The sequence below is a fragment of the Salvia splendens genome, chromosome 3, assembly GCF_004379255.2.
Source record: "Salvia splendens isolate huo1 chromosome 3, SspV2, whole genome shotgun sequence".
Taxonomy (NCBI): domain Eukaryota; kingdom Viridiplantae; phylum Streptophyta; class Magnoliopsida; order Lamiales; family Lamiaceae; genus Salvia; species Salvia splendens.
The window spans coordinates 7954150-8015149 of record NC_056034.1 but is presented as its reverse complement, the minus strand read 5'-3'; the positions used below and the strand labels follow the sequence as shown (position 1 = coordinate 8015149).

At 39.1% G+C, this 61000-nt stretch overlaps 4 protein-coding genes and 1 pseudogene across 5 annotated transcripts; 1 reads left to right on the top strand and 4 right to left on the bottom strand.

The window, feature by feature from the left end:
* Positions 1-2341: 2341 nt before the first annotated feature.
* On the bottom strand, positions 2342-3287 carry LOC121796509. The gene is made up of 2 exons (XM_042195343.1): positions 2834-3287; positions 2342-2751 (listed from the first exon to the last, which is right to left on the bottom strand). The coding sequence occupies exons 1-2, from the start codon at positions 3285-3287 to the stop codon at positions 2342-2344; spliced, it is 864 nt and encodes a 287-aa protein (XP_042051277.1).
* Positions 3288-4340: 1053 nt separating this feature from the next.
* On the bottom strand, positions 4341-7329 carry LOC121794698. Its single transcript, XM_042192979.1, has 4 exons — positions 6681-7329; positions 6539-6615; positions 5591-6460; positions 4341-5196 (listed from the first exon to the last, which is right to left on the bottom strand). The coding sequence occupies exons 1-4, from the start codon at positions 6850-6852 to the stop codon at positions 4501-4503; spliced, it is 1815 nt and encodes a 604-aa protein (XP_042048913.1). The 5' UTR covers positions 6853-7329; the 3' UTR covers positions 4341-4500.
* A 4988-nt stretch (positions 7330-12317) lies between these two features.
* LOC121794697 (MADS-box protein AGL42-like) lies at positions 12318-16780 on the bottom strand. Of its 2 annotated transcripts, XM_042192977.1 has the most exons (8): positions 16610-16777; positions 15774-16444; positions 13657-13732; positions 13147-13214; positions 12973-13072; positions 12853-12894; positions 12719-12760; positions 12318-12640 (listed from the first exon to the last, which is right to left on the bottom strand). In XM_042192977.1, the coding sequence occupies exons 2-8, from the start codon at positions 15953-15955 to the stop codon at positions 12521-12523; spliced, it is 630 nt and encodes a 209-aa protein (XP_042048911.1). In that variant the 5' UTR covers positions 15956-16444; positions 16610-16777; the 3' UTR covers positions 12318-12520. The 2 variants fall into 2 exon arrangements, with proteins under 2 accessions (XP_042048911.1, XP_042048912.1); XM_042192978.1 differs by having other exon boundaries at positions 13147-13208; positions 15774-16780.
* Positions 16781-20055: 3275 nt separating this feature from the next.
* On the top strand, positions 20056-27324 carry LOC121794696. The gene is made up of 7 exons (XM_042192976.1): positions 20056-20196; positions 20265-20324; positions 21581-21619; positions 24768-24899; positions 25548-25795; positions 25995-26211; positions 26934-27324. Exons 4-7 carry the CDS (start codon positions 24771-24773, stop codon positions 27054-27056), a joined length of 717 nt encoding a protein of 238 aa, XP_042048910.1. The 5' UTR covers positions 20056-20196; positions 20265-20324; positions 21581-21619; positions 24768-24770; the 3' UTR covers positions 27057-27324.
* A 7444-nt stretch (positions 27325-34768) lies between these two features.
* Positions 34769-49489, bottom strand: LOC121796508 (annotated as a pseudogene).
* Between the last annotated feature and the right edge of the window lie 11511 nt (positions 49490-61000).

Below are 61000 nucleotides of genomic sequence, written 5' to 3'. Positions count from 1 at the left end.
CCTAACTATGGGAATCTTGTTGAGCTCGCCATCGAGCTCGGCCAATGGTTCTAACCGAGGATGAGGAATCACGGACTTCGGCCCTCTCCAGGGGAAGCCCGGAGCCGCTGTCCTATTATAAAAAAGAAGCGGTTTTGCCATTTCGGCCACTTGGTTTTGCAGAATGCCCTAAAAGGCTGTAAGGGGATCAAGTAAAACCAAGATCCCTTCCTTTTAAATTGGAAAAAATTAAGGATTGCCCGCAGAGACAGATCCTTATCTAACCTACGGAGTTCGGCAGCAAAAGCCGACAAGTGCCTCCAAGAATTCGGAGTCACCTGACCTAAAGGGAGTTGAAAAAAATCAAGAAGCTCTACAAAAGGTGGGGGAAGAGGGAAACGAAGCCCGCATTCTAAGCAGGCTTCGTAAACGGTGGCATAACCCTCCGGCGGGTCGTTAGCCCTATGATCATCGTCGGGAACCACCGCCTTCCCCCCAGGAAAAGAGTATTTTTCGTAAAGGGATATCACAGTATCCTTACTCAAGATACTGTGAAAATACTCTACGGTCTTCTCCCCGGATTCTTTCCGGCTAGAAGACCCCTTACCCCCTTTTCTACCGCTACCAGACTCAGACGAAGAGGAAGCAGACATGGTTCTTACTCTTTGAAAGTTTGAAGAAATCCTGAGGAAATTTTTGAAAGCGGAAGGAAATTTTTCACGCAAAAGATAGAGAGTGCAGAAGAAGCCAATAGCAAAGGTGTTCAAATGATGAAGAAAGGCGGTATTTATCAGATTTGGAAAAGATTTCAAATCATCGCACCGTTTCATATTCCACCTTTTCAGGATTCGACGGCCGGATTTTACTGTCGCATTTAATGCCGCATTTAATGCAGTCACGCGCAGGGCACGTCCCCTGACTTCAGCCTCCCCCGTACCCTTTTCCAGAATGCCGAAGTGACTCGCTTCGCCGAAGTGATTCACTTCGCTTTTCGGGGGGGGTAGTGATGGGGTGCGTACTAAACAAGCCCAACAGCAATGACGGCCCATCAGCCCAAAGCCCAAGGAAGAGTATGAGCTCGGCATTACCAAAGAGTTCGGCCTCAACCTACAGCTCGGTAAAAGCCAACCTATCAAGCTCTGCTCTCAGGTCGGCATCAAGCTCTACTCTCAGATCGGCAACCAAAGCAGGAGTATGAGTTCGGCATCACCAAAGAGTTCGGCCTCAGCCTACAGCTCGGTAAAAGCCATCCAATCAAGCTCTGCTCTCAGGTCGGCATCAAGCTCTACTCTCAGATCGGCAACCAAAGCAGTTCGGTCTCAGTATTCGACCGAACAAGGAGTTAGTGGACCCATACAGGATGTCCAACACACCCACTACCACGTGGTGTCAACTCAGGCCACGATCGTAGGCCATGACCTACGCTACATCCACGATCTTAGGCCATGACCTACACGACATCCACGACTTAGGGTGGTGATGCAAGCCACGATCTTAGTTCAAGATATAAATAGAACTTAGATCAGATAGAAGGGGGTTAAGCTCTCTAGAGATAAAATCATATAGCAAGTCTGTGTTGTAAGCTGTAATCCCAGATCAAGCAATACAATCTTGCCCTCCCTTCTTCCCGTGGACGTAGATTTACTTCAGTAAATCGAACCACGTAAATTCTGTGTGTTGTAGTTTTCATTCTCTATCAGCTTTTACTAACATCAGAAATTCGCGGATCCATCAGATAGCAAGTAGCAACCTGGATGACTTGTGAATTTAAAAATAAGTCAATGCATATGCCCCATACCTATTTATACGCTTTTTTTTTTGTTAATAATTCAACTAATTACTCTGTATCAATATACTAATAATCTAATCGTTTAAGAAAGAATAAATCTTTATTTTGAGATGACAAGATGTTTCGTACTCTCTCTTTCCTTCTACACGATAAAAGGGCCTCCACATGAAAGTAGATTTCATTGGTGGACACAAAAAAGTGAAAAAGTAGGGATTTTTAAATCAGAATTTATTGGGAGAAAATCAACTTTCTATCCTTTCTACTAGAGATTTTATTGAGGTTGGACTATATCTGTATATTGGTGCTAGCTCATCTTTCCATAAATTGAGAATCATATGCTCATGATTCTTCATTTTGTGCCCACTTTTTAGGAAAAGTAATTCATAAAAGCACTTGGATAATTTTAGGTTCATAAATTTTTCTCAAAAACTCATTATTTTGGTTAGAGATGAAGCCAGAATTTACGATTAAGGTCTAAAAAAAATTCAAATAATAAAATGAAACATAAATAATATTACATAATATAAATATAATGTTGTAAACACATAGTTCCATACAATGATATTATAACATTCATCTTCTACTTTTCATCTTCTGAAACCGCTGCATAATAGCCTCATTAGTTACATTAACAAACACATCATTCTCAATATAAGGAACTAAGCAATCATTCAATAGCTGGTCTCCCATACGATTCCGTAGAGAAGTCTTAACGAGCTTCATTACTGAAAAAGCTCTTTCTACTGAAGCAGTGGCAACGGGTAAGAGCAATGACAGTTTAATTAACAAATAAACCAACGGAAAATTCTCATGTTTTCTTGTAGAAACCATATTCTGAGCAAGACCTGCAATTCCCGATACTTTTGAAAACCTTTCATCTGTGCGCACATAAAAAATAAAGTTATCAAGCTGACTTTCAAGCTCATACAAAGTAACTTCAGAAAATTCAGATGGATAATACTTGGCAAGGCGAAGCAGCTTCTCTGAATCAAATGCAGAAAAATGAGTCTCTAGGATCAAAACATGTCATACACAGAAGTAAATCTGTGTTGACTTCATTAAAACGGTGATTCAACTCTTGAGCTTGCATATCAATGACTGAACAAAACAACTCAACTCGATAATGGTGGAGATTTTTAATTTTCTCAATTTTACGCCTTCCTCTTCCTCTAACTACACACTCATCTTCCATATCAAGCACATCAATCTCATTTGTTCTACAAAACTTTGTAACTTCAGTAAGCAAAACCTCCCAACCTTTTTCCCTCATTACTTGTAAACGTGTTTTTGCTACTTTGACAAGATTCATAACATTAACAATGTCTTGATCCTTCTTTTGTAGAACTTGAGAGAGATCATGTGTAATTCCCAAGAGTTTCCTCATGAGATGCAACACAAAGATAAACTCAAAATGATTTAGAATTTCTTGCACATCCAAAGCTTCAGCCCTATGTGCATCCTCATAACCATTCTCCCCAACATACTCAAGAACATCATTAATAGATGAAAATAAATGCATCAAGTTGATGAGAGTACCATAATGCGAACTCCAACGAGTATCTCCGGGCCGTGTCACTGACTTCTCTTGATTTAATCCTCTTCCGGTATTAATTTCATCACTTACAAATATTTATAAGATTGATGCAAATTGCAATGAACATGATAATTAAACATAAAACAAACAGACTCTTAATTTTCTATGCTCCATAGCAGTTTTGATTTTACACTTGCCAGAATTTGGGGGAAAAACGACAGGAGACAAGACAAGGCAGCGGCCAGCGACAACAACGAGGACAGTTGCAGCAACAAGCCTACAACGACGCGGAGGCAACAGCAACGACAATGGATGCTGCGGCGGCGACGAGCTGAAAGCTCCATGGCAGATTCCCAGGTTTAGCAAAAAGGAGAGAACGACTACAGCGGTGAATGAAAGAAAATAGAAAATAATCGGTAATTTTTATTAATTAAAATTAATAATTATGAAATTACTAAAATACCCCTGGCCCCCAAGGCCCCATTGTCCCTTTGTCCCTTATTTTGGTATTTATTTATTTCTCCCAACGTTATTTACTTTTACAGAAACAAACAAATAATTTTGAATCTTTTTTTATTTATAAATAGTATGCTGTACTGCTATTTTGTGCTAGGGTATATATACACATTTCCAAGAGATGAGCCCCACTTAAAGATACTCACATTTGCGTGTATATACGTTGGATGGAAATTTGTGCACTTCTAAATGTTCGATACACATTTTAGCTAAAGTATGTAAAATTTTAATTAGAACGTATTTTCTTAATTAAGTACTCCTACTATATTATTCATGGAGTTTGATTAATGCAAGACTTATTTAAATGCAAAACGCATACCAAAACACGAAAAATCATTGTTAGATAACATTATTAGTTTGTTTTTAATTCATTAATATTTTATGTGCAATATGTTTAACACACGCCAGATGAATGAACCATTACACGGAATTTTTTAGAATGAACTAAAAATAAATTAATAAACTTCATATAGCCTAACAATGACCTCTGTATTATATTTTGCATTGTGTATTTAAAACTAATTTTGCAATTAACACAACCTTATGATTCATAGCTAGGAATTTAATTAAGTACATTAATCATAATTAGAGAGCTTGAGAATAAAAAAAAGGAAGATTAAAAAAAACATATATATATTTAACAAAAAAAAAGTAGTTATTGGTAATTTTGTACAACAATCCATTATGCCACGTGGATGATTCCCTGACGTGGAATCTGGTCACGTGCCGCCCACCTCCTCTGCCTCTCCGTACGGACTCCGTCCGCCACCGTTTCAATCAGTAACCGCTCCACAATCTCAGCTTCCACCTCACGCACCAACCGCTCCCCTTCCTCCTCAAAATACCCATTCATCGCCGTCTTCCTTAGATCCTTCTCCACCAACAAGTCAATATCTTCAAGCACCTGACAGTCCTTCGACGGAAAATTCCCAATCCTCTCACACAGATCATCGACCAAAGAGAATTGATCGGGCGGAGATTTATGAATCCAGGGCTTGTAATCCAAGTGCGGCCTCAAAATATCAGCCAGGATCTCGTCCACCAGCTGGAAAATCAGCTTCCGGTTGCAGCGGCGGCTGATGACGGCGGCGGAGGGGGCAGCGGCGGGGTGGAAGAGCTCGAGGTAGTAAAAAATTGAGGGATCCAAGGGGTGGGAAGGGGTGTGCCATTTGCCTAGAGTTAGCGGGGTTAATTTGTCGATTATGCCGGAGCGTTTGAGGATTTTCTGGATGTAGCATCTGTATTCCTCCGCGGAGGCGGTGGCGCGACCGTTACCGCTGTGTGGCGCTGTGGCGAATATTTTATCCGGCTGCTTGTACGACCGGCTCGTATCACTAGATAACTGTGTGTTCCTTTTCGATGAAAGAGCATCTGATACCTGCAACCCAAAAAAAGCTAAATTATTTTAAAATATTAATGCAAATAAAAATCATTACTTTGATATTGACAACGGCATGTATTTTTGGATTTTCTATCCTATATTTGTTCTAGCTCCCTCTCATGATTTCCGCGATTTTTATGATTTACTAAATACTCCTCCACTTGTGTTATCGAGTAAAAACATTATAAAGAATAAACAAGCAATGACCCTTTTGACCAGAAAAGCTACGATTTGTAACAATTTTGTGATTTAGCATGTATAGATTGGGGCCTGAAAATGAGTAGGTGTATTGTATTTTATCGGAAGGTATAATCTTTCCAAGAAAAAAGGCTGCAGATATGAACAAGAAAGCCATAAAAAATGGTGAAAAAAAACAGAGAGCCTTGAATACCTGTTTTTGAGGTAGTTTAGTTGCAGGAGGGGAAGGACCTTTCTTGACCGGCACAATTGTGGGACCACTTAAATGAATGAACTCACTCGACAATGGAGCTTTCTTGGACTTCTTTTTCTTCTCCGAAGAGTTCATTTTGTTCGGTGCCGGCGATCGGACAAATGCCTCTTCTTTCTTGTTTCTGATGGCTTGATCGCTTGTTTTTGGGCCTATTTTCACCCTCACTTTGCTGTTTTCCTTGTGAGGAGGCTGATGCTTAGGCTTGGACGGTGGCGGCGGATTAGTGTCGGAAGAAGTTGAGTTTCTTGGACTTTTGTTGGTGTCTGAAATCCTCAACTTGGGCGATGATTGCTTGGTATCGTTGGCGGCGATGGAGTTCTTCTTGGAGAGTTTGATGATGAGATTTTGATCTCTTCGGATTTCGTCTCTGTTTGTGTTGGTGATGTCGACGAGCCCCACTCTTCTGCTCACGCTCTCTTTAACTTGCTTCAAAATCTGCTTCGCGTAATGCCCCGGGCTTCTGTTCTCATCTTGTTGTCGGAATCTGGACCTTGGGCTTTTGAATTCATCGTTTGTGTTGTTGCTGTTCTCCTTGTTTATCTGCAGCGAGAGGCGGTGGTACTCCATTCTGGGCGTTTCCGGCAGGGAGCGAGCGCCGACTTTGATGTCGTCGTCGTAGAAGCATCTGGTTTGGTTGAGATGGGATTTTGCTGGACAGGAGAATGAAGGGGAGCTGCTGTTGCTTTCTGGAAGCAAATCCAGCCCCATTAGCCTGGCTACAAGATTTGGGGTCTTCGTTGAGGGTGAATCAATGCTCTCGGAATCCTCTTTTCTGGAAATCGATGCTCTTGTTTTGATCTGTATCCCACCCTAAACCTTACAATTTCAGCTCATGAAATGGAAACTAATTAACTCAGATTTCATTTCTATAGTATTAGTAGTACTTACTGGGAAATTTAAATTCTCTTGTTGTTTAATGGGGGGCGGCTCCTCCAGCTCCAAGCTGTTTCTTGGCGCCTCCACTCCTGCATGGTAGTACTGTGTGTTGAGAGACAGAGAGAGAGAAAAAGATTATTAGTAGTAGTAGTACCTTGAAGTTGAAATGTGGTGGCTTCTTGTTGAAGAAAAGGATGAAGGGAATGTTGGTGATTGAGAGGGATATCGAAGAGCTGAAAAACGGCACACATGCAACCGGCGGAGGTGCTCTCCTCCTGCTTGGCCCTCCGCCTTCTGGAGGAGGCGCAAAGCCACTCTCTGCCCATGAATGAATGAGACAAGCGCTGAAAATGAGGAAGAGAGGGAGGGGAGCGCAGTGGTGATAGAGATACTTAAAAATGTAGTAACTAAATATGCATATGGTAATGAAACAGTTAATTATTTTAGTGGAGGGGAGGGGGGCCTCAGTCTCTCTGTTTGGTGGTCTTGGGAATAGGAACGATGACGAAATGACCACGCTCTCTTTCTTGGATTTTTATTTGTAGAGATGCATCAATATTGTGTGTGTGTGTGTGTGTCATGTGCGTGTGCCATAATTTTTAAGGATTGGGATCTGCAATATTATCAATATGGAGTATATGTATATGCCACACCACCACACATTTCTTTACAATAATATTTTTTCAAATTTCGCCACTACATGACCGTGAATAAGTCAGTGTTTCTAATCTAATCTATTTGGATCTAGTGTATACAGAGACAGCAGCGACTGAACTATACCGATGATTAGAGCGGCAGCAGCGGCGGTTCACACGATCTCCCCAAGGATGTTCAGGAGTTCCCGTTCCCTCCCGCGTTTACTCGCCGCATTTACCCGGTTGGTCAAAGGAGGGCGCAACGGGCTCGCCAGGGGTCCCAGGAGGTCCAGTCGGCATCCCCATGTTGGCAAGTCGACAGCCGAGCTCGCCTTCTTTGCGCGTCAACAAACGCGGGCTCAGATGTACAAGATCTTAGTTGACTGGAAGGCGGCAACTGACCCCGTGGAGAAGAGGTTTCTTCACTCAATGCTCGAGAGTATGCGGGTCGATTTGGATGCCGCCGCGGCACAGTTGGGGGGCTCAGACGCGGGCGGCGGCGACGGCGACGGCCACGACGAGTGAGGCGGAGGCGGGGGCTCGTGCGTAGAAGAGGGGTTTTTTTAAATTAATGTAATTTTTTTTAATTAATGTACTTTTTAAAATTTAAATGTTATTATTGAATTTTCCCGTATCTGTGTCGTAAATTTAATTACGTATTTTGTGTAATTGGTAATTATTTATTTTTTATAATTTTGTTTATTGTGGCTAGCCTATTGCTTGTCCAGTTGCTTGTCTTGATGATGTGGCATAAGGAGTTTTTAAGTGCTGATGATGTGACAGGAGGAGTTGTGACTGACCTATGGCATGTCCAGAACCATTGGAGATGCTCTTAATATATTGGACACATAGAATCTAATTAATGTAATCACACCTCAAGAAAAGCGGTTAATACCTCCCTGTTCTATTATTTTTCTTTATTTTTAATGTGAGCATCGGTTTAGCTGAATTCAAGACTCAAAAATTAGCTTATATTTTCCAACACAAGACCTTTTCTGAAATGGAGTAATCAATAGCTTAGAAATAAACTTCCACTCCTTCTCCCTAAGCTTTGCTCACTGGCTCTGATTAACAAATTATTTATCTATAATATTCTAATGTATTGTTTGGCTTCAAGACTCAGATTTTATTGTTCAAATAACATAATACTCCCTCCGTCTCCAAAGAGTATGGACATTTAGTTCGTCACGAGTTTTAATGTATAATTGGAAAAGTAAGAGAGATAGAAAGAAAAAGTTTTTAGGCCATGTTTGGTTGACGAGAAAGTAAAGTTGACAAATAAAATGATTCCTGGGAAAATGAATCCTTGGAATATGATTCCTAATAACTTTACTTTCCTACTCTTGGAAAATATCAAGATTTTTTAAATTTATATTTAATTTAAACACCAATCTAAAAATATAGAGTACTACTTATTTTTTTTAATTTATAAAAAATAATAATAATATAAAATTTTTAATAAATATTAAGTAAAAATGATAATAATTATATTATTATATTACAATGGATAGTTTAAATATGGATTATTTATCGTAATATATAATAATCATAATACATATGATTATTATTATTATTATTATTATTATTATTATTATTATTATTATTATTATTATTATTATATTTATGAAAATTATAATTAAATAAAAATTTTAATTTAAAATTTCACCAGAATTTATTGATTAATTATTAATTTATAAAATAATTATTATTATTTATTATTATATGATTTATATTATATAAATATATTTTAATTATGTAATAAATTATTAATTATAATAATAATATTAACAATTATATATAATTATTATAATAATATTTTTCTAATTATCATAATTTTAATTATAGTTATTTTTTATATTGAAATTAAGTAGCATGATTTATAATTTTAAATTATTTTTAAAATATTTTAATTAATAATAATAGTAGTAGTAGTAATAATAATAATAATAATAATAATAATAATAATAATAATAATAATAATAATAATAATAATAATAATAATAATAATAATAATAATAATAATAATATATTGCATTAATTATGTAAGAATCATAAAACTGGGAAAAAGAATACCTAATAAGAGTTGAGATTCAGAATCATGGAAAGTTGTATTAACTTTCCTTGTTCTCGGGATTCTGACTACTTTCCCAGTTTGATTAAAAACCAAAACAAACACATGAATTTAAAATTTATGGAATCAGATTACTTTCCCAGATAGAATCCTGACAACCAAACATGACCTTAAAGTATTGTTAGTGGAGAATGTGTCACACCTTATTAGAGATAAAAGAGTTTCCAAAATTAGAAGTTCATACTTTTCATGGACGGAAGGGGAGTAGTGCATACTACTACAGAGTAATAAAATACTACTATCTCTGTTTTCTAAAAATAGAAACTCTTTTCTTTTTGGGCAATTTTCTTAAAATAGAAACACTCTATTTTAGAAAAGTTATGATTCCTATTTTCTACTAACACACTTTTTATTTTTATCTCGTTCATATTTTTTCAATTTCATTTTGAAACTTGTGTCACTTCGAAAGTTATATTTTTAAGAAACGGAGAAAGTAAATACAAGCTCTATAGTATTTTAAGTATAACGATTAAATAAAGAGGGAACATCATTTTTGGTCCACGAACTTTGCCAAATTATCATTTTCGGTCCGTGAACTTTGAAAATATCATTTTAGGTCCGTGAACTTTGAGTTAGTATCATTTGAGGTACTTTTTACTATTTCCAAGTTTTTTTGGACGAAAATACCCTCAATACCTTAAAGTGTATATATTTTTAATAAATTTATCATATACTCATATTTTTTTATAAATATCTTTACAATAGATTTTTGACAAATTTTCTAAATATAATTTGACCTTCAATATTATCATTTAATTTTATGACATGCAAGTAAAATTGATTCTTCAATTTTTTATATTAATTTTCTTTAAAAATTGAATAAAGAACTTTCTTTAATAATAAAAAATTGAATAAAGATCTTTTTATAAATATCTTTACAATATATTTTTGACAAATTTTCTAAATATAATTTGACCTTCAATATTATCATTTAATTTTGTGACATGCTAGAAAAGATCATTATTCAATTTTTTATTATTAAAGAAAAGTTCTTTATTCAATTTAAAAAAAAAATAATATAAAAAATTGAAGAAGCAATTTTACTTGCATGTCACAAAATTAAGTGATAATATTTAAGGTCAAATTATATTTAGAAAATTTGTCAAAAATATATTGTAAAGATATTTATAAAAAAATATGAGTATATAATAAATTTATTAAAAATATATACACTTTAAGGTATTGAGGGTATTTTCGTCTAAAAAAACTTGAAAATAATAAAAAGTACCTCAAATGATACTAACTCAAAGTTCACAGATCTAAAATGATATTTTCAAAGTTGTTAAATAAAAACATTTAGAATAAAAACAACCCAGTATGTACCTTAAAAATATCACAGACCCAGTATGTACCTTAAAAAATAAATAAAAAATATAATATGATTGATATAAGTATGTATGTCCCATCATCAGAGTTGTGTGGTGATCCACCGTCCCCATAGATAGGCCATAGCTGCTAACATTTAGAATTTCTGTAGGACCACTGTTCCTTTTTCCTACCATTTATTCCTTTTTCAAATTTATTACTATGATTAATTGATTATTCTTATTTTAGAGGACTTTTTCCAAAGTCACAACTGTTCAAAAAAAATTTAAGCTAAGATTACTTGTACATATGTGCAATCCCTGCCCTTATTTATGAGTACATAGAAGCTTTCGAGTAGGCCGTTGGGCAATCCCAAAATTTGAACGATTAATAGGGTTAGGTCGAAATTTCTAACCTGATCAAATTATAGTTTGATTATCGCACCTGATAGACTCACAATCCGAATAAAATTGCCCTAAAATCCCTTTGACTGACCTATTGGTATTCCTACATAACATAAAAAGCTTCTTTTCGAAATTTCAATGTTAAACGATTTTTTCTTTACTTTCTGTTTAACTACCAAAGGCTTCATAACTCATAAAGGTGTAAATGGAGATAAATGTACATACTCTATATCAAAAATCTTTGAGAGACAAACGAGTGCATAGTATTTACTACACATTAAATGATTGAAACATATATGTGTTCTAAATTAGGTTTGAAGTCGAGCGTTTTTTTACTCCATATTGTTTTGTGTGTTATGTAAAGAGAGAATAAAATAAAGAAAGTGATATTTATATTTTTTGAAAAGGTTGGAGACATTTTAAAAAGAAAACCGTGTCACATATGAAGTAAAATATGTTCATGCAAACAAGTGCAAAAAATTTAAAATTGTGAAATTTGAGTACATGAAATGTAAGATAGATAGGTAGGTGCGATGGAATGAAAGATTAGAGTACAACATTCAATAGCAGCAAATCCCACATATATGCATACGTGCCATTTTAGCCTTTTTCGAAGCAAACAAAGTTTGAGGTACCCAAACCACTACTTCATGTATCAATATCACCCTAATCAATTATATGAAAATGAATTATTGACAAACTGCTATGTCCAAATTTCACGGAGGATTGTGTCAGTTATATCACAAGATGTTTTCTATAATTTGGGGTGCATCATCATGTTCTTGTGTGACCATATTTTAATACTACTTTTCCTTTTCAAACTCATGCGATCGATTCAATTTCCTAGTGATGATGGCTATGTTTCAGCTGATTTGGGTGTGTTGTTGGATGCAGATTGTAGATTATCCAATTCAAAATCTGACCAAGTAATTGGCATAACATACTACTACTATTAATTAAAACTTCATATTGTGTGGCCAATTTAAAAAAGTTATGTGCAGTTTTGTGTATTATCTGACAATAACTTTTATTACTACTCCATTAAACACACAAATAAACAAGTAATTTGACTTGTTTGAAATCTCAAATACCCAACAACACTATAGATCTACCTCTCGGCTCTCACCTTCTTTCAAACGCAACAGCACAACCATCTTTCAAATCAATTTTCCAAAAAAATCTATCAAACCTAGAGTTGAAAATATTTGTATTGTTAGCTTTTCTATGGATTTTGAAGAGGAATCATAGGCACAATATGGAGTACAGTACTCAGTATATTATAGTGAAAAGGAAGATTAAAGATGCATCCAAAAGAATTTCCAGCCCACAATCGCCCAATTTATCTTAGGATGTCCAATCCCTTATACTCCTAAGTATTGAACAATGAATTCTATCCCATTACATTTGACGTCATATATATACTGAACAACAAAATACATTTATTTGTTTAACGTATATATTTACGATAAACATACTTGTCTATATATATGTATGCCACAAGAAGAAAAAAAAAGCATTTTTATTTGCTAGTAAAAGTTGAGAAATCAAGGGCTTTCCTTGTAGTTGGTGGGCCGATGAACAACTCGGTCACAACCTCGGAGCTCAGTGTGGTTTGGCTCTGACTCTCTCTCACTTCACACTGCACAATCATTCCATATTTTAAACTTTAAAATCCAACATGGAGATGGAAGTAAATATATTGATGTAAAAAAGTTACCTTTTGGCTCAACTTGGAATTTTCTTCCAACAAAAACTTCTCCTGAAATTGCAAAATATTAAAAATTTATGATGCTTATCAAATGACAATGTGTCTACAGAAGCTAACACAAGTGTGTTGCATGCAGATCGTACCTTTGCAAGTAATTTTTCTGTTTCCTCCTTGTATAGTTGAGCCTAGAAGAAAAAGTATAGTATATTAGAGCTGGTTTACACATAGATCATGATGAAATGGTATGATTAAATTTAAATTACCTTTCTGGCCCTGACGTTGTGCAGGCTTCGCTGGAGCTGGTTTTCGGTTTCGTGGAGCTCTTGCAATGAATAAGCTCCAAGATTTTGCCCTAAAAGCTTCCTGTTTCATCCATATAATATTTATTTGAAGGAAGCAACTTTTTACAACTTGTGAAAGAAGAGAGAAAAGGCAACCTTTGGGAATTCTCTAGTAGCTCTATCTTCTTCATCATCAACGCTGCTTCATGCTTTAAATACTGCAACTGTATTAATATAAAGTATGCTATTGAATAAGCCATGAGGCCAAATTAACATTTAGGTTTATTCATATTTTTTTTTGAAATATATGATTCATATGTCAAACCCTTGAAGGCACACACTTTTAGTTTCACAGAAGATCCAATTTAATTCATTTATTCAACTAACGAGAAAAGGTATCTTCCAAATTCATGTATGCACATTGTTATTGGTGTGGCATATGTAATGTTGTCATGCAAATAATTGTAAATGAGCCTTTAATAGAAAGGATCACAACTTGCTTATATTTTGGATAGTGGTATTCCTAAACTTCATTCAGATTCAAGATAATTTAATTAGTAGGACATACCAGTTACCACGTGGAAATATGTTAGGATCACTGAAATTTTACTAGATATTCAATTACATGCATGTAAATATAGAAGTGAAAAAAATAATTTAACAAACCTTCATGCGTTGTTCGACTTCATTGCCCTGCTCTTCTCTTGCACGTTCAAGATATTTCTCTATGGACTTCTGCATGCTAAAAATTATAAACAAAATTAGATTTGATGAGATATATTCAAAGTAAAGTGAAAGATTTATTCTCCATCAAATTCTATACGTGTTCATAGCAATTAGTATGTGGACAACTACACATTACAAGCATCTTTAGTGCTATGATAAAATATACTCCTACTATACACTACTGAAATGCAGGTGAAATTATGATGTTTTTATTGATCATTGCATGTATTAGATTTAAATTCTGTCCCATAGTTTTTTCTTGTGTTCAAATTACTCATGCCTTACTATTAAATTTCCTACTCCATTAGTACTATATAAGGATAGTAGTAGCATGATTTAGAGTTATTATAAAAAAATGAAACTTAAGAGGATTATGCATTCTACATTTAGAATAATAAAGTAATACCAGTAACTAAGAGTTGCAAGCTAATTATTTACAAATGAATGGAAATAAAGAACCCTACTTAATATTTGTATAATTAGTCTGAAAAACAAATTAAAACAAAATCATGGTGAAACACAAATGAGACACCAAAAGTTGGATTGTTGATCTCAAGTCCTATATAAATAACTACCGTTGCTTGAAACCATAATAAAATGAATAGGAAAATACCAGAAAAATATACTTGTAGTTACCTTATTAATAAACATATAATTGGTACTGGTTTTATCATGTATATGTTCTGATCTTCTTTATTAACTGATATTGGTAAACCAAATCTCTCTCCAACCTTACATTTTCTAAAGATATATAGTTGTATAATCATACCAACCTATTTCAGTTGCTAATTAAATTCTATTATTAGTATTCTATACTTTTATTGTTTGGTAACTAAAATGATAAAAATCAAGTTCAGATGCTAGTAGCTAGTATCTTATAAAGTGAGAAGTAAGTGACTTCATGTATGTTTAGTTTACCTATCTAACACCAAAGGCAACCAAACAATCAAGGTAACAGTTAAAAGTGATACTCCCTCCGTCAACGATTAGAATATTGAATAAAGTGGAAACATATACTGGAAATTTCTTTACAACCAAAAAATAATACCCCTCCATCCGCAATTAAAATAATCACATACCAAATCATGCGTAGCTTCAAAACAGTGCTCAAGAACTCAGATATTTTTGAAGAACTGTGGTCAGATGTAATGCAGCAGAAGCTGGTAGCAAATACTACTACATATGAAAACTTGTCATTTATTCAGCCAGCTACCTAGTCTAAGTGTACAATTAATGTTGGCAGAATTTGAAATCTAGTTACCGTGCACACCTTATAAACCAATGACCAACCAAGTTTCGAAGGTTAAGTACAATAATATTAGCTCATAAATTAGTATAAATGTGAATAGACATAGACAGTAATGGCTCATAAAAATTCATCCTAGTTAACGGCAGATTTTGTCATTTAATTGAGTGCTATTACACATATTTCAGCAGTTAAATCGCTCAGGAAACATGTAAATTAATGCAACACCCCACTCAATTTATAGCAAGTACAAGTAAAATATTCATCATAATCATTTAGGCCACAGTTGAACTAAATTTTAGAAACCAATCTAATGTTAGCGATGCTCCTAATTATGCATGAGGATTCCAAAACTTGAAAATGTTTCGAACTTGTAACCTAATTTATATTTTATTCATGTTTATAAAATACTGTGGTAAACTCCAATAAGGCAATAAATATCATTTTACTCACTCCTTATAGGAGTAGTAGATAAAATTTGATATTAGACCCTTATTTTCTGAAAATAAGTACCTAGGCACACATCCACATTGAGAGAAATTACTGTTCCAAATGTACTTAGTCAATATTTGAATCATCATAGGGATAGAAGCATATATAACAGTGAATGAGAGTAGTACAATAGCAAGTGGAATTAAAAGCCAAAACAAGTGCACACTGATCAAAGTTAATCAAGAACATTAAATAATTAATTGTGAAGGAACAAATTATCCACTCAAACCGACTTAATTTGTTGGTTGGTTGCAAGAAAATGAAGAAAGAAATAGTAATCTTATGATTAAAAATGAGTGAAGAGCATAACATAACTCACTTGGAGCTTGAGAACTCATAAAGTCTTCCTTTTTGAGAGAATATGATCAAAGCAACTTCTGCATCGCAGAGAACTGAGAGCTCATACGCCTTCTTCAATAGCCCATTTCTGCGCTTTGAAAAGGTCACCTGCCTGCTTGTTGGATTTTCAATCCGCTTCATTTCCACCTTCCCTCTCACCATTTCCCCCCTCTTTCTAGCTATCAATCAATTTGATTGTGGGAAAGTTTTACAAAAAGGACAAAAGATGAACTCCCATGAATCCCAGAAAGAGAAACGAGAGAGAGAGAGAGAGAGAGAGAGAGAGAGAGAGAGAGAGAGAGAGAGAGAGAGGGAGTTATATGGAGAAATGAGTGAGATATTTATGGATAAAAAATGAGAATTGTAGATCAGGAGATTGGGGGAACCTTCCAATGACCCTATAAACCCTAATTAATTTTACAAGCCAAGAAATCAAAATGTGCTCAATCAAGGCGCTACAAGCTATGAACCCTAGATTTCTTTTTTCAAGAATTGACTAATCAAATTCGGGCAGGACTACGCCAAAATAGGAAAACTAACAAATGATAAAATCTTGTGCTAAAAAAACAAAATCAACCGCAACAAATCAGTAGTACGGAGAAGAAGAACTTGAGCTGGAAACCACAATGGGGAAGTAGAGAGAGAGATACACTGAATAAGAACAAGAGAAACCATTTCAACAAATGGAATGAGCCGAGAATATTTGAGCAACAAGAATAATACAAAGGGTTTTTTTTCCTTTTCAATTTTAATTATCTGACAATTATTGATGAAGACAATCTCTTTATTTTCATACCGCAAATTAAAGAATCCAACCTTTCCATATTGATCATCATCACCCCGGTCCTCCCACGAAAAGGGAAAGCTACACAAAGAGGAAAAGGCCCAAATAAAAATAATAAATAAAAATCCGTGTTTTGTTTTAGTTTTCTATAAATGTTGTTATATTATAAAAAATGGAACTTGACTGTTTAGAGGTATGGGAGGATGAGCTTGCAGAAAGAGGAAATTTTAATGATAAATGGAGGCAGTAAGTAAGTATAACATTAACATCATCGTACTTTGATGTGATGCGTCAACAAATCCACTTCTGACAGCGCATCTTATTGTACACCAATTCGAAGCCAGTGGCCAATTGGGTATCCCATATGTCACGTGGCTCCGCCTATTTGGCACAATTTAGGGCATCCACGGTGGTGGACTGGACACCGCCCTAGCCGTCGGCGAGCGTCTAAGGCGCTCGGCTAGTCCACTACTGCGGTAGGCTAACCGAATGGATGAAAAAACAAACCCCGAGAAGTCGGGCGCGGACTAACCGGCGAGCGATCGGCTAACCGATTTTTTAAAATTTTTTATTTATACTCTATATTTACAACTCATTGCACTTATTTTTTTAAATATTTGATAAACACCAACAATTAAAATGAATTTATCGTATTTGCTAATTTATTTGCTGGGCTAGGTTGTTGCTTGGCTAGGGCAGTGGGAAGGGCACGATGATGGGACATGAGGAGTTTTTGACTAGGCTATTGCTAGTCCGTTGCTATTGTGGATTCTTTGAGCAATGGAAGATACCGTTCCCTCACAACAGAATGCGGTCAGCATATGTTGCATGTGTTTCGTGTAGTCTCAATTCCGAGAGTGAGGCGGTAGTTGTTCAGTCATGTGCCCACGGCCTTTCATCTAATGGTGTCGCGATCTGAAGCCTACTCGCAGAGTCGCAGACCCGCGAGTTGCCTTTGTTGTTTGATTTTTTAATTTTATTAATTGAGGAAATAATTTTAAAACATTATTAAAAAACGTGGAGTATATGTATCAAACGAATTTCTATCAAGTTGCTGTTTTTTAGTTTTGTTCTCTCCCAGTACCTTAATACTCCTACTATATTTTACTACTGTTATCTTATTTAATTCATGACTGTTTTACATTTCAAAAATCTCTTTTACCCTCGATTTTCATTCTAAATTTTTGCATTGTGTCCGATAGTGACTATTGTAAGTCAACATATTTGATGTCTCCATGTCGGCACCCAGGGGCGGATATATTAACTTATTAAGCACTGAGGGGCATTTCCCACCTCAAATTTTCTCCTTCGTAAATCTATTATAAAATTTATTTCTTTTAATTTTTCGTACGTCTATTATAAAATTTATTTCTTTTAATTTTTCACTAAATGTCCCTCTTCAAATTCTTAAATTTTCTTTCTAGGTAAATTTGCCCTCTTCCCTACAAATTCATGCCCCGCCCCTGTCGGCACCAATGAGCATCCCAAAAGCAAAATGTCTACATCCCCCATATGTCCAACATGTTGGAGGCCTATGTTAAATGGTTAGTTTGTATGGAATTGAGTGAGTTTTTCATTGAGTATTACTCCCTTTAAATAGGGCATAGGGTATGATGTACATGGTATGATTTTTCCCATATAAAGAATAATCAAATCTCCTAATTCATACAAAATATTAACTCATTCCTTGATTAGAGTAATTGATTCTAAAGAAATCTTGTCTTATTTCTAACACTCCCCCTCAAAATTGAATGGTGGGATCTCCAACACTCAATTTGCACAGTACTTCTTTAAAGCTTCTGGCATTAACTGCTTTGGTCAGCAAGCTGGTCTTGTCTATCTCCTTAATGCCATTTTCAATATTCTCTTTAATAAAGTGTCTATCTACCTCCACATGTTCATTCCTGTCATGTTGGATTGGATTCTCTGAGATGCTTATAGCAGCTTTGTTGTCACAGTATAATTGACATTTGTTAGGATGCAAGTTGATTTCTCCCATCAATCTTCTCAGTCACAGTATTGCAGTCAAACCACTTTTAATCCCATGAAACTCTGCCTCTGCACTTGATAAGGCCACCACCTTTTGCTTTTTACTCCTCCAAGTCACTAAGTTCCCACCAACGAAGGTGAAATAACATGTTGTAGACTTCATGTCGTTGGGATTTCCTGCCCAATCAGCATCGGTGAAACCATGAACCTCAAGATGTCCATTCTTCGAAGTTGTATCTTTTCTTTTCTGGGAGTGAGCATAATGAGCCCAATTGCGCCTAGTCTTTGCACTTCATGAAAACCTTTGTTGCAAGCTACTAGTGAAAGTTTGTGGTGAACCAAACACTCACGTAATTGAAATAATTATAATTGTTTTGTTTTCATGGTTACCTTGGAGCCTACACAAAGCAAGAACGATTCGAATATTTCTCTTGGAATCCCAAATTCAGTTCCAAAGTTAAAACGGTTAGATCAACTCTATATTTCCTCGCGTGGGACCCTCATGGGAGGCAAGACATTGACCACTGTAGAAAACGCCAAAAAAAAAATATTATAACAATAAATAAATCCTACACCGACGAACGTCGAACCGAATTGAAATTTAACATCGGATAGAAGGTCTTTTTGAAAGTATCCCCTTCCAAAGGAATAACCATATATGGACTCGAAGGTAAGCTAAAATCACGATTTATTGGACCCTATGAAATTCTAGAGGAAGTGGGCCTAGTAGCATATCGCTTGGCATTATCACCCAACTTTGGGAACGTACACAACGTATTCCACGTCTCCCAACTTCGAAGGTACGTGTTCGACCCAAAACATGTGATTCGTCACGAAGAAGTCGCTCTAGAACCTGACCTGAGTTACGAAGAAAAGCCAGTAAAAATACTAGATCGAATGGTGCAGCAGCTTCGGAACAAGTCGATTACTACAGTGAAGGAGAAATGTCCCGAGCTTTTTGTCTAAATACTTCCTAAATTTCAGGACGAAATTTCTTTTAAGGGGGATAGTATGTAACGACCCGCTAAGACGATATTATTACAAACTATATTATTAGCTTGATTACCTATATAAGTGATTTTTATGCGACTAAATCCGAGCTACGATAGATTGTCATTGTTTGTTTTTACGTTATGCAAGTAAATAGAACACATAAAAATATTACACATATATGAATATAATATATTTAAATAAATAAATAAGGTGCCATAATCAAAATTTTAATGTCCGATACATCCAACAAAAGTCCAATAAAATTTAATACATCCTACGAAAGCGGGTACTTCAACGCGGACGGTCACGAACTTGAACCGATTATACCTACATCAAATTAAATGAACAAGTGAACAAATACTAAATTATTAATTTAATAAACAAATAAAATAAAATAAAAAAGAAAAAAAAGAGCAGATTTTTTCAGACAGAGCATTAAATGCTGCATTTAATTAGAGATAGGAATGTCAGGCAACTTGCTTACACCGTCCCTCCCATCTCTTCCATAAATCTCATTCCCTACTCCCTAAATCTCTTCCACATCTCAACCAAATCTTCATCCTCTATAATATTTGTTGCACCATTCATTTGTCCAGTCTCTGCAGCAAAACAATTATTCTTTAATTTCCTACTCAAGGTAATCTTGCAAACTTCATTTATGTTACACGTTTTTTTAAATCAATTCATTCGATCTTCTTCCGGCAGAAATCGAGAACCAAATTCGAGAGAGGGAGCTATCGATAATTCTCTCAAAATCCGTTGAAGGTATACTCCCTCCCAATTTCAAGTTTCAATCAGCAATTTATGCATAATCATAGCATCAACCGAACTAATCGCATAACTCAAGCATTTAACACAATTGAACTTTCCCACGGCAAAATCGAAATGCGAAAAGACGTAATTTGAGTGCAAGAACTTATCTTTCGGGATTGTTCGGGTTGGTTTCGGGGCTGTTCGGAGGTGGATCGGGACTGTCCCGTTTGAAGTTGGGGGTTGCGACCATGTTTCGGGGCTGCATGAACACCGACGGAGCAGCGGCTCCCGGCGGCGACAGCAACAGCCTGACCCAGCGGCGACAGCAACAACTCTTCCGGCGTCTAACGGAGGCAGTGGCTGGACGACGGCAGCGGCGGATCGGCGTCAGAACCTCTTCACTGCGACGGCGACTCTGGCAAAACCGAGAAATCGGAAGCCGACGACTTCGGCGACTCCGACGAAATCAAGGAAGAAGCAGACTGGAATTTGGAATTTTGTTCAGTCGACCGAGAGAGAAGAAGAGAGGGAGAGACGAGAGATAGGAGAGGAGAGGGGGAGCCGAGGGAGAGAAAGGAGGGGGAGAGGAAAGAGGTGATGGAGGTAACACGCCGCCGGTGGAGCGACGGCGACGGCGACGGCGACGCCGGAGGGATGAGGACTACAATTAGCTTCCTTTAAAACGGCACTGTTAATTGAGAGTGATGACTTTTCAAGGGTCTTAGGAGCTTTTAGGAGTTACGTATTTAGGATTGACAATCCTAATGTTTGTAATCAACGTTTGCATCGCATGAGCATAATCTAGGTGACTCGTTCTATCAAAGTAAGAATTGTGCTAGGGTATTGTAGTTGGAATTTGTATAACCATAACTGTGAACGCACATCCCTGGAATTCCCTTATCTCTATACTTTTATCTCCGTGATTTATTTGCAATTAGTTATCTATTGCTTTTAAACTTTTCTTTGTTTTCAAAAATTCTCAAATCTTTCGGTTTTCCAAATAGTAATTGAGTTTTAGTAGAGGATAGACAGTTTGTGTCTGGTTTCCCCGTGATCGATATCCAGTACTAACCTTTAGCTATACTATTCCGACTCTGTATATTTGTATGTATTTATAGTGCTATTAAAAAATGCATCAAGATGGATGAAGTGTCAAGTATTAATTGAAAATTTCCGTAGTCAGTAGTATAAGTTATTTATATTCAGCAAATGTATTGGTATCATTCAAAGAAAAAGAAATCAAAATCTAACAAGTATAAACCAACCAGGTGATCATCTTCTGTGTGGGCGGACGCAAAAATGCGTTGGTAAGAATTATATTTTCAAAATTTTATTTTCTCTGAAAGTTTATTTTTGTAATTTAGATTATTAATAAAGGTTTTTTATAATAATTTGCATAAAATTTGGATAAATTTTTAAAAAGAATAGAAGAAAAACATTTAAAAATTCAATTCAATAGGGGCTTAAGCTTGTCTGTGTGGATTCGTTGCCTTCACCCACATATATGCATGTTTTTACTTGACCAAGTCATAAATCCATGCTAATTACTCACATGAAATACAAAAAACATCATTTCAAATATTTTTTGCGACAGCTCATATTTAAGAGACCAATACTCGATTCATTAAAAAATTGAGAAACTAATGCATCTTCACAATATATAGTACTACTACTATAACGGTAGTACACATGATTTATAGGTAGGATGTTCTTTGTACTCCATATCATAAAATTTAATTATAATAAGGTGTTTAATTTTCATCATTGATGAAATAGATCATTGAAGTATTATAATTATTAGGATTTTGGATTTTTAAAATGTAACTTACAAACCTGTCTAACATTATTAACTTAATCGTTGATTAATCATTTGACCAAATTAACATATCAACATGTCTAAGATAATCAACTTATCCCTTGATTAGTGATTCTCAGTGACAATTGACAAAGACAGCCTAAAGAGATAGCTCGCTATAATTAATGAGAAATTAAGATACTGGTTAAATATCTAAAGTGTGGACCTGATAAATTATAGTATCACTTAATTTCTAGACGTGCAATAGATTAGTGCTAGCTTTATTTATTATCTAAAAAGCTTATATAGATGTATATCATGATTATGCGAAGTACTACTCTAAGAAAAGAGACCTCGTTGCTAGAAAAAATAATTTTATAACCCCCATTGCTAGGAGGTAAAGGTCGTAAATGTGCATTAAATGGTAATCAAAACTCATTAATCAACAAACTGATATGTGCACTCTATCTCAAGAATTTAAGCAATCAGTTTATGAACGGGTTAATTGCAAAAAATAGACCATTTTTAACTCGATCCTGATTTTCAACATATTTATGGAAGATGCACCATTAAATTTTTATTGCCATTAATAAACTTTAAATATGAACTTGAAAATCCTAATTGAAACGGATACCATTACCATAGGTCCAATACAATTTTTTTGCATTTTATAAATTGTATCAACAATAATACCATTTTTATTTGTAGTGAAGTAAACACATCCATTTTTTTCTACAATTGGAAAAATTATCAGGATTAAAGCATTAGCTTTTAGTACACACAGCCTCTCAATTAAATTTCACACCAGCGTAGAAATTAAAACCCATGCCTAAGTCCTTTTTAAGTTATTGAAATATTTTTGGGTATCTATATTGCTAATATTGAAAATAAAGTTATTGTTGAAATTATTTATAATGATAAGACCTTGTAATATTGAAGAACGTCATCTCCTTAATGTCATCATACTCCAACTTCGACTGCGTGAATTAAAATGATTAATGTACAAGACCAATAGTCTTGGTTTTGAGTCCACCATAGCAATTAAATTTCTGTTCATTCATCAACAAAAATAATGGTTTTCCAACTTCTGGAACAACTTGATAAATTTAACATCAGTTGTCAACAATATTTAATATGTGGGCACAGTTACGTGAAGATTACATAATCAAAGTTAGTCATTTTTCAACATACGTTTTAATCAGAGTTTGAGTCATTTTTCCCTACTTGATGCTGAAGAAATTACTTACGCATTTTAATCAAACCTGAGTTATTTTTCTATATACCTATTAATCAAAATTGAGTCATTTTTTCTACACACGTTTAGTTTTACGTTATTCTTCTACTAAAGAGTGTTATATTACTAACTCAATACTTAATTGTTAACTACAATTAAATAATAGTAGTTAGATATTCAAATCAAGACCTAGATCATCAGCCCGGAATGTTAATACGATCAACAAAAAACGTCAATAAAGGTATTAAGGTCAATTTACAACAAATTAGTTATAACTAATATTTGAAAAATATCCATAACTTTAAAATGCATATAATTTTCTTGATTTAAATTATGTTTTCTCACAACATATATCAAATTAAAGATAATTTCATAAGGATTATAATGAGATCTCACTTGGATATGTTCCGATGTTAAAATTTTAAAAAAAATTGAAAATTTTCAATTTTTTTGTACAGCAACAAATGTCAACATAGTATATAAAATATGCCAATATAATACATGTAAAATGTCAATATAAGCAATGTGTTAACATTCTCAAAGCATTGTGTTGACATTCTCAAAGCATTGCGTTGATATTTTCGAAACACTATATTAACATTTCCATCCAAAACCCTAATTTGGTAGTTTTTTATCTTTTTCGATTTAATTAATAAAAACGAAAATTACTCGTGATAAATTTTAGACCACAAGATTTCTAAAATCTTATGATTTTAAATTAGTTGTAGTTAGCAATTAAATGATGAGTTAGCAATTGATCACTCTCTTTCTTCTTCATTTGTAAATTTAATTGAGAAAACGATAGAATTGAAAACTATAGCTTTTTAAGTTTTTAATTTCTTTTCCCTCTTCATTTATAAAAGAAAATCCTTATGTTCCTTATTTTCACTATAATTGACTGAAACTTTTTTAATAGATAATACTTCATTCGTCCCAATTAAGATGATACACTTTATTTTTTAATTTGTCATAATCAAGATGACACATTTCTAGTTTTGATAACTTTCTCTCTTCAGTTAATACACCCAACCACTTTTGTCTCTCTTGAATTAAATATTTAATTTTATTTCTTTCTCCATTTAATACTTACACTCACTATTTCTCTCTCCAATTAACCACATTAACCAACAACTACTAAAACCATGTGCTGACTAAAAATTGTGTCATCTTAGCTCGGACGGAGGAAGTAGCAAGAGAAACGAAAGAAGGAATTTAAAGGATGAGAATTTTCAAATTCTTCTATATAATTGTCAAATTATCAAAAGATAAAATCAGATAAATTTTCTGGCAAATTAATGGGCCAAAGTTAGCCAAATCGTTAGAATAACATAGCCCAAATAATCAGTTACATTATTGATCCATCCCATTTATGGCCCATCAATTTTTCCACGTTTGAGGGCATCTAAACTCAATGAATGACCTCCAGAAAATGAAGAGAACAATCGGAGACCGAAAAAGAACAGCCATGCCAAACAAGAAATCTAAATCCGACTGGCCATGTGTAAAACCCAAGTCTAATTTGAAGATCTCTCACCTCAAAGGCGATGATCTGATTACTGTGAGTTACCCTTTCCATTTATTCAACAGCCATTTTCATTTGCTGTATCAATTTTTTTTTATATAAATTGCGGTTTTGAAGATTGGATTCCACTCCCCCTTGTTTTTGAAAAGTTTATCCGGTGCTGATTTTAATGATTGAATACGCTAATCATGTGAACTAATTAATCTACTGCAGTTTCTTCTTTTGTGAGGTTCAATTAGGTTTTGCATTTTATGCTGTCAGTATGCGTGCAACGGCTGTAATAGAAGTTATCCTGTTCTACGCTCTTTCTGTATTTACTAAATTGTTCCAGAATTGGGAATAAATTTGTTCGATTTTGTGATAATTTGGGCTGGATATGTTTAAGAACAAAGTTGTATCTCAATTGCTTATGTCTTTCTATTGATTTCATAAATAGTTTGTGATTTAAAGGATTTTGGACTTAGATATCAGATGATGTTGAGTTCTGAAATACTTTCGGCTGTATATAGAAGTTGGGATTGGATTATAATTGGTCGGAGTACTTGGTATGACCATTTTTATGGTATTGGCCAGCTTGGTTAACAATAAACGCCATGCTTTGTATTTTATTTTACCTTCAGTTCTTTCGAACTCGTCTCACGTTATGTGTGTTGTTCTTCCCCTGTTTCTGTTCAAGGTATTCAGATCCAAAATTATCTCACCTCTGCTGAGTCAAAAGCATTTAGAGATGCTGCTGAGGCAATTGGTTTTGTTCACCAAGGGAGTCTTGGTCCCACAATGGGAGAGGCTTATAGAGACAATGATCGGATAGCTGTTAATGATCCTGCTCTTGCAGAGGCAATATGGAGTGCTGGACTCAACAAGTTCTTTTCAGATTTCAAGATTCGAGGAAAAGTTGCAGTCGGGTTGAATCCAAATATAAGGTTTTATCGGTATGTGACATTTGCACCATCTGCAGACTTGGATTCCACTTATGTGGTCACTGAGGCATTGTCTTCTACGATGCTGAAGATTTGAGAATCCTTTGATTCAATGTGATCTTCCTGTGTGTTGTACTTGTGGTGGCAATCATGTATCTGTATTAGAAGATGTCTATATGCTTGTGGTTGATCTTAATAATCTAAGTTACAGGTACACTGCTGGTCAACGATTTGGTAGACATATTGATGAGAGTGTTGATCTGGGAGAAGGAGGACGTACATATTATACACTATTGATCTATCTAAGTGGTGCCCCTGGTAAAAGTAAAGCCAAATCTAAAAACGACAGTAGCTCTCAAGACTCTTTGGATCCACTAGTTGGAGGGGAGACTGTGTTTTATGGCCCTAGAAATGCTTTGGTCGCTGAGGTACATCCTATTTAACTTCTTTTTTGCCTTGAGTGGTAGCTTACATTTAAAAATTCTGTTAGTTCAATTCCTCTGTTGTTGTCTCTCTAGAAATAAATTGAGATTTAGTTGATAAGCATTTCTTTCCTAAAGGACTTCAGGAGGGAAACTTTAATTCTCTTTTTTTTCTTTCCTTGCCTTGGCAGCCCTATTCATAAACCTTTAAAACTCCTTTTCTTATCCTTGAAAACCTGTGCCTGAGATCCTAAGACCATTCCTACGAATTCTTAATCTTTTACTGAGTGTTTAAATACCAAAACAACTTTCCCTTTCTTGTTCAATCATCTCTGATCTTGTGCTGCACTTCATCTTATTGTCCAGAATGAAAACACTGAATCTCGAACATTGCAAAGTGCAATGATAAAATTACTAACACTGGGTAAATCTTTAGTCTCGTTGGTATCATATGGCTGCCTCCCACTGTGCTATCTCCTCTATAGTTTTGCACTTGTCACACGCAAAATCCAATAAAAGCTTTATAAGTTCCTTGTATTTGCAATAAATTTCACCTAAGCATAATGGCCTTACCATATTCATTAACTGAATTATTAGATTTGTAGAATTGTTATGCATCTGAGATTAGGGAGCGCAGTAATTCCAACCGAATTATTTAGCTAATTTTGTGGCACATCAGAGATGATGTCATGTAGTAATTAGATGATGGAACTATCAAATTTTTGCAGGTAGCTCCGACAGAAGGCATGGCTCTGCTTCACATTCATGGTGATAAGTGCATGCTGCATGAAGCTCGAAATGTGAGTAAGGGCATCAAGTATATCTTACGATCTGATGTAGCATTTGCTTGATTAAGGCATCTTCAAGTCGCCGTGTAGATTTCCATTGCAATGCAGACATGCTGCCAGCGGTGGGTTGTCTATATATTCGCCAAAGAAGACGTGAGTTTATTGGACCTCAAATTTATCTAAAACGGATTAATGTTTGGTAAAGTGTACAATGAAATTGCTCCTTTTTATTTTGCATATGCGGTTGTATAAGACAAGAGCACGGATGTGGGCCCGGACCTATTTTTATTAATTTTTTACTCTCTGCTCTTTCCCAAGAGCATAACACTCATATCCATGCTCAAGGGTTCCACCATTCTATTATTCAATTTAAATAAAAACATTTTTACAATATTAAAATGCATTAAAAATATTCGGAATACTATTACAAATTACAAAAAAAGTAAAAATTTTATAATTAAAGTCTTAAAAATTAAAAATTACATAATTAAATTTATAAAACTAAAAAAATCCACTACTCGTGGCTGAATTTCGCCCAAATGGATGATGAATGTGAGTATTTATAGATGATTTGGGGATTAATTTTTAAAAAAAAAATTAAAAAACACGGTAATAAAGCGGCTATATTTTTGGGAATCCGAAAATATTTTTTTTTATTTTTGGTATTATGTTCGATTAAAAAAAGAAAAAAAGAAAAAGAAAATGCCAACGACCAATAGAAAAGCGCCACGTCGCTCTGCTCAGCAGCACGGACGTGCTCTATGTATCGAGCAGAGCCGTGCCGTTGGCAAGAGCACAACAGCGGACAGGGGCGTGCCGTACCAGTGGCACGGACGCCGTCCTCCGCAGCAAGCACCGCTGCGGATGCTCTAATGACAACTACTAGTATTTCTCTTAGAGCATCCACAGTGGATGCCCGATCTCACGCCCGATTGCCCGAGATCGGGCTCGGGCGTCCTCGGGCATCCACTGCAAGCGCCCGAGCCCGAGCCGCGCGACCAAAAGGTCAGTCGTCCCGATCTCGCACCTGATCGGGCATCCATTGCAGCGTCGAGCCCAAGCCCGATCTCTTCGATTTTTGCATTTTTATTTTTATTTTTTAAAATTATTTAAACCCTAATTAAACCACTATAAATATCCAATCCTCATTCACTTTTCACGCACCAATACTCTCTACTCTACTCACTTTTTAAATTTAGATGACTAGTTATGTTTTTTTTAATTTAGTAATGTAGTTTTTTTTTAAAAGAGTAAACTACATAAAAAGTCCCTGACGTTTCCATTTCTTTCACTCTAGACCCCTAACAAAAAAAATATCCCCACAAGTGCCTAACCTTCAACCTAATCACGAATGAGATATTTGTAGCCATTTTTCGGACCAAAAGGCCCTTTTGCCTTGAAGGGCATTTCAGACAATTCCATTCCCTGTCGCAGTCCTGCTCTGCTCTGATGATGCACTTTGCAGACAACATGCTGCACATTGGTCAACTCAAGTTTGATGTCCACAAACTACCGTGTTCATTTGTATATAGTTAAGAGTGTGAAATAATTTCTCATCTTCCTTCTCTCACTTCACTTCCTTCTCGCAAAAAGGGTTCAACAATCAATTCATTCGTCGTTTGAACTCTACCGTATAATCTGTTGTAAGATCCCAATTTATGTACTGTCTCCTGCCGCACTGAAATTTGTCCGTGGCTTGGGGATTTTTATTAGGTCGTAATTGCAGCGGAATTTGGGTGTATTCAAAGTAGGGTTTATGGTTGTTTGGCTGGGTCGAGGTTTGTTTTTGGGATTTTATTTGTCCATGAGATGGCGATGTTTGTTGTAGTCCGATCAATTTTGGTTTATTTTGTTGCTGAATGTGGGTGGATTTTGTAGCTGAATCTGGCTGTTTTGAATTTAGGGGTTATGTGTGGTCGGCTGTGGGGTGCAATTTTATTTGTGAAATTAATTTCATAAATAATGACATATAAATTAACTTTAATATGTTTGGGTTTGAATTTCCAATTCAGGTCGCTCTTGCAATGTCTTCTTCAAGTACGCAATCGTTCGGTTCAAGTTTCAATTGGGATTGGCCTCGTCCACCGGTTGTTCTCTGCAGTCACGATGTCGCGGCCGAGCTGGTGACGTCTAAGACGTCGGCTAATCCAGGTCGACATTACTATCGGTGTCCATTCTGGAAGGAAGATGATTGCAGATTCTTCCGTTGGTTTGATGCTGGTCTATCGCCAAGCCAAGACACTTACTTTCAACGAATCAAGCTCGAACGAGACAGGTTTGAAGAACAACTCCGATCCAATAGTATTGTGCATGGTGATCTTGAAGCCAAATTTCGCATGAAAAGTGGTGAATGTGAAGATCTGAAGGGAAATTGACCATGAAGACTGAGGAGTGTGCAGGTCTCACTTCAGAACTTTTTAGAACAAAAAAAATGTCCCGAATGCTGAAAATTGTAATCTTATTTTTATGCTTTGTAATTTTTTTTTAATTTAATGGTACCACTTATTTTTTCAAGCAATGAGGGGGAATTTTGGTACTAAAAATTTGAAGTTCCACTGCCGAAATCTGAAGAATATGGTTTTTGGAACATTGTCGTATGCATTTCCCGCTTAAAAAGTGTGCACTAAAACTAACACTTTGAAGTTTTTAGTTTATAATCACTTCCGAAGTACGCATCTTCTGTTGAAATACCACCTCGCGTACACATCTCCTCAAATTGAATAACACCCGACGTACAGAACTTTGTGTGATGTAGGTTATGAGCACTTGTCATACAGAATACACCAAAGACATACCAAAAGTTCTCAAACAAAACAGGCATTAAGTTTGACAAAAGCATAGTTAAAATACACCATTGTTTACGAGATACAAAATGCATAGTTAATACAAGTGTCTTCTAATGATGATCCCTACCGATCACCGAAGGTTATATCCGAATAATGTTTGACAAAAAGGGTTCGCATTCACCATTGTTTACGAGACAAAAAAAAACCCAACACAATTTCCTCATGTTTTAAGGTTCCCAAACTATGCAAGCGCGGGTATTCAATCACGATCCCCTCGACGGCCACAACGTTGAGGCTGAGTCCTGGTCCGACGAGTGCTAGGCCTTGGAGGAAGAGTGTTATTGTCCTACAAATATCATAAAAAATTGTGATTGTTAACTGGATTTTATGGAAATTAAAAGTGCAACAAGGGTGTTGAAAACTACATGGCTTGACCGTGTAGACCGACGAGTGATGGGACGTTATTCAGTGGGATTGGTCTACAACAAACAACCCCGGTCAAAGTGAGTTTCAATGCTTATCAAAACGAAAGGTGATGGTGCTCATTACCTCCTGGCTTGACCGGGTAGCCCGACGAGTGTTGGGCCTTGGAACGGTGGGTGGCTCACTTGGATTACTGGGCTGTTAACTTGAACTCTATCCAACTTCGGTTCGGGCATCTATACGAGGATCATTAGTGCATGTTCATCTGTTATGCTCATCTTGTCCGCACCGACGACACCTGAGTACAAAGGTTCGGCGCAAAGACTCAGAACCATTTGCATGCTGACGAACCTGTGGATCTTCACGCCTCAGTTTTTTTGGCCGTCCACGTTGGCGCTTTGTCCTAGGAGGTGCCAGTTCAAATCCAACTTCTGAGATCTTCGGCCAATTATCCATCCCGTTGATTAGGTAGAGGACATTCTCGTACAATAACGTCATGGTGGATCGCAAATAATAGCGGGAGACATAGTCTGCTACATCCTTACCATTCTTGTTTATTGTAACGATGGAGTGGGTGCATGGGATTCCATTCAGCTGCCACAGTCTGCAAGAACAAGTAAATTCCCGCATGTTCACTACGTACTGACCTGACGGTCCAGAGACTTGGTAAGAATCTTCTCCGTTCCATGTGGGTCTCCATGAAGAAGCCCTCGCCAAATACTTATCAACAATCTCTTTGATAACAGGCGGCAGGGCATGAGCGTACGTCTTGATCCACTGGCCTCTAATCTGTATCCTCTCCATTTGACTTGTCCTGATCTCCCCCAACATGGTGACAATGGTCAACTCACGAGCAATTGCTATCTTCGAATTAAAAGTCTCGCATATATTGTTGAGGATAACATCACAACAAACATGCGGAGAGAAATAAGCCTTCACCCATTTTTCCTTGGGAGCTACGCCGAGTAGGTATTGATGTGCTTGTGGATATATAATCTACAGTGCATTCATCCGCTCAACATACTCTTCCTGGGTTGTACTCGACGCAAGCTCCCACAACATCTCCTTAAAATTCTCTCCGATGAAACGCTTCTTGAAGTTGTTGTATATGTGCTGCACACAGAAGCGATGCTCGCTCTGTGGAAAATCCTCAAGCATTACCTTTGCAAGACCCTATTAAATTCACCACAAATTGTTACATGTACACAACCACTGACACAGAATACAACAATATTATAATCACACTCAGAATACAACAATATTTAAAAAATCACAAGTGAAGTATTTTAAAAAAAATCACAAACAACGTATACACCTTTTAATGAAATCACATTACACATACCTTTGCTGGTCAGACATGAAGACAAATCTGGGGGCATTTTCATGTATGAGGAGGTCCTCTGCCAGATAGCCTAGAAACCATTTCCACTGTTCGTAGCTTTCGGCCTCAGTCACCGCCCATGCAATAGGCCACCAACCATTATTTGGATCAATTCACATGGCCGTCATAAGTTGGCCTCTGTACATACCACGCAAGAAACATGCATCCAAGAAGATAATCGGACGACAAAAACGCATCCTACCCTTTTTCAAGGGCCCGAGACAAGTATAAAACCTCAAGAATCTCGTGCCCACAACTTCAGGATCCCTGAAGTTGTCGTTATGTATGTGCACACTAGAGTCAGCGTGTGTCCATTCCAGTTCAGCTTTGTAATCGAAAAGTCTCCGATACTGGAGTCCCACCTTGCCAAAAATACCTTCCAATGCACTGTCTCTTGCTCGGTACTCCTTCATCCTGCCAACTTGGAGTCCGAACTCCTCATCCACACACTGCCTTATGGCTGCCAATGGGATATGGGGATTCGCTTTTATCTTCTCCATGTATCGCTCAGCTAGCCATTTTGACGTCAGCCATCTCTGATCCAACACTTGAGAGCATGTGTGTGCATGGTCTCTCTGCATATTTAGTACAACAAAATCGGTATCGTTGTGGGATTCGACCCGTCTTGCATATACATACCATTCACAAGACTTTCCTCTACAAATAGCACGAAGTCTTTTGCCATCATTCTTCTTCACATGTACCGGGCGTCTCGTCATTATTGCGTACTGTCGAATAACCTTGAAAAAAATTTCTCTATCCTTAAAAAAATCACCAGGCTTCCAATTTGGTAAATCATTTGTCAGCTTGAATGGGGTGTACTTGATACCCTTTCTACTTAAACCTTCCAAATCCTCTAGGTCCTCGAGATCTTGCAGCTCATCGACCGTCTCTTGCTCGAACAGAGGGTTTGAGTCTGCCGAGTTCCTTTTCTCAACAACAGGGGAGTACTTTCGCCTTTTCTTGGACCCGCCGCTGCCTTGGCCAGACCCTTCTGCTTCGCCCGATGGCTCCTCAATCCCGTCTTGTCCCGCCACCTCCTCCGGCTGTTGTTCCCGACGTAACGACTCGTAATACGAGGTAAACATTTGTTCATCACGACACATTTTGGCCAACGAGATAAAGTGCCCGACATCATTATTATCATCTTCGTCGTTACTGCCCTCGTTATGAAGATGACATCCGTCGGGAACATAATCGGCTGACGGACAAAAAACTCATTCATCAGCCTGTTGGGGTACATCTCCTACCACCGGTACGGGTTCTGCACACGCTGCTTCAGCTGGAGCTGGCTCTTGCACTTGGGTGTCAGCTTCGGGCATGAACAATTCATGAGTAATGTCCTCAATGATCGGAAAGAAATCATTGTCTACCTGTATGTCCGACTGTGGCTGACTACCATCATCCAATACCGGTCGGTACACATCTGCTTCTACAAAAGCTCCTGGCCCGACCGAAGATGGTTGGTGAACTACAGATTCAGACTCAGTCGCATGTTCAGCGACATCGACAATCGGATTGGAATGGTCAACAGATGAAGCTGTAGCTACATCCTGCAAAATGCAGTACCACAAATGCAGGACTAAATTACAAACAAGACCTAAATCACAAATTAGGTACTAAATCAATATGAAAATCACACCAATTCATTACCTCTGCTACTTGTGCATGGGAATCGACAATCGGATTGGAATGGTCAACAGATGAAGCTGTAGCTACATCCTACAAAATGCAGTACCACAAATGCAGGACTAAATTACAAACAAGAACTAAATCACAAATAAGGTACTAAATCAATATGTAAATCACACAAGTCATTACCTCTTGTACGTGTGCATGCGAGTCTCCACCTCCAGCTTCTGCTTCTCCAACATAGTCAACTACACATATTTTTCCTGCTACAAATTCCACGTCATGTATTGATACTTCTCCAAAGTTAGAGACCGGAGCTTCAGGGGACACGGCTTCAAATGCTTTCGCCAAATTTTGCCTGGCTACCTCCTCAGCCCTCTTCCTCTGAGCACGATCATCTTCTAAACTTTTCGTAAGATATTCCTCGAACTCAACATCCCTATCATACCAGCCAATCATTAAAGGCTCTTGCCGTTGCCCTTCAAACTGAGACCGTTGCTTCCTCTTCGGTCTAGGCTTTTGCCTTGGCACATTCGGTGTGGCTTCTTCAATCTCTTCAATAATGACTCCTGGGGGTTTAGACGCCTTGAAACTAAGAAGCTCTTGCGCTTCATCCTTCATTTTTTTTCAGTATGGCTTGAGCCCGGGTTATCTCCACAAAGTTAGATGTGAATTAAAAATAAAATTAAAAACAATAATATTAAAATTGAAATGAAAAATGGATAGTAGATAGGGCACCACTAGGACTCCCACTAGGGCTCCACCATCGCATAGCATGCTGATGTGGCAACCACTAGGGCTCTCACTAGGGCATCCATTATGGATGCTCTTATTGTTCCACGCGCAACATCCTATAAACATCCTTTAATGAGATTATATAACCTTTAATAACTATGACTCCGGATTAATGTAATGATAATGCTAGTTGTAAACTATATACAGTAAAAAGAAAATTTGATCACATAATTATTTTTGTTATTAAAATAGAAAGGTGAATTGATATTGTGGAGATGCCTTACATCGACATGCCAATATTTTCGTAAAACACCGAATTCGATTCTTTCGTACCAAGTATCTCATACTAATACTTTTAACCAAGTACCTCTATGCTCAGTACTCATTAAAGAAAAATTACTACTACTAAATAACTGCGTTGAAGATTAGCGATCGTGTTCATCTGTGTAAGCAAGAAAATTGAGAAATTCACCAAAAAAAGCATTCATGAATATTCTTAGTTAATTATACGTTTTTTGTCCCCGTTTATGTTATATCACGACAAACCTATTCTTTGCATATTAAAAGAAAATTTGATTTTGAGAAACAAAATAAGTAACAACCGAAATGAACTATAGTTAATCTATGAATATCGCATAAAGTAATCGTAGTAATAAGATAACAAAAATAATTTCACAAGAAATAATACATGATTTATTATATATAACGAGATTTGTTAATATATTAATTTGACATTTGAAGGAGTAGGATGGCGCGAAACGAGTTACCTCAACTCAAAACAAATCAAACAGTGAAGAAAATAATCAAAGTGTGGGTTCTCAATTAACAATTCTGCAATTCTGTCTCACTTGTCCACTCTCAACAACTCCAACATTCCCAAGCCGAATCATGGAATCCGCAAACTCCTTGAAAAACAAGCCCTGATCCCTCGCGAACGACTGATCGGAGACGAACACGCCCTCCCCGCCTGCAACCCTCCTGTAGTAATCGTTGTCGAAGATCGATGTCCAGGAACTGGCCCGCATTCCGGTCTCCGTTGGGCTTTGGGCACTTCCTCTTCAGGGTGGGGTCGGTGTCGTGGGTGGCGCTGAAGTTGCGGAGTCGGCCCTCGAAGGAGGAGCAGTGCGAGAACCCCAGCCTGTGCCCGATAGCCCTCTCTGCGCGAAGCTTTGAATCAGCTGCGATGTGTTGGATGATGGCGATGGCAGATTTATGGTTTCGTTTGCTCTTGCTATTTTCCCGCCACCCTCCACGTGGGCCCTCCCGACTGCATTATTAGGAGCAATTGTCAGAGAAGATAAATATAAGAACATACATTTTAGGTCACATTTGTCCCTATAACTCCAAATAAAATAGCAAATTATATCATAACTTTCAGTTTGGACTATGGAATTAGTACCAGAACGAGCTGCCACGGCTAATATATCAGCGCAAGAGACTGTTTTGGGGCAAGATTTTTCTAGCTTAGTTTTTGCGGCATCGATCACATAAAATGCAGCCAATGAGAGATTGGGAGGGCCATCCTTCTCGGCTTTGTTGTTTGGGGTCGAATCCACCAACACCGATGCATCACAACCCTAATACGATAGGGTAAAATAAGAGAGAGAGAGATAGAATGAAAAAGTGACTGAATTATCGCAAATGGAGAATGAGTCTCGAAAGAAAATTATTTCTAAATTCGAAAGTGCTTAATTAAGAGAGACAGGGGAATAGTAGTGTCAAACATACCACAAATAAAACATACCAAAGGAAGGAACGGCATTAAAGGAGAATAATATGTAATTTATTTGTAAAAGCAGATCCTAGAATAGATTGATTGTATACCAAAAATATGTTGTATTCTTCTCCTACATATAGGAGAAGAATCGATGACTTACATACACTGAAATAAACCAAAACATATCTTCTCCCAAACATGTGTCTCTCAAAGTCCATAAGCTCTCGGTTATCAGCTTGAATATGGTACCAGAGCGGGACGATTCGGGCTTGAGACTCATAACAACATCATCATCGTCTCAAGTACCTTTCCCGACCCTTTGAAACCTGCAATACACAACCAACAACCATGTCAGATCCAGAAACTGATAAACCACCGAAAAATAACCCACCAATCACCCTCTCAGCCGAACAATTCGCTGAGTTCATGAGACTAAGTATGTCTCAAAACAACCAAAGCCACCAGCCTTCATCCGTTGAATCACTAGGCGAAGTACGCCTCGCTGAAAAGCTCAACGGAGATAATTATCCGTTATGGGCGAAACTAATGAGTCGGGGAATCCGAGGGAAGGGCTTGGCGTCTCACATCACTAGAGTTACAGGCCCTCCCCCTCCGATAGATCCAAGCTACAATCGGTGGCAACAAAGGGACGATTGCTGCTTCAATTGGATCATAAATAACATCGAAGCCAAACTCGTAAACGAGGTATCGCAATACGAAACAGCGTATGACTTATGGGATAGTCTAGCGACTACATATGGAAGCGGCGCTGATCAATTTCATATTTCAGACCTGCATAGACAAGCATATAGCATCAAACAAGGAGATTCATCATTGGAGCAACTATGGCAGAAATTGCAAGATCTCTGGATATCAATTGATACCCGAGACCCAAATCCAATGGATACCCCATCAAGCATCGACAAGTACAACCAACACACCCAAAGGCACCGATTATACCAATTCATGTGGGCCCTAGACGACCACCGATACGGCAAAATCAAGCGCGAGATTCTGAATATGGATCCGATTCCAACCGCAAGGAAGGCGTATGGGTTAGTCAGAAGGGAAGCTGTAAACGAAAGACTACTCAATCCAGAATCGAAGGAATCCGGAATCGGAGCAGGCCTCATGGTGTTTGACCGAAATCGAGCACTAATATCACAACACTCCCAACTACAGAGGAACCCTAAGGAGGAGGACAAAAGTAAAATGATATGCAGCCATTGTGGAGGAAAGAAACACACCAGAGAGACGTGTTTCCACATCCATGGGTTCTCGGAGTGGTGGGAGGAAATGAAGAGGGCAAGACAAGCCCGGAGTGGAGGTCGAAACGGCGGAGGCCGAGGAGGCGGGAGAGCAGCAGTAACCGTCGCTCAAGACCGCGCCACCAGCACCGACAAATCGGTGGGCAGCAACAGTGGCGGCGACATTACCAGCGGCGGAGGAGAAACCAGGACCGAGGATTGGCCCAAAATCGGCTCAGTCTCCCTAGCCCGGACGTGGACAGAAGGTAAAATTCCGGGAATCATGAACATCGCCAGCGAAACGAGCGGCGAAATCGAACCCAGGGACGCTAGGGTTCCCACAGGAACGACGAGAGAGGCGGCTGGGGTTCTGAGTGAATCGAGCCCAACTGAACCTAGCCCACTATACACTACCCAACTTTCCCTAAATCACAAACCACCCCCCAAAATCGTAATATCACAAACCCAACCCCAGCCGAAACTTCTCTCAAAATGACCCCCGACCCAAAGATACATATACAATACCACCCCAAAATTCCCGAAAATATCGAAACCAGCCCCAACGTTCCCATAAATTCCAATTTCACCCCCAAAATTCCCAGAAATTCCAATTTCACCCCCATAGAAAGAAGAAATCCCATATCAACCCCCCATTAGCCAAAACGTTGCACATTGAACCCCAACCGTCCCAAATAAACTATTCGCCAACAATACCCTGCCAAAACTCTTTTGACGCCTTAGCCTGCGCCTCAACTTCAAGCTCCGGCCCAAAAGACCCTCACTGGATTTTTGACTGTGGGGCAACAGACACAATTTCTTTCGAAGCCACAGACTTTGTCTCCATTGCCAAATCCAAGAAATCCTATGTCCAAACAGCCAGTGGGGACCTAGCACAAGTTATGGGGGCAGGCACAATCAATATCTCACCGACTCTATGCCTCTCCAACTGTCTTTTTGTTCCGTCTCTTTCACATAAATTGTTATCAATCAGTCATGTGACTCGGGAACTGCACTGTAAATTACTAATGCAACCTCAATTTTGCATGTTACAGGATATCAAGACGGGGACGATAGTTGGGCGTGGCACTGAGCGAGGCGGGTTGTACTATGTGGACGAGATAGCCCAACAGAGTGCTGCAATGATGCTAACTCCCGGACCGACTGACAGACAGGCTTGGCTTTGGCATCGTCGGTTAGGACACCCATCTTTAGGATATTTTCGTCTTATTTTTCCTGAACTAGCTAGATCTTTAAGCTCTTTTCATTGTGATACATGTGTGTTGGCCAAAAACCATAGACATTCATTTAAGTTGAACAATACGAGAGTTCAAACTCCTTTTGCTTTAGTACATTCGGATGTTTGGGGTCCTGCTCCTATCCCGGGGGGTCAAGGCTTTCGTTATTTTGTGCTTTTTATTGATGACTACTCTCGCATGACTTGGATTTATTTTCTGAAAAATAAACATGACGTGTTTGACAAGTTCGTAGACTTCTATAACCTTATTCAAACTCAGTTTAAACAAACCATCCAATCTCTTAGGTCCGATAATGGGGGGGAATTTGTCAACAATAAAATGCAAGATTTTTTTAGAAGTAAGGGTTTAGTCCATCAAACCTCGTGTGCATACACCCCAGAACAAAACGGGGTAGCCGAAAGGAAAAACCGTTACATCCTTGAAATTACCCGAGCCCCCTCTTGATTGAGTCCAAAGTACCAAAATTTTTTTGGCCCGAAGCTGTAGCTACCGCTGTGTATCTCATAAATCGTCTCCCTACAGGCATTCTTAAATTCAAAACCCCGCTGGATATTTTTTCCAAACACTTAGACATCCCATCCTTTCTATCCCTCGAACCCAAAGTTTTCGGATGCTCAGTCTTCGTCTACATACCCAAACACGAACGATCCAAATTTGATCCCTGCGCGCTTAAATGTGTATTCCTAGGTTATGGTAAAAATCAAAAGGGCTACAGATGCTACGACCCGAAAACCCGTAGGATACACACCACTATGAACTGTGATTTTGTGGAAGGAGAATACTTCTACGACCAATCTAGTAGTCAGGGGGAGGAACCTTTGGCCAATAGCCCTGAACATGACCTCCTAGATTGGCTACCTGATACTCAAAACCACAACTTAAGGGGGCAGCCATCGGGGGAACTACAGACAGGGGGAGAGTCACAGCCAAGTCCGGTCACAGATGTTGGTCCACCTGAGGAAGCTAGCAACACCGCCGGGCCGTCAAATCCTATAATGCAAAACGTCGAACAACGTGACATTGACCAGCCGTCAACCCCGCCTTCGATTCCTGAGGTAAACAGTTCAGATTTTGATAGTATACCTTCGGAAGCCACTAACATTGATAGGAGCAACAATGAGGAGAGTGGAACAAGCGGAAGAAGTGGAAATCCATACGAACTGCCTCCAAGAAGAACACGGGGAGTGCCCCCTAAAAGATACTCACCAGACTGGAAGGGGAGAAAGGCCAAGTACGCGGTATCCAATATTGCACAGAGTCATCTATCAGAGATGGCTCGAGCCTTCGAAACAGCTCTGTATGAAGAAGAAGACATTCCCCAAACATTTGAGGAGGCTTGCAGACATAAGCATTGGAGGGATGCAATGAAGAAGGAGATAGACGCCCTAGAAAAGAATGGTACATGGGAAAAGTGTAAATTGCCGACAGGAAAGAAGCCAGTTGGATGTCGATGGATATTCACTATAAAAAGGAGAGCAGACGGTTCAATTGAGAGATACAAGGCAAGACTAGTGGCGAAATGATACACCCAAATATATGGGGTGGATTATGAAGAGACATTCTCCCCGGTGGCTAAGATGGAGACGGTGAGGACACTTTTATCGGTGGCAGCATGCAAAGACTAGAATTTGCACCAGTTTGATGTGACTAACGCATTCTTCCATGGAGAACTAGAAAAGAACAAAGAAGTATACATGGAAGTCCCACAAGGGTTCTCCGGAGACTTTGGCGAAGGGAAAGTGTGTCGACTAAGGAAGACCTTGTACGGGTTGAAACAGTCTCCTCGGGTCTGGTTCGGAAGGTTCTGCCAAGCCATGTTCAAACATGGATTCCAACAAAGCCAGTCTGATCTAGAGATGCCCACGGTTCGAAAACCGGCGGTTCCGGTTCGGAACCGCCGGTTCCGGTTTTGGCGGAAGCGGAACCGGAACCGGACCGTGAGGCTATTTCACGGTTCCGGTTCCGGTTCGGAACCGCCGGTTTTCCGGCGGTTTTGGCGGTTCCGGTTTTTGAACCGGCGGTTTCGCCGGTTCAATTATTTTTTTTTTTTTTTTTTAATTTGAAATTTGGCTTTATACAACAAATCGGAACAAGACAATGCATAATTCAAGCACAAATAAGACGAATAAGGAGAAAATGAAATAAATTTTATTGATTTTGAGTTGTAACGGACAACGATACATTACAATTTACAATACATAAGTATACAATACAACAACATACAACAATGTAATATAATTTACAAGTGTCGTCGGGCGTCGGCTCGTCGCCTCGTCGGACTCGGAAGGTAAATTTAAAAAAAAATGAAATGGGGGGGAAAAAGGAAAAATTGAAAAGGGCTTGAGATCAACTTAAACTTTCAAAGTTAAACTTTTCAAATTTAAGTTGAGTTGCCTACGTATCCACAATTTTATTAAGGAATCAAAGCCCACGTAGTTCTCTTACCTTGGGATCAACCCTTTTTTCTTGCAAAATGTTGCCCATTTTCTAAGCAAACACATATCAACACGCTATATACACATTGCTGCATTTCTAATAGGGGCAATTTGATCTTCCAAAGCAATCAATGCATCTCGAACACACATACATAAGTATACAATACAACAACATACAACAATGTAATATAATTTACAAGTGTCGTCGGGCGTCGGCTCGTCGCCTCGTCGGACTCGGAAGGTAAATTTAAAAAAAAATGAAATGGGGGGGAAAAAGGAAAAATTGAAAAGGGCTTGAGATCAACTTAAACTTTCAAAGTTAACCTTTTCAAATTTAAGTTGAGTTGCCTACGTATCCACAATTTTATTGAGGAATCAAAGCCCACGTAGTTCTCTTACCTTGGGATCAACCCTTTTTTCTTGCAAAATGTTGCCCATTTTCTAAGCAAACACATATCAACACGCTATATACACATTGCTGCATTTCTAATAGGGGCAATTTGATCTTCCAAAGCAATCAATGCATCTCGAACACACATAGTCAGAATATTATTCAAGCATCTAGCATGGAAAAAATTAGTACTAATAGATAGTTTGTTCTGATTTTTTCCATGCTAGATGCTTGAATAATGTTCTGACTATGTGTGTTCGAGATGCATTGATTGCTTTGGAAGATCAAATTGCCCCTATTAGAAATGCAGCAATGTGTATATAGCGTGCTGATATGTGTTTGCTTAGAAAATGGGCAACATTTTGCAAGAAAAAAAGGTTGATTCCAAGGTAAGATTTCATAGATCATTCAGGATGCGGCTAAGTTGTACTTGAAGATCATTAAAATATATTCCGCATTTGATATTTATCAAATGGGGAATATATTTTAATGATCTTCAAGTACAACATAGCCGCATCCTGAATGATCTATGAAATAGGGGGGAAAAAAAAATTGAAAAGGGCTTGAGCTCAACTTAAACTTTCGAAGTTAAACTTTTCAAATTTAAGTTGAGGTGCCTACGTATCCACAATTTTATTGAGGAATCAAAGCCCACGTAGTTCTCTTACCTTGCTTACCTTTTTGGTCGGCAGTGCTCGCCGTTCACCGCCCCCGTCGACTCATTGCTAATGTTGAGTGCTATCGCTTCTGACCTCGTCATCGCCATCGGAAGAAAATTCTTCACCATCACTCTCTACACGGAAGTCGAAATCCGGCTCTTGTGCTCTCATGTCCGCCTTTGCCCAATCGTCAAGTAACATAGTGGCTTCCATGTTCTTGGCGGAGAGATTGCTCCTTTTGTCGTCTAGGACACAACCGCCGACACTAAAAGCTTGTTCAACGGCGACGGTGGAAGCGGGAACGGCGAATATCTCCTTAGCCATGATGGAGAGTATCGGAAACTCTTTGTCATGTGTTCCCCACCAATTAAGGACGTCAATTTGTTGAGTAGGAGGACCTGCATCTTGAAAAATAGAGCGCGATTCCAAATATATATCTAATTCACTAGTCGCTCTAGTCCTATTGGTTGTAGTACCGTATAGATCTTGCAATTGTGATACTACGTCGGGATCGATCATGACATTGGAAAAATCCCCTCCACCAAAATCAAATGTAGAAGGACTAGGAGGAGCACGTACCTGGTGAGCGGTGTTATACCGCATTTCATATTCCGCGTAGAGAGAACGAAGTGCACTATCTAACCTATGTTTGATTTCATCAACATCCGGAATACTTAGTTCGAAGCATTCTCCTCTTGTCAAGCCCATTTCGCGGAGTTGAGAAAAATCCAAAGCGTGCAAACAACCATAGTACATGTCTAAAATTTTATAAACACCATGCAACTTCCACTTTGGATCCAAGCATTTTGCAATCAAAAACACATTTGGAATACGTGAAAAATATTTTAACCATTTTTCAACCATGTAAAACAAAATAGCCTTCAACTCAACGAATTGAGTATTTTTCACACAAGTTTTAAAACCAATTGCCACATACATGCAATGCTCCAAAACGCGCACAGAAGTAGGATAATAAACACCGGATAACTCAACAGTGGCATTTTTGAAAGCGCGGAATAATCGAAATAAATCCATGCTGTGGTCCCAACAAGCGGGTATCAAAATCAAATCAGAAGGAACATGAGGACAACTTCTAAAAAAATCACATAAATACTCAATGTGGTTCAAAGTCGACTCCAACATATCATATGTCGAGTTCCACCGAGTTGAAACATCCAAACGAAAGTTGGTGTACCTGCATTGCTTACCATGACAATATCTCTTCCAAGCTCTACCAATAGGAGCTTTGTTATGAATCAACTTCACAGCAGTTCTAATAGGATCAACATACTTTTGCCACAAATCGATGGCATCTTGAACACACAAATTCAAAATATGGGCAATACATCGCACATGGAAATATTTACCATCAATAACAGGAGAACATGCACTGATTAAATCATCTATGCTAGCAGTGTTAGCGCTAGCATTGTCAAAACCAATAGAAAAAATTTTATTGATCAATTGAAATTCATTCAAAACTTGAATGATCAATTGAGCAATTGCTTGTGCAGTGTGTGGTGCGGGAAATTCCCGAAATGCAATCAAACGTTTGTTTAAAGTCCAACTGTGATCAACGAAATGCACCGTGATGCCCATATACGAATTTTTACAAAAACAATCAGTCCACACATCAGAACAAATAGAAACTTTATGCCCTAAGTTAATAATAAACGTACCTAATTGCGCCTTCTTTTCCATGCATTGTCGAACAACGGCTCGCGTCATTGAAGTTCGACTCAATTTTCTTGCAGCGGCATTATATACTTGCCGCATACTCGACTCAAAAGCATCGTTATCAAAAGCATTGAATGGAAAATGTTTCATAACGGCAAATCTAGACATCACATTAAGAGCATTTTTGTGATCATATTTCAAAAGAGTATTGCTACACATACCTGATGTTTGGGATGAACCCGTCGTCCCACTTCCGACTCCATGTTGAAAGTTGAGTTGAGTTTGGGTTGGAGCGATACCAAACTCGACCGGATGCGCTTTCTCCAGGTGACGGGTAAATGTACCGTACCCTCCACCCTTTCGGAATGTGTATACGTTTTCGCAATAGTTGCAATACACATTATAAGTGTTTGGATCGTTACTATCTTGTACCCTCTTGAAATGTTTCACGAAGATGTTTGAGGTTAAAGACCTTTCAGCTGGTCTAGGAGGTTGAGGAGGTTGTCCACGTCCACGACCACGACCACGCCGACTCCTTGGTGGTGGTGGGGGTGGCATTTCTTGAACCTCTTCTACCTCCTCCCCCTCCTCCTCGTCGTCATCATCATCATCATCATCGTCTTCATCAACATTCACGGGGGTTGGACTTTGTTGGGAATAGGCACCGCGACCGGGAGCACCACTACCGGTACCAACATAAGCATCGCCTTGGTATTGAGAGCGAGAGAGAGCAATAGCATGTGCCACATCTTGCTCTTCTCGAGCCTACAAAATAATATTTGTATTGTAAATACAAAATAAAATTATGAACAATAATGAAATGTAATTCAAAATTAATGAAATTAGTAGATAATAAATATTAACCTGCCACTCATCCATGTTCATTTGAGAAATTTCATCAATAACGGATCTCCGAGATGGCCTCTTGGCCTTTCCCTTTCCCTTATCAACACGACCTTCTCGGGATGAAGACATATTGGAATGGTATGTAGAAATGTAGAAATATGGAATAATATATTTTTTTTTGTTTTAGTAATTGAGAAAGAAAGACAACTTATAGAACTACGGGAACAAGTATAACTGTATAAGTGTATAACAATGCGTAATAAGAGTAGCAATTGCGTAATTAAATGGAAGCACAATAGCACAAATGAGAAATTGGAGACAAAGAGAGAGAATTGAGAGATTGAAGAGAGAAACTCTTATTAACACAAGAGTGGGGTGAATGTAAATGAGGATAGAGGGGGGTATTTATAGAAAAAAATGAGGGGGAAAATGGAAGAATTCGAATTTGAAATTTAAAAAAAAAAAAAAAAATTGAATTTTCACAAAACCGGCGGTTTTGGCGGAAAACCGCCGGAACCGGCGGAACCGCCGGTTTCCGGGCCAAAACCGCCGGTTTCCGAAATAAAACCGCCGGTTCGGTCAACGAACCGTCTGCAAAAGCTGCTCCATTGTCGCCTCGTGCTCCGCGCCGCCTCGAAAGCCACTAAACCGGCGGTTAACCGCCGGTTTTTCCGGTTAACCGCCGGTTAACCGCCGAAAAACCGGCGGTTTTCGACCGTTTTTGAAGATCACCACCGGCCCCCATCCCCCTGCCTCGATTTAAGCGCCGGAACCGGCGGTTCCACGGTTAACCGCCGGTTCCGAACCGTCCCGAACCGCCGGTTCGGTGACGGTTCCGGTTCGAAATATCTTGAACCTGAACCGGACCGCGAACCAAATTGCGCCGGTTCCGGTTCGGGAATATTGCGCCGGTTCCGGTTCGGCGGTTAACCGCCGGAACCGGAACCGGTGGGCATGTCTAGTCTGATCACACACTCTTCACGAAAAGGAGGGATAACAAGGTAACATGTCTGATTATCTACGTTGATGACATGATTATCACAGGAGATGACATAGAAGAAATCCAGAGGCTGAAGGAAAACCTGTTCAAGGAATTCGAGATGAAAGATCTTGGAGCTCTAAAATACTTCTTGGGGATAGAAGTGTTAAGATCCAAACACGGAATATTCCTAAGGCAGAGAAAGTACATCCTAGATCTGTTGACCGAAACAGGGCTCCTCGAATGCAAGCCCGCAGACACTCCAATGATCCCCAATCATGGTTTGAAGATAGAAGAAGGAGCAGAACTCGCAGACAAAGAAAGGTACCAACGGTTGGTCGGAAAACTCATCTACCTCTCGCACACGAGACCCGACATTGCATACGCCGTGGGTATTGTGAGTCAATTCATGCATCAACCCCAAACTAATCACATGGAGGCAGCATTGAGGATCGTGCGGTATTTGAAGGGTACGGTAGGATATGGAGTATTCCTAGCGAAGAGAGAGGACTTAGAAGTTGACGGATACACTGATGCCGACTGGGCGAGCAACCCAGTAGATAGAAAGTCTACGGGAGGCTACTTTACATTCATCGGGGGAAACTTGGTCACTTGGAGGAGTAAGAAATAGAAGGTTGTAGCTCTATCCAGTGCCGAGGCAGAATTCCGAGGAATGAAAAGTGGACTCATGGAGATCTTGTGGTTAAGAAGACTGCTCTCAGAAATTGGCTTCCCACCTACTCGGAAGAGCCAATTGTTCTGTGACAACAAGGCTGCCATTAGCATCTCTGAAAATCCCGTACAACACGACCGAACGAAGCATGTGGAAGTTGATCGACACTTTATCAAAGAAAAATTGGAGGGAGGTATTGTGGAATTCCCATTCGTTCGCTCAGAAGAACAACTTGCAGACATTTTGACAAAGGCCGTTCACCCGAAGGTCTTCAGAGACATATTGAACAAGTTAAGCATAGGAGATACCCCTGCTCAACTTGAGGGGGAGTGTCAAACATACCACAAATAAAACATACCAAAGGAAGGAACGGCATTAAAGGAGAATAATATGTAATTTATTTGTAAAAGCAGATCCTAGAATAGATTGATTGTATACCAAAAATATGTTGTATTCTTCTCCTACATATAGGAGAAGAATCGATGACTTACATACACTGAAATAAACCAAAACATATCTTCTCCCAAACATGTGTCTCTCAAAGTCCATAAGCTCTCGGTTATCAGCTTGAATAAGTAGTAGTTCTTATTTATAATTAAGGGATAGAGAGAGTAGCCTGATGAAACAATCATGAAAGAACATTCTGAGTAACCGAGCAGGGACTTTAGGATCATGAGCTGATGCGTCGCGAACAGCTTCAAAGATGATACTTTCAGCTTCAGGGCATGTTTTGGCGCATCAAGAGCAGCTCCCAGCTGATAAATTCCGGCTAAAACAAGAAGAATGCTGACATAATACTTCATTTTTGAAACCGTTGTGTATTTGCTACAGATATTAATTACTGAGGATGATTGAGATGAGGGAATGGCTACAGATTTCGGTGTAGTATATATAGCTATATGAATAAATAAGCCAATAAACTAATTAGTAGAGAAATATTTGAAAATACATGAGGTTTTAGGGTGTAATACTTTTAAGTTACTCATTGATGCCAAGGCAAAACATGTTGAAAATTACTACTCCTACATTGTTGTGCTTTAGAACCAAGCATTGCCAATTTGAACCTTTTGCCATAATGAACCTATAGCTATCTATCTTATACCGACCGTACCATCATTTAGTATACTTATAATTTATTGAGGATTTTTTTATTTACTGTTTTCCAAGTAGGCATTTCAAATTTTATGTGATTGACTAACTTTTAATAATCTAGCTAAATTCTTCATGTATCGTGTTTTAATCTAGCTAAAAATAGTTATAATTACATAAGTATATTTGTCGCACGGGTAGTAAAACAGTAATACTCTAACATTATTCGACAAATTTAGTGTACATTGTATAGTTTGGAATACGTATACGGGAGGAAATACTACTACTATACATATCGTAGAGGTGTTGGTGGTGCCTCATTTTCACTTAAGAAGTCTTAGATAATCCCTTATGCTGAGAGTTGAGTTCTAACAATCTGATAGAAATGATATTTGATAGAAATCCATGGGTTCCATCCCAAAATCAATTGGTGATAGGAAGAGTGGTCCATTAATGCTATATAGTGATTGCAGGTCTACGTGAACACTGATGTGGGATAGTTATATTTTTATACTCCCTCCTCTCCACAATACGAGTCACTCTTATTATGAGCATGAGTTTTAAGAAATGTAAAAAATAGTGGGTTGAAAAAGTTAGTGGAATATGAGACCCACTTTTGTATATTGATTTTATAATAAAATGTGAGTGAAGTGAGTCAGTGGAATGTGAGACCTAATTACCATTTATGGTAAACGTGAAGTGAGATTCTTATTGTGGGACGGACCAAAATGATAAAGTGTGACTCTTATTGTGGGATGGAGGGAGTATCTATTTTTAATTGCCAACAGCATCCCTCAAACCCTTCAAGGTGAACTTGGAGGGTTTAGACTTTTTTTCTGATCGGTTGGACAACTGAGGAGTATCTATTTTTAATTGCCAACACCATCCCTCAAACCCTTCAAGGTGAACTTGGAGGGTTTAGACTTTTTTTCTGATCGGTTGGACAACTGAGGAGTATCTATTTTTAATTGCCAACACCATCCCTCAAACCCTTCAAGGTGAACTTGGAGGGTTTAGACTTTTTTTTCTGATCGGTTGGACAACTGACCCAATTTTTTTCGATCGATTAGACCACATGCCCAAATTTTAAGCTCAAATATACTGCTTGGTCAGTCATTTTTTCCGGTTTCAGCTTAAATATACAGCTGGGACAGTCAAATTTGGCCCGCATTCGGCGACTCGCTCTGATACCATGATAGAAATTCATGGGTTTCATCCTAAAACCAATTGATGGTAGAAGGAGTGACCTATTAGAGTTATATAGTGGTTTCAGGTCCGTGTGAATACCGATGTGGGATAGTTATATTTTATATCTAGTTTCAATCGCCAGTTCAGGAAATCATTATTTTTCGTCACTCTATGAGTTGTACATTAGTACACTAATTTGTGTATGTATTTTTTATTATAAATACATAAAATTAGTAGAAAATTAGTTTTAAAAATCAGACAAAATTTTGAGCCCTTTTAATCCAACAGATTAGCCCAAGGTCTGAAAATTTAGGATTAACATTGGCAATTTATAATTTAAAAAATATTACTACTAACTAAATTTAAAAATTGGAGTATACTATAACAATCGGAAGCCATGGATCTTGCCGCATCGGCAGCTTAGAGTTGGGTTGATGGATTATTTTGATTTTAGTTTGTATTTGTATTTGTATTTGTATTTTTTAAGATGTAAATTTTTTATTTATTGTTTTGTTTTCCTTTATTTAGTTTTTTATTTTATTTTAGATTATTCTGTTACAATTTCCTTAAATTAAATGTGTGTTGTTATAATATGTATATCCTGAAATAATCAATTACAATCCAAAGAGAGACTGCTGAACTACAAGACCATAATTAATAAACGTCATCAACAACCGAACTAAAAAATTAGTTGTGGATTATACGAATTGGTGGGAAGCCCATTTCTCAGTATGATAGAGTGACGTATATACATGGTTACCCACAACAACTCTTTCATCTAATCTTTCTTACCTACAAAATGTGATTCCTGTGGCTCAAACAAAACCACTTGTGCACTCCAACATTTATACGTCGATTTAGAAGTCGTTTTTTAGAGGGGCGTTGAACGATAAGATATTTAAAAACTAAAAATAAAAAGCTATTTGTAAAATCAGGCGTCACATAAATAAAATCAAAATACGGCCATCCATCACCTTGCAAAGGCAAACTTGAAAAGCCTTGAGCAATAACTCGAAGTTTGCTTTATTAATGGGTATCAGATGTATGTACACATATATGCATGTATATATTGAGTGGTGAGTGGTGGCTTTATAGTATTACATGTGAGTGAGAGGCACAATCTTGATGACAAGGCCGGGAAAAACATCATCGGGATCTTGAATATGCGGATTCCTCTCGACTATGTAAGGATCGGCGCACTTGTCGCTGATGGTGTGTAGGGTTTCCCCTTCTCCGACAACGTATATCTCGTCGCACGGCTTCTCCACCAGCCCTCTCAGTACCGCCGCTTCCGAATTCGTCGTTAGGAGGACCAGACCAACTAAACCAACGCCAAACCACAACCACACGCCGGCTACCGATGTTTTTATGTATTTGGCCATTTATATAAGGGATATGAGGCTACGAGGATATAATTTTGATTGACTTCAATTAATCGAATTAGGGTAGTATTGGTGAGTGGGATTATATAGATGGTCCATCTAAGCACTTTCGTGTGGTGAACTTTCATTATTTTACTAATTTGATTTCATTATGTTTGTGTGCTACAACAAGTCACAATTGTGATATTGATTGTTGGTAATACTATATATAGTTATTGGAAATATGTTAGGTGTGAAGCATCTATAGACACTGACTCAATCCAAGAGTGCCCTCAAATTATTCATATGGATTTCATTTGAAGGAAAGTTTTGTCAACTAGTTTAGTAGTATTAGTTATAAGGTAAGCTTTCATTCTTTAAAAGATTCATAATTTTTGTTTGTTATTTTGCCATAGAAAGTGCACGTTAGAAAGTACTTTCTTATCTTGAAATTAGTATAGGCAATATTGGATCTCGATCTGGGATGTAACCAATAACCATAATTGTTTCTTTGCTTTCATTTATCATTTTGGTTTCCATTTTCAGTTCAAAAGAATCTAAGGTCATCAACTCGAAGGGGCACGTTATAATTTCCCATAAATTCTCCAGAATTGGCTGTTGAGTAATTATTTGGTGAGAAAGGGATGTGGAAACCGCTTGGTATATTAATCATGTCAAATTAGAATTTTATTATGAAGATTAATTAACTGCACGATCAACCAGTCAACCTCAGCATGTTTCCACCTTAATTTCAGTGTGGCGGTAGACGTGTCATGTTCAATCTTCTACAGTTGATCATTTTGTAAAGTGAATAACCAGTTAACTAATTATCCGGATATGTCGATATATTCCTATTCACATTCCAATAAGAAAGGCCGCCGGGGCATACAGAGGAAAAATAAGACTCTCCAATTAAACTAATTATATTTATTTTTGGGATAACCGAGCTGCAGTTTGAATTTTGGCCATAATTTAAAATTTCAAAAAATAGGCTTTTATTTCATGGGAGTATATATAGTAGTAGTATTAGTTAGTTATATTGATGGCAAACCAAAATTATATGACTTTCTTCCTGTCGATCAAAACGTTGTATGCAACCGATCGAGGAAGTCAGTTAGCTTAGGTCTATGATTCACGTAAATAAATTTCTTATTCAGAGAAGATTTGGATATCATATCCAACATATCCCTCTCAAGACTAGTAAGATAATGACAGAACACCGATGAAAAATAGTATATAAATTGTTGGTTTCTGGGATTACAAGATAACAAAACCGGGCGTAATACAACCCAAAAGAAAGAAAAGGAGAAACTGAACTAAAGAAATTACAATAGAAATCGAAACAACTAAACCAGTATGAAAGCCGAGTCGAGGAGGCCTCTTCCCGCAAGACGAGATACGCCCCGGTAGTGCTCTTCGGTTTGGCGTGTCGTCCCCAAAGGTAAAACGGCTACGTCTCTATTGATGCAGCACCGCAATCAGTAGAGCTCCGGCGAACTGGATGAAGGAGAGGGCAGAGCTTCGACAGAAGGACAATGCAGAGAGAGGGAGAGAGCTTATGCAGATGCTTGTAGATATGTATGTCCTAATGCAGTGGTATGGCTAGCCTATTTATAGGCCAACCACCATGCAGGGTCAACCAGCCATTGAAGGCTCATCATGGCAAAAACGTAACCGACGTCGGTTACAGGCGTGTGGCTGGAATGTGCCACCCGTGTGTGGAGCGTGTGGATTTCTCACGTGGCAACCGTGACTGTGCCTCGCTTGACGACGTGTCAAGCCACTTGGATTGCTGACTCGGCGGTGGTCCAAAAAGAATAGTTTGGGCCAAGCACCAAGCCCAAAGACCAATTGCCAAGATCCAAGATCCAAGTCCAAGATCAGGATCAGGATCAAGATCGAGATCGAGATCGAGATCGAGATCGAGATCGGGATCGGGATCGAGATCGGGATCGGGATCGGGATCGGGCCCGGGCCCGAGGCCCGCGGCCCGCGGCCCGCGACCGCGAGCGCGAGCACAAGCACGAGCACGTGCACGGGCACGGGCTCGGGCTCGGGCTCGGGCGGGCGGGCGGCGGCGGCGGCGCGCGCGTGTGCGCGCGTGTGGGCTCTTTCACCCATCTTGGTCCACTATAATTATTAAGTAACATAAAGTCACTTAATTTATACACATTAAAGATGTGTTAATCCTCCAATGTGGGATAATTAACACTAGTTAATTATTCCCTAAGCTCCATCTCCAAGCTTTAATTAAAAGCTAATTATGCCCAACTTTAATCCACTATTTCTCACTCACCGGAAATCGGATTTGAGAAAGTGAATATACTACATTTACCTACGTAAAATGTAGATCGACGCTATGTCATTTAATTTCACAAAATTAAATGTCTCGTCACATTTATTATTTGGTCAAAATCCATTGACCGGGCATATTTAATCCATGATTTTTACAATCCCCCACATGAGTGGAAATAGCCGAATGCATATGCATGCAGACACAAGCTCAACCCTCGAGAGGTATATAAGCATAAGGATAGGTAGTTGTTGACTTTGAACCCTCCATAGTCGACACCATCGGATACACAGGCGGCTTAGTAGCGCGATGCTTTGAACTAATCCCCCACGGCGTGCACCGAGACAATGGTGTTAACACTTAAACACCTCAACCTCATCCGTTCTCACGTTTTGTGTCCATTGCGGTCTTGGACACCACTTTGGATTCATAAGTGCGTTTTTTATGAAGCGACCACACTTCGCACTTACATAGGTGATTCTTAGTCAAGTACCTTGCCATACTTGATCTCTTTGAGAATTCCATCTCTTTGAGATCCTTAAGAACCATTAAAAGTCATAGACTTAGCCTTTACCACGAGGCAAGTTCTCCAACACTCTATTGCTCTCTAGGGAATAGATATAGTTTGAGTGTTTTTCCATGAACTCTCATAGCTTAGTTGTCCCTTTGAACCAAGTTCTTGGGATCTCCAGTCATCATGGTTGGGTTACCACTATGACAATTCTTTAGTTTGTGGATTTCAAACCCATTCCCTCTAGCAACTTATTCATTTGATCACGGTTTAACCCTTTGGTTAGCGGATCCGCTAGATTATCTATTGACTTCACATAGTCAATTGTAATCACCCCTGTTGTGATCAAATGTCTCACGGTGTTATGTCGTCGACGTATATGTCGAGACTTACCGTTATAGAAACCATTGTTTGCCCTTCCAATAGCCGCTTGGCTATCGCAGTGAATCAGCACTGGTGGCACTGGCTTAGACCAACATGGAATGTCTTCAAGGAAGTTCTTAAGCCACTCGGCTTCCTCACCAGCCTTATCCAAGGCAATGAACTCCGATTCCATTGTTGATCGGGCTATACATGTCTGTTTTGTGGATTTCCACGATACAGCACCACCCCCAATAGTAAAGACGTATCCACTTGTCGAAAGTGAGTCTCTATTATCGGATATCCAATTGGCATCACAGTACCCTTCAAGTACCGGGGGATATCTCGAGAAGTGTAGCCCAAGATTTTGAGTGTGTTTTTAAATATCTCAAAACCCTCACAAGAGCTCTCCAATGCTCTTTGCTTGGATTGCTCGTGTAACGACTTAACTTGTTCACGGCACAAGCAATGTCAGGTCGAGTGCAATTAGTCAAGTACATAATGCACCCGATGACCCGTGCATACTCTTCTTGTGCAACGGGCTCGCCTTTGTTTTTGCTCAAGTGAACGTCGAGTTCAATTGGAGTCTTAACCGGCGCGCCATCATAGGCTTTGAATTTATTCAATATCTTCTCAACATAATGTGATTGTGTTAAGATGATTCCATCATTCGTTCTTAGAATCTTCATTCCAAGAATTACATCGGCTAGACCCATGTCTTTCATGTCAAAGTTTCTCTTTAACATGGCCTTTGTATCGTTAATTACTTGAGTGTTGCTACCCAAGATTAACATATCATCAACGTAGAGACACACTATAACATGACCGTTATTAGTGCTCTTGATGTAGACACATTTGTCGCACTCGTTGATTTTAAACCCATTTGATAACATCACATTATCAAACTTCAAGTGCCATTGCAATGGCGCTTGTTTCAATCCATATAGGGATTTCACGAGCTTGCATACCTTTTTCTCTTGTCCAGGTACTACAAACCCTTCGGGTTGTTCCATATAGATTTCATCTTCTAGTTCACCATTTAGAAACGCGGTCTTTACATCCATTTGATGAATCTCAAGATTGTGCAATGCAGCAATAGCGAGAAGCACTCGTATAGATGTAATCCTTGTTACAGGTGAATAGGTATCGAAGAAGTCATGTCCTTCTTTATGTTTAAAACCCTTTACTACTAATCGGGCTTTATACTTATCAACTGTTCCATCGGCCTTAAACTTTCTTTTAAGAACCCATTTGCATCCTAAAGGTTTAGCACCTTCGGGCAAATCAACCAACACCCATGTGTGGTTTAGCAAAATTGAATCAATTTCGCTTTGAACAGCTTCTCTCCAATGCAGCCCGTCTGGGCCAGCAAAGGCTACTTTTATCGATGTTGGTTCTTCATCCAACATGAAAGCAATGTAGTCAGGACCAAAAGTTTTTGGTGTTCTGACTCTATTACCACGTCTTAGTACTGTATCTTTTGGATCGGGCCTTGCACGCTTGCGCGATTCAGGTTCCGCATCTGTTGATTTAGAACTAGTGGCTTCTTCTTCCACTTGTTTAGAACTAGTGGCTTCTTCAATTCTTGTCTCAGAATTGGTTGATACTTTTTCCTTATCTTTGCAAGGAAAGGTATTTTCGAGAAATACAGCATTCCTCGACTCAATTGTTGTTCCTACTGTGGTAGTCGATATTTCAGACTTGTGAACAACAAATCGATATGCACTACTGTTAAGTGCATATCCAATGAAGATGCAATCAACCGTCTTAGGTCCGATTGTAACTTCTTTGGGCGGAGGAACCATCACCTTTGCCAAACACCCCCACACTTTGAGGTATTTGTAGGATGGCTTCCTTCCCTTCCACAACTCATAAGGAGTAACATCTTTTCCTTTGAGAGAGATTTTATTCAAGATATAGTTTGCTGTCAAAACAGCTTCCCCCCACATGTTATGTGGTAATCCTGAACTGAGTAGCAGTGCATTCATCATCTCTTTTAGAGTTCGATTCTTGCGTTCTGCAACACCATTAGATTGTGGTGAATATGGAGCAGTTGTTTGATGAATTATACCACTTGCGTTGCATAACTCCTCAAACGGGGCTACATATTCGCCTCCTCTATCGCTTCGAATCATTTTGATTTTACAACCAAGTTGATTCTCAACTTCGTTCTTATAATTTTTGAACGCCTCTATTGCTTCATCTTTGCCTTTTAAAAGATAAATGTAGCAATATCTTGTGCAATCATCTATGAAAGTGATAAAATACTTTTTACCACCTCTAGTTTGCACCATCTTTAAATCACATACATCCGTGTGAATTAATTCAAGGGGTTTTGTGCTTCGTTCAACCGAGTGAAACGGCAACTTAGTCATTTTTGCTTCAAGACAAATTTCACATTTATCTTGGATATCCAATTCATTAGCCTTTAGTAAATCTAAATTTACTAATCTTTTAATGGCTTTTGAATTTACATGTCCCAATCTACAATGCCACAAATTTGAACACTCAGTCAAGTAAGAGGAAGTAGATGCTTTATTATTATTAGCCAATGGCTTTGCAACACTTCGAGTTGCTACACTAAGCTTGAAAAGCCCATCAGTTACATAACCTTTTCCGATGGATTTTCCAAACTTATACAAGACAAACCTATCGGACTCAAATACAAGTTTAAACCCTTTATTAACTAGTATTGATCCTGACACTAGGTTCTTGCGGATGTCCGGGACATGCAGCACATCCTTCAAAGTGATAGTTAGGCCAGACGTCATCATGAGAATCACGTTGCCAACGCCGAGGACTTCGGACGATGCTTGATTCCCCATGTTGATCTTCCTCCCTTCAACAGCAGTGTAGGAAGCAAACTTGCTCCTGTCGGAGCAAACATGAGCAGTAGCGCCGGTGTCGATGTACCAGCCTCCCTTGTTATCAACAAGGTTAACCTCTTCAGTGACCACTGCAATGAGGTCGTTCTTATCCCAGTCCTTGAACTCCTTCTCAACGACGTGGGCTGCCGGCTTCTTCTTCTTGCTGCGGCAGTCTTTGGCAAAGTGGCCCGGTTTGCCACATTTGTAGCAGTCGCCTTCAAACTTCCTTGAAGGCTGCTTTCCCTTCCCTTTGTCATTTGGACGGTTTGGGCGAGGGCGTTTGTTGGAGGGACCGCCCCGCTCCAACAGGTTGGCTTTGGCTTCATTTGGGGTGAAGCCTTTAGCCTTCTGATCACTTTTGCGCACGTCGGCCTCAATGCGCAACTTCACGATCAAGTCTTCAAGGGTCATCTGCTTTCGCTTGTGCTTGAGATAACTCTTGAAGTCCTTCCAACTTGGAGGGAGCTTGTCAATGATCGTGCACCTTAGGAATTTATCGGGCAAGGTCATCCCTTCAGCCACTAATGAGTGGATGATCATTTGGAGCTCTTGGACTTGCTCCATGACGGGTCGAGAGTCGACCATTTTGTAGTCCATAAACTTGGATGCTACAACTTGTTCCGTCCCAGCAGCATTATCTATGCTATACTTCTTTTCTAGGTTTTCCCACATTTGTTTAGATGTGGTTACATTGGAGTATACATTGTACAAACTATCATCTAAAGCACTTAGAATGAAATTTTTACAAAGGTAATCTCCTTTCCTCCAAGCTTCATAATCTGCCATGACTTCGAGCCTAGTCTCTTGGTCGCTTGGTGCGGGCGGCTCGTTCTCCGTGAGGAAGTTGGCGACGCCCAATGTTGTCAAGTAGAACAACATCTTCTGGTACCACCGCTTGAAGTCAGATCCTCCAAACTTTGGTGGCTTCTCGGCAGGTGGCATCATTCTTGGTGCCAAAGGTGCCGCGCTTGGTCCTTGGAAGGAACCAATTCCGTTGCCCCCGAAGGAGCCAACAACATGGTTGGGCATAGAGCCCCCACCATTCATGTTCGTGTTGGGCATAGTGCCCCCCACATTCGTGTTGGGCATAGTGCCCCCCACATTCGTGTTGGGCATAGTGCCCCCCACATTCGTGTTGATCCCGGAAGATCCAACACCAGTATTGAGCCCGAAGGCACCAACACTCGATCCATTAAAGGATCCGAAGGAACCACTAAAAGTGGAACCAACCGAACCACCAAAGGTGGAACCAGTGGACGCCCCGAAGGGGTTGTCCCAAACCCAAGGGACAGAGGATGAAGCGGCTGGGAAGCCGGGAGTTGGCATCATCGAGGGAATCGATGAAGTGTTGACCGGTCCAGTGGTCGCCATGGTGGAGGGAATGGCGGCGGTGGAGTTGGCAGCAGCAGTGTTGGATTCCGTCGACATCTCCAGCAAAAGGTGTTAATGTTTCGGAAGTTTTAGTTCAGTTTAGAAGTTCAAATTCCTTCAAAGGCAAGTTATCTCGTCTTGCGATTGTTGGTTTCTGGGATTACAAGATAACAAAACCGGGCGTAATACAACCCAAAAGAAAGAAAAGGAGAAACTGAACTAAAGAAATTACAATAGAAATCGAAACAACTAAACCAGTATGAAAGCCGAGTCGAGGAGGCCTCTTCCCGCAAGACGAGATACGCCCCGGTAGTGCTCTTCGGTTTGGCGTGTCGTCCCCAAAGGTAAAACGGCTACGTCTCTATTGATGCAGCACCGCAATCAGTAGAGCTCCGGCGAACTGGATGAAGGAGAGGGCAGAGCTTCGACAGAAGGACAATGCAGAGAGAGGGAGAGAGCTTATGCAGATGCTTGTAGATATGTATGTCCTAATGCAGTGGTATGGCTAGCCTATTTATAGGCCAACCACCATGCAGGGTCAACCAGCCATTGAAGGCTCATCATGGCAAAAACGTAACCGACGTCGGTTACAGGCGTGTGGCTGGAATGTGCCACCCGTGTGTGGAGCGTGTGGATTTCTCACGTGGCAACCGTGACTGTGCCTCGCTTGACGACGTGTCAAGCCACTTGGATTGCTGACTCGGCGGTGGTCCAAAAAGAATAGTTTGGGCCAAGCACCAAGCCCAAAGACCAAGTCCAAGTCCAAGTCCAAGTCCAAGTCCAAGTCCAAGTCCAAGATCGAGATCGAGATCGAGATCGGGCCCGAGGCCCGCGAGCGCGAGCGCGAGCACGGGCTCGGGCACGGGCGGGCGGGCGGCGGCGGCGGCGCGCGCGTGTGCGCGCATGTGGGCTCTTTCACCCATCTTGGTCCACTATAATTATTAAGTAACATAAAGTCACTTAATTTATACACATTAAAGATGTGTTAATCCTCCAATGTGGGATAATTAACACTAGTTAATTATTCCCTAAGCTCCATCTCCAAGCTTTAATTAAAAGCTAATTATGCCCAACTTTAATCTACTATTTCTCACTCACCGGAAATCGGATTTGAGAAAGTGAATATACTACATTTACCTACGTAAAATGTAGATCGACGCTATGTCATTTAATTTCACAAAATTAAATGTCTCGTCACATTTATTATTTGGTCAAAATCCATTGACCGGGCATATTTAATCCATGATTTTTACATAAATAACTTAGAAGAACTCTTCTCAGCAATCACTGTATTGGCGATATGAATTAATTAACTACTAATTAATACTGTCTGTATCAGAGAGATTATTTAAACTGAGTAAACATTTTCTCTCCCAAGAGAGCAGAGAACTGGCGTAGTAGTATTTTTTAGAAAAAAAGGAAGGGATCGTTTTTTTCAAAATATTTTATTTTTATTTTCTTAGTTGTAATAAAAAGCTTCATACATATTTATTGGCACTAGTACTTTACACGCGTGTGTAATAATAATAATAATAATAATAATAATAATAATAATAATAATAATAATAATAATAATAATAATAATAATAATAATAATAATAATAATATCACTCCTATTATTATTATGATACAATAACATGTGCAACCGATGTCTAATTTTGAACTAGAATTTTGTGGCCTATGAGATGGGCATTGAACTAGACGTCATGGCGTGCTAACTAAAAGTCAATTTGAAAATGAAACATGCTTTTCTACGTCACTTTAGCTACAGTATGTTCCATATACAATTATTCTGTTTTATAGACTGGATTTTCATGAAAAATGTTTATTATATGGGTTAATCCTCTGTTTTGTAGCTTGGATAAATGCAACCCAAAGCCAAAAAAAAAAAAAAAAAGCGGCGGCCGCCAGGCCCGTGTGAATAGTGCTATTTTTCACTATTGGGCTTAGTTAATTAATCTCAAAAATTTTGTGGGTTTATGCACTGTTTCAGCAGGTTTCCCCTCCTACCCCTTTCTCTTTCATCCTTCCCTTTTCTCTTTCCTCCTTTCTCTTCCAATGAGGTCTCCGCCATAGCCTGCTACTTCTGCGTTGGATCTCTCTATTTGCTCTTGATCTCGAGCAACCCTCTCTCCTTATTATCTCCCTCGCCTTCATCCGTGCCATGGCCGCCGCTAGTGGCGGTGATGCGCCTCGACCACCAAGTTGTAGATCCCCGCGAATCAGCGGCCGTCGTTCATGCCTCATCCGCCGTCGTTTGTGTCCAGACTATAGTGGTGGCGACTGTTGCTCTAAAAATTTCCTGGGTTCGTTCCCGAGTGTGTGAGTCGATTTTCTGGGTTTCATTCTCAAATTGGTCACCGAAATGGCTGTCTAGCTACCATGGACACCGTCGTTCGCTACCAGGCGATAGTAGCGGCGGTGACCAGCGAATTTGCAAAATCCGGCTGTGATGAATTTCCAAAGGAGATTCCAGCCTCCTTACTCCCCTCCATTTTCTTCTCTATGCGAGGCTCTCCAACGTAATCTGCAACCTTTGCGCCATATCATCTTCGAGCAGGCGGCCCTTATCTAATTCTTGCTAAAAAATTGTATCTATATTTGCATCGATTTTTCAGCATTACTTGTTATATTTGACTTCTATGTTAATTTTTTATGAATTAATTTATCTAAGTTCTATGCTTATTCATTCGTTCTTAGTAATTTTTATGGTTTTTTTTTGGTGAATTTTATTGATTTCTGGAGAATATACGATCCTTGATGAAGTTTGGGTTGGAAAATAGAATCATAGATGAATTGCAGGGACGATCTTGATGAATAGTTATAGTACATCTTGTACATACCTTAACCTTAAAAATAATCCAATCTACAAAACAACGTCATAAAAACCTTATCCATGCACTATCCTGCCTTTGACCTGAAAATTTTATCTCAAATTATTTATCATATTATATCCAATCCATGCAATAAAACACGCCCTTAATGTGTTTGATATATTCCATGATATTAGGCCTACATTGGATAAATAATCTTAGTCAAACAGTGTTATAAGGCCATTAGCAATGGAGCGCCCTAAGGTGCGCCCTATGGCGTGCCACGTCATCAGTTTTATCCTCCTACCCCCCACCTGCAATGGGACGCCCTAAGGCGCGCCATATATGATATACTATTGTTTTGTTAATTAATTTAAATGTTTTCAAATATGTAATGCAAACTAAATTAAAAAACACAACGATTAACTAAAAACAGGCGAAGTTTGCATTCATTAAACAAAAGTTACACGATTCAAGTTGGCTAATTTACGCAATTCCCAACTTCCGGCGCAGCCCCCCCGGAGATATTCGGCTTCGGCGAGGTCCGTACACTTCTTGAGGGCCTTGTGCGTCTACAACAATGTCTTCGCCATCGAGGTTGCTGCCAACTGCTCATACGCGGCGGACGTCAGGTTCGGGGTCGGGAGCGGGACCGCGATCGGCAATGGGGGCGGCGGCGGTCGAGGATGATGTCGCCGCCGCCTTCCCCTTGGCCTTCGCAGCCTTGACGCCTATGGGACGCAGGGAGGACATCGGTGTGCTGGAACTCTCAATGTCCTCATACGTCCGGTTGAGATCCACCGGACGAGTTCCGCTTTCGCTGCTCGTGTAACCATCAGCTTCGGTGGTCTTCGTCCTCTTTGTCGCCCCGGTGTACAGAATCACGCCTTGGAACTTCTGTTTGTCCCTCAAGAGCGCCCAGATGACCTCGTGCTTGAACTCGCCGTACAGGGACTGGTACGACAACAACGCTTTGGAGCGCACGTCACTCAAGCTCTCGCCGCTCCCCTGCTCCCTCGCGCACTTCTCGTACTCCGACGAGAACAGGTTGATTTGCTTATTCACCTGGTCCCAGTGCTTGCGGAGCTGCTCCCGTTGGCGCTTGTACGCGCTCGGCGGCTTCGCTGCATTGTAGCGCTCGGCAATGCGCTCCTAGTACGCCACCTGCCTCTAGTTGTTCGCGAATATCGGGTCCTCCGATATGTCCACCCAACACCTCGCCAATATGAGGGTTTCTTCCGGCTGGTAGTTCGTACGGCCGGGGGCGTACTCTTTACAATTTCCCGGAGGTGGCAACTTCTGCGCGCGGTGCCGGGT

Bases quoted from the DNA above. Each gene is read 5' to 3' on its own strand.
- LOC121794697 (XM_042192977.1), bottom strand. From the start codon at position 15,955: ATGGTGAGAGGGAAGGTGGAAATGAAGCGGATTGAAAATCCAACAAGC. The intron at 13,733-15,773 runs GTGAGTTATGTT...TATAATTTTTAG, and splicing joins TATGAGTTCTCAAGCTCCAA to CATGCAGAAGTCCATAGAGA. The intron at 13,215-13,656 runs GTTTGTTAAATT...ATATTAATACAG, and splicing joins AAGTCGAACAACGCATGAAG to TTGCAGTATTTAAAGCATGA.
- LOC121794696 (XM_042192976.1), top strand. From the start codon at position 24,771: ATGAAGAGAACAATCGGAGACCGAAAAAGAACAGCCATGCCAAACAAG. The intron at 24,900-25,547 runs GTGAGTTACCCT...CAAGGTATTCAG, and splicing joins AAGGCGATGATCTGATTACT to ATCCAAAATTATCTCACCTC. The intron at 26,212-26,933 runs GTACATCCTATT...AAATTTTTGCAG, and splicing joins GAAATGCTTTGGTCGCTGAG to GTAGCTCCGACAGAAGGCAT.
- LOC121794698 (XM_042192979.1), bottom strand. From the start codon at position 6,852: ATGGGCAGAGAGTGGCTTTGCGCCTCCTCCAGAAGGCGGAGGGCCAAG. The intron at 6,616-6,680 runs GTACTACTACTA...ACTACCATGCAG, and splicing joins CACCACATTTCAACTTCAAG to GAGTGGAGGCGCCAAGAAAC. The intron at 6,461-6,538 runs GTAAGTACTACT...TGTAAGGTTTAG, and splicing joins AAGAGAATTTAAATTTCCCA to GGTGGGATACAGATCAAAAC.
- LOC121796509 (XM_042195343.1), bottom strand. From the start codon at position 3,287: ATGCATTTATTTTCATCTATTAATGATGTTCTTGAGTATGTTGGGGAG. The intron at 2,752-2,833 runs GTTTTAATGAAG...CATTTGATTCAG, and splicing joins AGCTCAAGAGTTGAATCACC to AGAAGCTGCTTCGCCTTGCC.